Source organism: Schistocerca americana, chromosome 3, assembly GCF_021461395.2.
Source record: "Schistocerca americana isolate TAMUIC-IGC-003095 chromosome 3, iqSchAmer2.1, whole genome shotgun sequence".
Taxonomy (NCBI): Eukaryota; Metazoa; Arthropoda; class Insecta; order Orthoptera; family Acrididae; genus Schistocerca; species Schistocerca americana.
In genome coordinates, this window is record NC_060121.1 from 609,353,860 (window position 1) to 609,425,948 (window position 72,089).

At 43.4% G+C, this 72,089-nt stretch overlaps 1 protein-coding gene and 1 non-coding gene across 3 annotated transcripts; one reads left to right on the forward strand and one right to left on the reverse strand.

The window, feature by feature from the left end:
- The first annotated feature begins 2,569 nt into the window (after positions 1-2,569).
- Positions 2,570-2,644, forward strand: Trnal-caa. The gene has a single exon. It is a non-coding gene; the product is annotated as a tRNA-Leu (tRNA).
- Positions 2,645-3,886: 1,242 nt separating this feature from the next.
- Positions 3,887-58,361, reverse strand: LOC124606878. 2 transcript variants are annotated; one of them, XM_047138970.1, is made up of 5 exons: positions 58,307-58,361; positions 47,739-47,833; positions 46,768-46,905; positions 13,320-13,478; positions 3,887-4,132 (listed from the first exon to the last, which is right to left on the reverse strand). In XM_047138970.1, the coding sequence occupies exons 2-5, from the start codon at positions 47,820-47,822 to the stop codon at positions 3,905-3,907; spliced, it is 609 nt and encodes a 202-aa protein (XP_046994926.1). In that variant the 5' UTR covers positions 47,823-47,833; positions 58,307-58,361; the 3' UTR covers positions 3,887-3,904. The 2 variants fall into 2 exon arrangements, with proteins under 2 accessions (XP_046994926.1, XP_046994928.1); XM_047138972.1 differs by lacking the exon at positions 46,768-46,905.
- Positions 58,362-72,089: the final 13,728 nt, after the last annotated feature.

A 72,089-nucleotide genomic window follows, 5' to 3' on the forward strand; every position in this document is an offset into this window, starting at 1 on the left:
TTGCGGTGTAGTGTAATATTGGTTCATCGACGGAATGAATTACAGGAAAACTGAATACTTAGATTAGGCAACACAGTTTGATATTATCTTTTCCAAATTTAATATGAGCAGCAGCCCATGACTGATTAGTTGCAGTAAACCTGTGTGATGTTTCACCGACAGCCCAGTCTGGAGTTCAGATCGCTGTTCGGGCACTGAAAGACTATTCCACTTAACAGTGTTCCTCTAAATTTATTTTTGGATGGGATCCATCTTAATCAAAGTATTTTTTTTCTTTTATTACTCAGCCATATTCACTGAAGCTTCAGCATTGTGTGTGTTTCTATTTTCTTTCTTGTTTTTACTATTTGTATAAACATGAAATCGGGTTTTAAGAAACTAATAACAAGTTTGCAAAAACAGTAGACTTTGAATATATACCTTGTTACCACAGGCTGCAGTATTTCTCGTTTCGTATGTTTTGCATTACAGCTGTTTTTCCTTTCATAGTTTGTCATCCGCAACCATATAGAAAATAATGTAGACAAGTTTAGGGCAACATCATTAATTCTACGTGGAACATTGTGTGTTTGTGTGTGTGTGTGTTTGGTGTTTGTGCGTGCGTGTGTGTGTGTGTGTGTGTGTGTGTGTGTGTGTGTGTGAGAGAGAGAGAGAGAGAGAGAGAGAGAGTGAGAGAGAGAGAGAGTGTGTATGCGTGTGCGCGCGCGCACATTTTATTTCCCTCACAGAGAGCTGTATCTGTTGGGCAATGTTTCATGTCCAAGACGTTCAGGAAATGTAGAAAAACAGTTGTTTCTCTTTAATACTCTTCTCTGTTCTATGTATCTAGCATTAAAGTCCGTCCGATATAAATTGATTTGTAATCCTTGCATGTCAGTTGCTTAAAACTAGATGTGATATGTTTCTCTATGTTTGTATTAGTTGCTCTTAGGTTTCTCTTATTGAGCTCTCTGTAGTATACGCTAGTTTTAGCTCTTGTTTTTTGAGGCTGTAGCCTATTCTCTGCGCTGAATTCGTATTGTTAGAGTGTACCCTTTGCTTGTTGTTGTGGGCATATTGTGTTCATATTTGTTCTGAGTGTTAGAGTTCTAAGAGTCTGTGTTTGCGTGTTGGCGATGAACCAATTGTTTTTGTATTCTAGGTGCTCCCTTCATTTTTGTTTTAATTTTGTGATCCAGTTTGTCTATAACGTTTTTGCCATACCAATTCTCCTCACCTATTTGTTTGATTATATGTGATTCGTTCTGGTGTTTGTCTTCACTGACTGCAGTTTTGTTCAGTCTGTGCACTATGTACTGCAATCCGGCTAGTTTGCGTGTAAACGGGTGATTCGAGTTTTTATGTTGGGCTGCCCGTGTGGTGACGGCTTTCCTGAATGTGGATAACTGGTGTCTGTTGTTGTGCCTTTGTATTGTGAGGTTATCTTCTGTTTCTATGGTGAATTTTACTTTTGTGTCAACCGTGTTAACGACATTGTGGAGTTGTTGGACGCTACTGGGTGTTTTATCCAGAAGGCATATGTCATTTACATAGCAAACCAATATATCACCCGGTATTTTTAGGGTCTTACTATTATTTCAAATATTTTGTTCTCAGTGCGATTCGGGAAGATATTGGCTAGAAGTCCACTGACCGGTAACCCGATGTTTGGATGTTCCTCTAGATGCAGTATCTTCTGTTGGAATGAACCTAATCAATTAAATAATGAAAAATCAGTTTAGGCAGTCGTAGCATGTGGAAACATTAGTGGTAAATATGGGGCTACTGTATAAAGAAGGCAATTGTATCACTACGACACAGGAGATATTTCAATTGAAATTTTGTGTTGTGAAAGAATTAATAACTCTTCCTCAGGTTATGTACACAATTTATTGCAGAGACTGCGGAAAGTCCACGAAGAATGTTGGACTTGTTTGTTTTCTGTTTTCAGTTCCATTTCTAACGATAAATTTGAATTTCCAGAAATATCTGAATATTTTTTCGAGTGAATAAAATCAAAAGAAGTATTTAGGAACAGAGCGATAAATAAATGTGCCGCAGAATAAACGTACCCATGGATGTGTCATAGTTTGTAGCTGACACCGTCTGCCGACAGTGTAATATAACGTTATCATGATTTTAGTGCTCCAACTAAATGTTACGTAGGTGATAAAGAATATTTTCGACCATATGTTATAGTCGAATCTCAGTTCCTACCATACATATTGACAGCGTAAGCACTATTTATCATATGAAACTTCCTGGCAGATTAAAACTGTGTGCCCGACCGGGACTCGAACTCGGGACCTTTGCCTTTGCCTTTGCGAAAGGCAAAGGTCCCGAGTTCGAGTCTCGGTCGGGCACACAGTTTTAATCTGCCAGGAAGTTTCACATCAGCGCACACTCCGCTGCAGAGTGAAAATCTCATTCTGGAAACATCCCCCAGGCTGTGGCTAAGCTATGTCTCCGCAATATCCTTTCTTTCAGGAGTGCTAGTTCTGCAAGGTTCGCAGGAGAGCTTCTGTAAAGTTTGGAAGGTAGGAGACGAGGTACTGGCAGAAGTAAAGCTGTGAGTACCGGGCGTGAGTCGTGCTTCGGTAGCTCAGTTGGTAGAGCACTTGCCCGCAAAAGGCAAAGGTCCCGAGTTCGAGTCTCGGTCGGGCACACAGTTTTAATCTGCCAGGAAGTTTCATATCAGCGCACACTCCGCTGCAGAGTGAAAATCTCATTCTGGCACTATTTATCATGTTCAAAAACTTTGTAAGGTGTCTAGGCCCTTGTTTCAAAAAACTGTAACACTGAGTGTTTTCATGACTAATAGTCCAACTCATTGAGACTCTAAAAGAAATTGTCTCCCTGTGTGCGCACCAATATCAGCACTAGTTCTGAAACAGCGAAATAGGTGAAATTCTTTGCTAACATCGTCAAATTACTCGGAAAACTGAGCTCTTATTTGACGTGAAAATCGAGAAAGCTCATTATCCACTGTAACAATCAATGACCTCTGCATATCAATTGAGCTCTCCATACCAGAATGTCAATAAAGCGCGTCCGACTAACTTTTCTGCATGCCGGACACGGACGAATACTATGCTATCGAAAGTATATTGTGGATGAAGGATTAGATTGCGTGGAAATGCGAGAGTTGGAACTGGGCTGACAGGTGAAATGTTATTGTCAGATAAACGTCACTCTCGGCATCGTTCATTATACGAAAATTCGAAAAGCGCAAAATCAAACATCTTGCGTAAAACAAGAAGCTGGTTACAGCTCAGGAACATGTTTTTGTGTCAGTGCAAGGGATCAATAACCATAACAAAGCTTCTGTCGACCGATTTGGTTGCAAATCACCTTCAGAAGTCGTTCACAAAGAAAATATTTCTTACTGCATCGGATTAAATCTTTCAGGAATTCTCGAAAGCTAGTCGCCTAATTTCTCCAACTAAACTAAGACTTAATATTTATCAGACGAACTTCACCCTCATTGGGGCTCTTTCGATTCTACTCCAAGAGCCACTCCGCAAATGTTGCGTCTACTATTGGTGGCCAGGTTTCATATACCACTAATGCCACCTCAGTAGTTTGTAGAGGAGCTGGAAACCTGTCTGGGCGTTGTTCTACATATTGCAGTTACTTTGCTTGTCAACTTGCGACCATGTGACTCAACTGTGTATAAATTAAAGAATGAGACAATACAGTTTTACAATGTATGAAATCCAGTTTCCACAAGACAACCTCTTCTCCTGTCCCAGTTGCTCACTTACTGTCTTACAATCAGTGATAAATAACTTTGTATTTGAAAGAAGATGATTTAGTATGAGAATGGATAGTTTCATCTATTACAGAGAATTAGGAAAAACTGCAGTTACTTGCTTGAGTGCTTCAAAAAAAAAAAAAAATATGGTCAGGTGCGAACTCTGTGGTACTAAAATGCCGGCTTCCCAGAGCGATCTGTCCTGTTAACAGAGCTGTCTTGTGGCGACGTTGCAGAAATGCCTGCAGACTCTCCGCCCAGCTGAGGTCCCACACGGGGCACCAGCGACTCGATGGGCTCAGTCGTGGTGAAGGAGGAGGCGCTGATGTCCAGACCCAGCTTCGCCGCGATGAACGGCTTCGCCGCCGCCACCAGCTGCTGTATGCGGTCTGCTGTGTTCTGTGGGCATGACCAACCATTGTTATTACTACGGTGCCCGGTCTCAGAGTATAAATTTACTGTATATTTACTGTTAGCTACCCACGTTACAACGTAGCGAGGAAGTCATCGACTTTATCGTGTTACACTCATGAAAGGATTCTCTAAGATGCGTGACGATCTCTTATTTATTTCTAGGACGCGTTGTCCCAGAAGAAATTTACAAGTTCCAATCCCGCGATTATTTTTCAGGTTTCTCTTGGCTCTAAATCAAATACTACATCTGTAAATATCATCCCCCATATGCCGAAATGCGGCTCCTTCTGCCCCACTATCAGGACGCGAACAGGACTTTCAGTCGGTTAGATCTCTAACAATTACCAACACCCATTAAGGCAGATCATAGGAAGTACGCCAAAAAGCGTATAACAAATTAAAACAGAAGCCAAATACAACCACAATTGTGAGCAGGCCGTTAGAACTACTGTGCGTCCCACGTGACTGGCAGAACATGATAAGTCCTCAGAGAAAGATCTGATATCGTGAATATCTACAGAATAATACTGATGGAACTATGTAACAGATATCACATTGGATCATTTATTGCATTATTTAATGATATTGAATCCTCCGTACAATAACACTGTTGTCAGAACCGATCTTCACTCTTGGATAAATATTTCAAGGATTTATTGACACGTCAGATTTGGATGTAATCTCAAGAATTCAACGACTTCACGTATGATCATAGTCACGGATTACCTGCAAGCTATATGGTACTTCATTCAGCTGACGGAATTGTAACATAGAGACGTCACGGAACTAAACCCATCTAGAATGACCTACGATATACCAAGAAAGAACACACATGAAACTCAAAAGGAATAAAACCGTACAATAAATTACCGAAGGAGATTAAAGAATTGCTAAAACAAATTTAATTAAAAAGCCAGTTAAGAAGTAATACATTCTATACATTCAAGGATTACTTAGATAGCACAGCATAGCGGTTTCGTAAAAAGTGTAAAAAAATAAAGATTGATAGTAAAACGAATAGATTTCTACATAACACTTTCTCATTTTTTTTTTTTTCCTTCATTTCTCCTTTTCTGGACAACTTACTCCTACAGTTAGGCAATGTGTAATACCAACGCCTAATCTTCTTGCGAGCTCAATATCTCAGTAGTTAGCTTTTAAAAGTGAAGGAATATACAAATATTAAAGACTCAACAGAAATTCAACTCTTCTTCATAGAACTAATCTGAGTATACCAAAATCATTACCTCCATTGAAATACGGATATTTGTGACCTCTCTAATTATACACAAGTAAACTTTTGAATGCAAGAATTTCAGCTGAGAATTATATACACTAATGGCCATTAAAATTCCTACATCACGAAGATAACGTGCTACAGACGCGAAATTTAACCGACAAGAAGAAGATGCTGTGATATGCAAACGATTAGCTTTTCAGAGCATTCACACAAGGTTGGCGCCGGTGGCGACACCTACAGCGTGCTGACATGAGGAAAGCTTCCAACCGATTTCTCATACACAAATAGCAGTTGACCGGCGTTGCCTGGTGAAACGTTGTTGTGATGCCTCGTGTAAGGAGGAGAAATGCGTACCATCAAGTTTCCGACTTTGATAAAGGTCGGATTGTAGCCTATTGCGATTGCGGTTTATGGTATCGCAACATTGCTGCTCGCGTTGGTCGAGATCCAATGACTGTTAGCAGAATATCGAATCGGTGGGTTCAGTACGGTAATACGGAACGCCGTGCTGGATCCCAACGGCCTCGTATAACTAGCAGTCTAGATGACAGGCATCTTATCCGCATGGCTGTAACGGATCGAGCAGCCACGCCTCGATCCTTGAGTCAACAGATGGCGACGTTTGCAAGACAACAACCAGCAGCACGATCAGTTCGACGACGTTTGCAGCAGGATGGACTATCAGCTCGGAGACAATGGCTGCGGTTACCCTTGACGCTGCATCACAGACAGGAGCGCCTGCGGTGGTGTACTCAACGACGAACCTGGGTGCACGAATGGCAAAACATCATTTTTTCGGATGAATCCCGGTTCTGTTACAGCATCATGACGGTCGCATCCGTATTTGGCGACATCGCGGTAAACGCACATTCGAAGTGTGTATTCGTCATCGCCATACTGGCGTATCACCGGGCGTGACGGTATGGGGTGCCATTGTTTACACGTTTCGGTCACCTCTTGTTCGCATTGACGGCACTTTGAACAGTGGACGTTACATTTCAGAATTGTTACGACCCGTTATTACGGCCGGAGGTGGTTGTTCTGGGTACTGATTTCTCAGGATCCATGCACCCAAATTGCGTGAAAATGTAATCACCTGTCCGTTCTAGTATAGTATATTTGTTTAATGAATACCCGTTTATCATCTGCATTTCTTCTTGGTGTAGCAATTTTAATGGCCAGTAGTGTGCATTTTAATTACAAGTAAGCGCAATGCGCGATCTCGACAGACACTGTATTAGATCGTAGTACTCCACATATCAGTTGTACACACTACGGAGCCAGAATCAATCTAGTTTATCTTATAACATACATTCAGTGCATACCAGTGTCAGATCATCATGCCCTCCACATGAACGTAATCAGTGAATCTAGTATGATACTATGACCATCGATCAATAATGCATTTTAGCTATAAATTATTTCTTTAATACTGCACTATGCAGAAGTACATTGTTAATTACTTAAATGAAATTATTGAATGTACACTCCTGGAAATGGAAAAAAGAACACATTGACACCGGTGTGTCAGACCCACCATACTTGCTCCGGACACTGCGAGAGGGCTGTACAAGCAATGATCACACGCACGGCACAGCGGACACACCAGGAACCGCGGTGTTGGCCGTCGAATGGCGCTAGCTGCGCAGCATTTGTGCACCGCCGCCGTCAGTGTCAGCCAGTTTGCCGTGGCATACGGAGCTCCATCGCAGTCTTTAACACTGGTAGCATGCCGCGACAGCGTGGACGTGAACCGTATGTGCAGTTGACGGACTTTGAGCGAGGGCGTATAGTGGGCATGCGGGAGGCCGGGTGGACGTACCGCCGAATTGCTCAACACGTGGGGCGTGAGGTCTCCACAGTACATCGATGTTGTCGCCAGTGGTCGGCGGAAGGTGCACGTGCCCGTCGACCTGGGACCGGACCGCAGCGACGCACGGATGCACGCCAAGACCGTAGGAACCTACGCAGTGCCGTAGGGGACTGCACCGCCACTTCCCAGAAAATTAGGGACACTGTTGCTCCTGGGGTATCGGCGAGGACCATTCGCAACCGTCTCCATGAAGCTGGGCTACGGTCCAGCACACCGTTAGGCCGTCTTCCGCTCACGCCCCAACATCGTGCAGCCTGCCTCCAGTGGTGTCGCGACAGGCGTGAATGGAGGGACGAATGGAGACGTGTCGTCTTCAGCGATGAGAGTCGCTTCTGCCTTGGTGCCAATGATGGTCGTATGCGTGTTTGGCGCCGTGCAGGTGAGCGCCACAATCAGGACTGCATACGACCGAGGCACACAGGGCCAACACCCGGCATCATGGTGTGGGGAGCGATCTCCTACACTGGCCGTACACCACTGGTGATCGTCGAGGGGACACTGAATAGTGCACGGCACATCCAAACCGTCATCGAACCCATCGTTCTACCATTCCTAGACCGGCAAGGGAACTTGCTGTTCCAACAGGACAATGCACGTCCGCATGTATCCCGTGCCACCCAACGTGCTCTAGAAGGTGTAAGTCAACTACCCTGGCCAGCAAGATCTCCGGATCTGTCCCCCATTGAGCATGTTTGGGACTGGATGAAGCGTCGTCTCACGCGGTCTGCACGTCCAGCAAGAACGCTGGTCCAACTGAGGCGCCAGGTGGAAATGGCATGGCAAGCCGTTCCACAGGACTACATCCAGCATCTCTACGATCGTCTCCATGGGAGAATAGCAGCCTGCATTGCTGCGAAAGGTGGATATACACTGTACTAGTGCCGACATTGTGCATGCTCTGTTGCCTGTGTCTATGTGCCTGTGGTTCTGTCAGTGTGATCATGTGATGTATCTGACCCCAGGAATGTGTCAATAAAGTTTCCCCTTCCTGGGACAATGAATTCACGGTGTTCTTATTTCAATTTCCAGGAGTGTATTATCTGGTACCTTTTGTACCAGGAAGATCTGAACTTTTATCAGTGTAAATAACATAAGGCAAAGCGTGGTGGTCCATTGTATGAAACATTTTATTTTATTAAGCACTCCAATTTATTAAACATTAGATTTAAGAAAGAATGTAAGCTGTAAGGGAGACTGACTGAAGCCCATTGGCGTGGACCTACATGTGGACTTGCGTCTTATTGGCTCTGAGCAGCGATTGTGGAGTGTCCAGAGACCAACTGGTAGCCAACAGAAGATAAAACGGGGGAGTTCATATTACGCAGGTAAAGATGCAGTTCCATTCATGGAGTCGTAAGAACAGTTTTCTAGTGATAGTTGACCTACAGTAGCATGCGGTCACACTAGATACCACATCAGTTACTGCTGAGTTGGAAGGCAACCCACAAATCCAAAAACCCAAAATTGCAAAGAGAAGTGCGATTCGAGAACAATCTGCTTACATCATTCAGCATGGAAGAATGAGATACGGCTATTAAAAAAAGCCAGAACGGAAAATCAGCTGACTTAGATGATATACGAGCAGAGAAAATAAATCACTTTGCATAACAACAGAGAAATGCCAGAATGAGATTATCACTCTGCAGTGAAGTGTGCGCTGATATGAAACTTCCTGGCAGATTAAAACTGTGTGTCCTACCGAGACTCGAACTCGGGACCTTTGCCTTTCGGGGACAAGTGTTCTACCAACTTTTTTTTTTAATCTCATTTTCCTCTAATTTGTTCATTGAATTAGTTCGTGGCGGAAGTCCGATGACACTCGTTCGGGTTGATCGTTGTTTTTGTTACAGAGGGTAACTAACCCTCTGACCGAACACGCTGAGCTACCGTGCCGGCTCCAACTGACCTACCCAAGCACGACTCAGGCCCGGTACTCACAGTTTTACTTCTGTCAGTACGCCGTCTACTACCATCCTAACTTTACAGAAGCTCTCGTGCGAACATTGCAGAATTAGCACTCCTGAAAGAAAGGATATTGCGGAGACATGGCTTAGCCACAGCCTGGGGGATGTTTCCAGAATGAAATTTTCACTCTGAAGCGGAGAGTGCGCTGATATGAAACTTCCTGGCAGATTAAAACTGTGTGCCAGACCGAGACTCGAACTCGGGACCTTTGCCTTTCGCGGGAAAAGCACTTTCACACGAAAGGCCAAGGTCCAGAGTTCGAGTCTCGGTCCGGCACACAGTTTTAATCTGCCAGGAAGTTTCAACAGAGAAATGAATTCTGCAACTCTAAAAATTGCATGAGTAGAAGTCAAAGACAAGTTTCATCACTCTGTCATCTATACAGACTGCTGAAAGGAATGATTTTAAATCGCCTCCTACCTATAGTTTACCCCCTGCTGATACCTGAGCAAGCTGGATTTTGTCGAGGTAAAAGCTTTACAGGACAACTGATGAGCCTTACGCAGTTCATAAAAGATGGGTTTGAAGATCGTAAGATAACAGGGATGGTATTTGTCGACCTATCAGCGGCCTATGACACTCTCAACCACCATCTAATACTATTCAACGTTTCAATATGACGAAGGATTTTAATCTAACTAAGTTCACCGCAGCATTTCTACAAAACTGTAGGTTCTTCGTTGACTTTCAAGGCAACGCAACCGATGGAGACTACAGGAAATCGGTCTTCCCCAAGGAAGCGTGCTGGCTCCAATCCTATTCAACAACCTATAGCCCCCAACACCAGGAGTTTCTTGTATGCTGGTGACCTTGCTCTTGTCACTCCGAGCTCAGACATTGAATCAATAGAGAACGCCCTCACGACTGCCCTTGAAGATCTGTCAAGATACCATAGCAGAAATCAGCTTAAATCAAACTCCTCAAAGACTCCAGCGTTTGCCTTTCATTCGAGAAATAGGGCAGCTACTCGTAAATTGATTATAGTATGGTAAGGAATTGAGTTAGAATATTGTTGCACTTCAAATACCAGGGAGTCTCGATGGGCAGCTCTCTTGTTTTCAAGAGACACTGCATGATTTGCAAGTTGAAAGTTTCCATCAGGAAGAATCTGTTAATAAAATTTGGCGGAACACAGTGGGGTAGTCAACCTGAAACCTTCGCAAGTGCATTAGCGTATTTTGCAGTAGAGTACGCTTGTCCTATTTGATATAATTCGTCACATGCCAAAAAGGTAGATGTAGCTCTCAACAACACCTGCAGAATTATAGCAGGATGTTTGAAATCTACTCGTTATTTAAAATCTATTCCTGTCGAATGGATTTACTATATAGCAGCAATAACACCACCTCCAATTCGAAGAAAAATTACGGCGAATGAAGAACGAAAGAAAGTGGAACAAGAACAAACCCATCACGTGTATGTGCATAAGCAGTATTCGCAGCGATTGAAGCCAAGGATGAGTTTCCTTAGAACATCAAAGGTACTTACTAAAACTGCTGAAAGTGTCAGGGTGCAACTTTGGAGGGATAAGACTTCCCATCCCTGTGGTTGGAAAAGAATTTCTGAAATTCAGCCTCCAGGACAGGACGTAGAATGGATGACCTGGAAATCTTTGAATAGGATGAGATCAGGCATTGGTAGATCAAGGATTAATCTGGCGAGATGGGACTACAGTACAGAAAACAATATTAAGTGTGATTGTGGAAAAGCCCAGACTGTCCAGCACACGCTTCAGTGCCGAATGTGTCGAGCCTCCTGTATTGCAGAAGGCCTCCATCAAGCGACAGAAAATGGACTGGAAGTGGCCAAAGCTTAGTGAATGACATATAACTGTTCGCCTATATATGTTTCTGACACGATAATAATAATATCTTCAGCAATTGTCGGGACTTTGAAAGTATTCCTGTGATGTGGGACTTGGTTAAAATTCAGCAGTTCAGGTGTGCGGTCGAGTTGAGCTCAGTGAACAGTACAACTGGAGAATTTGATAAATTTTCATGTTAATGCACTATAGCATACTTCACTTACATTATTATTAATTATTTAAATAATATGTGTAGGACCACCAGCTTTAATTATTTTAAAGAACTTCTTGGTCGACTATTTCATTTAATTGTAACTTCGCCTGACAGCGTTTGTTTTATTTAATGTAACCAGCTGCATTTTATGTTATTTATTATTAGCAATAACTGGCCAATGTCTGGTAATTTAGGCTGTCAAGCTACTGCAGGGCGTTAAAGCTGACGCGTGGGACTCAAGCTGTACGCCAATATTGAGCCAAATATTTTATCTGAGCCACACGTTGTCCAGTACAGACTTCATCATATTCTTTCCCAGTAAGTCGCAGATGGTTTGTCTCATCTCAACTTTCCTCATTCTTTCCACTCTTTTCACCGGCACTTCGCAAGGAAAATGTCGATTTATATTTCTGACCTTGTTCGTTCCAAGGATGTTCTCCAATGAGCTTCTCTTCAACTTACTTCCTTTTTATTCGTGAGATCTGTGACGCTGTACACGACTCAATAAATATCTTTTGACTCTGTGCTTTGGATTGAGTTTTAAACCTTCATGCACTATATTCGATGCTGTTTGAGACATTTCATTGAGGACACTGAGTTATCGACGTGAATACGCGTACCATCGGTCTTATCTCGGAGAAGAGTCATGTCTTGGCTGTCACAACATGTAAGTAGTTCCCGTACAGAAATCAAGAGGATATTGTATTTTTTCATGTGGATGTGAACAGCGCTATGAAAAAGGAGAAGGTTGGCAGAAAATTGGACAGATTGATAGCTGACCCGACACAGTCTTTAAAAACTTGTCCGAATATTCGTAAAATTACTGGAATAAAAGAATGGCTTGGGGCACAATGTAGTCTACTGCGTGATCTCTAATTTTGGTACTAGGTTGACACCAATTTCATTTCTGCTCAATCTCGACACATTTGTCTTTCTTTCGTTTACTCTGAGTCGATATTGTTTTCAGTAGACAGTTCTTTCAAGTCGATACGTCCTATAATTCTCCCTCACTTTCACAGAGGATAAGAGCGTCATTTTCGAAACTTATCGTAACGTATATTGCCGCGTTTTCATTGTACCTTATACCTATTTTTCTCAGGGTTTCAAAGATGTTGTAACAACTCATATTGACGAGTTTTCCACGTCAAAAAATCCGGTAACAGTGTCTTAATTTTTGTTATCTCTTGCTTCCATTATGAATCGCAAAGTCAGACCGCCTCATTGGTGCCTTTATCTTCTGTAAAGCCAAACAGATCGTTTTATAAAAACCAAAATAATTTTATTTTCCGGTGTTTCGTATTGTATTCAAGAAACTTAATACACGAGTTGCTTTCGCTTTTATCTGTCTTTGGGACTTTACGGATAATGACATTCCGATAGTACGGTGGTATGTCTCCATCTCATAAATTTTATACATTAAATTTGGTGATCGTTTAGCTGCTACCTACCCCAGTGATTTCAGTTATTCCGTAGGAATATTACATATCCTTTCCTCTTGCCTGATCGCAAGTCCTCAAAAGCTCTGCCACAAATAGATTAATGCTGGATCCATATGACCCCTAAACAGAAACGAGTTTATTCTGTCATATCAGCAAATAGTTCCTCTCCCTCATCAATACATTGTTAATAATAGTGTAGTACATCAAAAATATCGTAACGATTCAGTATTTCACTAGCAGACTAGCAAATACTTTGTTTTGTGTAATAGTCAGGCACTATACTCAGCTAGTTGCCCCTGCTAACATTGGTAAGCTACGCATGGAAAATGTTCTGCTATCACTTGATCAGTCTTGAAGCGCACCGAGCTGATTTGCAGCTTTGCATTATTTGTAATTTTCCCCAAATACCCAATCAGTGGCGAGAGAGCGTAGAATCGAAAATGGAACTCCCTTCTTTGCAGCGCTGTTACAGTAAAACACTAAACACTTTTCCTAAATTCATCCAACAATATTTCGCTGAAAGAGCACCTACGTTGCTTCAATAATTTTCATTTGAGGTCGCGAATATTACAAATTTGTCTATCAACTGAACAAACTGATCACAACTCTAGTAGGTCTCTTGACATTAGCGACTTACGAGAAAGGTGATGTTGAGTACCATGGCAGCGTCCTTGCTGATGTTGAAGATAACTGCAGTTACATACTCATTCACATCCAGTTCGACGCCTGTACGGTTAAACTGCGGGACTTCGCCAGTCGTGGTGGTTGGCGGTTGAGTTGCTGCGTCCCTGAAGCTCTGCAACACGCAAATCAAATTGTAGACTGGTTCGTATTCCTTAGAGAGGCTTTTGACGCTGACTACGAACAAGAGATTTAGCATCATCTATAGATTTTTCGTACGTTTAAATAAAAATGAAGGAAATGCCATAGGGAAATATACGAGGGTTGTTCAATAAGTAACGCCTCACAATTTTTTTAAAGCCATTGATATATATATGTAGACAAATGTCCTTGTTGGTGCCTCACATTTTATGCTTGTTCTGTGCACAGGTGAAGTTTCGGACTGTTCTGGCAGATGGCAGAGCTTTTTAGTACAGCGTCAAAATGGCGTCTACATACGACTCACGTTACAAGCAGCGTGCTGTTATTGAATTCTTGTGTGCAGAGAAAGAAACCGTGGTGAATATCCATAAACGTTTTTGCGCAGTGTATGGCGATGCCACAGTTGATACGAGTACAGTTAGGCGATGGGTAAAGTAAGTTACAGCCTCAGGAAACGCAGAAACAGAGCTCCATGGTAAGCAACGCCTGGGACGTCCTGTCACAGCCACTGCTCCAGACATGCTGAAACTTGCAGATGCCATTATTCACTCATCACAAGTCGACAATTGGCTCTACACTTGTCCGTCAGCACTGGAAGTGCGTCTGCAATGATCGAGGCTCTCGTATATTCAAAGAGGTGCTGTGCTCTCCTTGGGTTCCACGAATGCTCACAGTGGACCACAAGACTCAAAGAAAGACCATTTCATCTGAATTGTTGAAGTGTTTTGAGCGACAGAGAGGCTTTTGTGTCAGTTTGAAGATGACGGGAGTGTCACTCGTGAAGTGAAAACATGCTCTTCCACAAAGTTGGCGTACGGTCATAGAACGTGATGTAGACCACGCAAAAAATAGGACATGGGTAAGACTCGTTGATGTGTATTGTCACCGAATTCTGACTCTTAACAATAAATATGTTCCGAGGAAAAACTGTGGGGCATTACTTACTGAACGACCTTCGTACGATAGTAAGAAGTTGAATAATATGTATCTAACGTAAGCATGAGGGTGATACATTTGAGAACATCAAAGCGAAAGTAATAGTCACAAGTAAACTGAAGCTAATGATGCAGTATATCAAATATCGCTAGAAACTAAGGACGATGCTTTTCACCACGTAAATAACTGCTTCGGTGAGATCAAAAAATGGCTGTGAGCACTATGGGACTTAACTGCTGAGGTCATTAGTCCCCTAGAACTTAGAACTACTTAAACCTAACTAACCTAAGGACGACACACACATCCATACCCGAGGCAGGATTCGAACCTGCTACCATAGCGGTCGCGAGGTTCCAGACTGTAGGGCCATCCCGGCCGGCAGGTGAGATCAGGAAGGGAATCATTCCACGCACACTAACTTACGAGAAGCATGGAAAAACTGTGGTTCTTCTACTTCTCCCGACGAAATTGATCACAAGTCAACGCCCAGATGTAAGTGTCCAACCGTTTATCTTTTAAATTAGAATCTAAATGGAAAATTCAAAACTACAAAGTTAGTTAGAATATCCACATAAACTATTAATACCTAGTGGTGGTGAAACATTGTACAAATTCTGTGCAGAAAACCCTTCTTGTTGAACTCAACTGGATGAACTAGACGAACAAGGGAGTTACTAACACAGAGTTATGACAGTGATTATTAACAGGAGGTCTACAGAGAAAAAAACTACACTCCTGGAAATGGAAAAAAGAACACATTGACACCGGTGTGTCAGACCCACCATACTTGCTCCGGACACTGCGAGAGGGCTGTACAAGCAATGATCACACGCACGGCACAGCGGACACACCAGGAACCGCGGTGTTGGCCGTCGAATGGCGCTAGCTGCGCAGCATTTGTGCACCGCCGCCGTCAGTGTCAGCCAGTTTGCCGTGGCATACGGAGCTCCATCGCAGTCTTTAACACTGGTAGCATGCCGCGACAGCGTGGACGTGAACCGTATGTGCAGTTGACGGACTTTGAGCGAGGGCGTATAGTGGGCATGCGGGAGGCCGGGTGGACGTACCGCCGAATTGCTCAACACGTGGGGCGTGAGGTCTCCGCAGTACATCGATGTTGTCGCCAGTGGTCGGCGGAAGGTGCACGTGCCCGTCGACCTGGGACCGGACCGCAGCGACGCACGGATGCACGCCAAGAACGTAGGATCCTACGCAGTGCCGTAGGGGACCGCACCGCCACTTCCCAGCAAATTAGGGACACTGTTGCTCCTGGGGTATCGGCGAGGACCATTCGCAACCGTCTCCATGATGCTGGGCTACGGTCCCGCACACCGTTAGGCCGTCTTCCGCTCACGCCCCAACATCGTGCAGCCCGCCTCCAGTGGTGTCGCGACAGGCGTGATTCGACGGACGAATGGAGACGTGTCGTCTTCAGCGATGAGAGTCGCTTCTGCCTTGGTGCCAATGATGGTCGTATGCGTGTTTGGCGCCGTGCAGGTGAGCGCCACAATCAGGACTGCATACGACCGTGGCACACAGGGCCAACACCCGGCATCATGGTGTGGGGAGCGATCTCCTACACTGGCCGTACACCACTGGTGATCGTCGAGGGGACACTGAATAGTGCACGGTACATCCAAACCGTCATCGAACCCATCGTTCTACCATTCCTAGACCGTCAAGGGAACTTGCTGTTCCAACAGGACAATGCACGTCCGCATGTATCCCGTGCCACCCAACGTGCTCTAGAAGGTGTAAGTCAACTACCCTGGCCAGCAAGATCTCCGGATCTGTCCCCCATTGAGCATGTTTGGGACTGGATGAAGCGTCGTCCCACGCGGTCTGCACGTCCAGCACGAACGCTGGTCCAACTGAGGCGCCAGGTGGAAATGGCATGACAAGCCGTTCCACAGGACTACATCCAGCATCTCTACGATCGTCTCCATGGGAGAATAGCAGCCTGCATTGCTGCGAAAGGTGGATGTACACTGTACTAGTGCCGACATTGTGCATGCTCTGTTGCCTGTGTCTATGTGCTTGTGGTTCTGTCAGTGTGATCATGTGATGTATCTGACCCCAGAAATGTGTCAATAAAGTTTCCCCTTCCTGGGACAATGAATTCACGGTGTTCTTATTTCAATTTCCAGGAGTGTATTATATGACATGTCTTCACATTACACGAACTTCACTCAAATAGCTGTTCAAGTAAGACAAGGAAGTGATAGGGTGTATTTTTTGGGGTTGGGGGGAGGGGAAGAGGATTTAATGGTCTGATGACTTCTTTGATTAGGTCCGCCACGAATTTCTCTCCTTCGCCAGTCTCTTCATCTCACAGTACCACAACTCAGTTTCCTCAATTACTTGTTGGGTAGCTTCCGATCTCTGGTTTCCCCTTTAGTTTTTGCCTTCGAGCACCACTGAAGGTATTCTCTGATGTCTTAACACATGGCTATCATCCTGCCCCCTCCTCTCGTCAATGTTTCTCATATGTTCTTCGCCAATTGTGCAAGGACAACTTCATTCTTTATCGTATCACTCCACATAATTTTAAACATCCTTCTATAGCACCATATCTCAAATGCTTTGCTTCTAATCTCTACTGGTTTCTCCAAAGTCAATGATTCATTTCCATACAATGTACTTCAGAAATACATTGTCAGAAATTTATTGCTCAAATTAAGGCCAATGTTCGATAGCAGTGGACTCCTTTCGGCCAGAATTGCACTCTGCCTCCGCTAGTCTGCTTCTTATGTCCTCCCTGTTCGTCTCTTAAGTGTTATTTTGCTTCCAAGGTAACATCTTCTTTAACTTCATTTGCATCGTGGTCAAAAATGTGGACGCTATGTTGCTATTTCTGCTACAACTCAATACTCGCGTCATTATTTTATACTACTGGCCATTAAAATTGCTACACCAAGAAGAAATGCAGATGATAAACGGGTATTCATTGTACAAATATATTATACTATAAGTGACATGTGATTACATTTTCACGCAATTTGGGTGCAAAGATCCAGAACATCCACCTCTGGCCGTAATAACGGCGTTAATACGCCTGGGCATTGAGTCAAACAGAGCTTGGATGGCGTGTACAGGTACAGCTGCCCATGCAGCTTCAACACGATACCACAGTTCATCAAGAGTAGTGACTGGCGTATTGTGACGAGCCAGTTGCTCGGCCACCATTGACTAGACGTTTTCAATTGGTGAGAGATCTGGAGAATGTGCTGGCCAGGGCAGCAGTCGAACATTTTCTGTATCCAGAAAGGCCGCTACAGGACTTGCAACATACGGTCGTGCATTATACTGCTGATATGTAGGGTTTCGCAGGAATCGAATGAAGGGTAGAGCCACGGATCGTAACACATCTGAATTGTAACGTGCGCTGTTAAAAGTAGCGTCAATGCGAACAAGAGGTAACCGAGACGTGTAACCAATGGCACCCCATACCATCACACTGGGTGATACGCCAGTATGGCGATGACTAATACACGCTTCCAATGTACATTCACCGCGATGTCGCCAAACACGGATGCGACCATCATGATGCTGTAAACACAGCTTGGATTCATCCGAAAAAATGACGTTTTGCCATTCGTGCTCCCAGGTTCGTCGTTGAGTACACCATCGCAGGCGCTCCTGTCTGTGATGCAGCGTCAATGGTAACCGCAGCCATGGTTTCCGAGTTGATAGTCCATGCTACTGCAAACATCGTCAAACTGTTCGTGCAGATGGTTGTTGTCTTGCAAACGTCCCCATCTGTTGACTCAGGGATCGAGACGTGGCTGCACGATCCGTTACAGCCATACGGATAAGATGGCTGCCGTATCGACTGCTAGAGATACGAGGCCGTTAGGATCCAGCACGGCGTTCCGTATTACCCTCCTGAACCCACCGATTCCATATTCTGCTAACAGTGATTGGAGCTCGACCAACGCGAGCAGCAATGTCGCGATACGATAAACCGCAATCGTGATAGGCTACAATCCGACCTTTATCAAAGTCCTCCCCACACGAGGCATCAGAACAACGTTTCACCAGGCAACGCCGGTCAACTGCTGTTTGTGTATTCAGAAATCGGTTGGAAACTTACTTCATACCATTACGTTGTAGGTGTCGCCACCTGCGCCAACCTTGTGTGAATGCCCTGAAAAGCTAATAATTTGCATAGCACAGCATCTTCTTCCTGTCGGTAAAATTTCTCGTCTGTAGCACGTCATCTTCGTGGTGTAGTAATTTTAATGGCCAGTAGTGTATATATTATAAATCCTTGTTCTGTACTCAAACAAGTCGGAACGTTAAACACTTCTTGCAGTTCTTCTTCATTTATGCTAAGGATAGAAATGTCATCGGTGGATCTTAATCCTGCTCTTGAACCTTCCTTTTATTTCCCTCAATGCTTTTATGATGTCTATATTGAATACTGGGTAGAAAGATTGCATCATTATCCTACAACTTTTTCAATCCGGGCACATTGTTCTTTGTCATCCATTCTTTTCCTTCGCTCTCGGTTCCTATGCATGTTACACACCAGTGTTAAAATGTAAGGACATATGTAACTTATGCGTGGTGCATTTCTGCCAATTAACACAACTTGATATAATTTGACTATACAAGCAAGGAATTGCTGCTATATAGCACAGAAGGTAACTGAAAGAAATAAGCGATGAGACGAACTGAAATAACACTTGCATTCAATAACGATACTTACACTGAAGTCACCGAGATTTATAATAGTCTGCTAGACATTGCAAAAGATGAAGGCGGAGAATGGTTATAAATAGGGTGTGTTATCATCTGCAACGTGATCCGATGCTGGCTATAAGGTTGATTAGGAGTTATTGTAGTATGAAGCGCCATTCTTTTTGGAGCGCGAATGACAACTGCTGGATGGTAGCTGGTGGATGTGGAAGTACTGAAACACGTCTCTACAGTGCAGCCCACATGTGCCCGATGGGATTTAAGTCATGGAACGTGCAAGCCAGTCTATTCGCCAGACATCCTCTCTTTGCAATAGCTCAGCTACCTGTGGTTTTCGAAGCGGTCGTCCATTGCCATAATTAAAAATGAGTCAGGGCCGAATGCACTCCCGAAAACATGCACATTGCAAAGGATAACAGTGTCACAGTAACGTTGTCCGGTGAGTGTACTGCGTCCAATGATTTGGAGCTCAGTACGCCCACACAACGTTGGTCCTCTCTCATCATATCACCTGGCCTGCCAAAAGGATCATATTCGGTAATGTTCCTGGGTGCATTACGTGTTCCCGCCTCTCACCATGTGAGGGTAGGTCCAGAATGACTACACAGACTGAACTGCTCATCGGAGAAGAGCACGCAACCCATTCCTCGTTGGTCCAGTCACTATGCTCTTGGCACCACCGAAAACGCTGCCGCCTATGTGCGGATGTCCACGGAACACAATCTACTGGTCGTCGGGCAAAGAGACCACCGCCCATACAGTCGCCGTGTCATTATTGAGTGTGAGAGTGCGTGCCTTTCAGTCATGGTAAATGTGGCTGCAAATACAACCGCTGCTTGACGCGGGTCCCTTCTAGTCTGTTGCACGACGTAGCGGTCGTCTGCTGCTGTAGTTCACAGAGGTCGACAGGCTGTGAGCAACAGTGGACTCCTGGGCTACATTCGTCATACTTAGTCCTTCTTCGAGTTTCCCTATGATTCCCTCATCGAAGTCATCCAAATGTTGTCTCCGGACCATGTTGTAATAAAGGACAACACAGAACTCCATAACTGCTCACTGATTGACTTATAAACACACTATCTTTTTTCATTCCTGTAACTAACTTGAGTTGTGGGGCTTGGCCCACTTGGTGTTGTAATCACACTAACCTCACGCCATATGCCGTCCGACTTTCTGTGCACGACTGGGAGACCTCTGGAAACATGCTCCCATGCTTTCAAACATTTCCACAGATTAATTGATGTATTATGTTACTTTACCTATCTCGTTCTTAAGTTTGTCAGACCAATGTATATTACCCACCTCTTTCTATAGCTTCGTTCCACCTGCATGAGAATTTCAACCGTCTTGCACAATTTCATGTTCTCCAACTCCTTTTGTAGCTCGACAAACGCCACGAAACTGTCATGGCTTGTTTCCGTTATCAACCTCAAGATCAAGACTGCCTCTCTTGATTTTTACCTCTTATAAAGCGAAATGGATGGTTATATAATAGGTCCTCAGTTTTCTTTTGTATTCTTCTATACATCACTCTTTATGCATGAGAATCTGATGGTGCGATAGCTCTAGCACTTATCTACCCTTACTGTGTTCGGGATTGAGTGAATAACATTTTTCCGATAGTCTGATGGTACGTCTCCGGTCTCATACATACCTCCTACACCCAACATGGTCGTTCGGTTACCACTCCCATAAACAAATGTAGGTATTCCGAAGGAATGAGTACTTTCTGTCTTATTTGATTGCAGATTTTCCAGAGCCCTTATAATTTCTGACTGTAACACTGGAGCCGGCCGGAGTGGCCGAGTGGTTCTAGGCGCTACAGTCTGGAGCCGCGCGACCGCTACGGTCGCAGGTTCGAATCCTGCCTCGGGCATGGATGTGTGTGTTGTCCTTAGGTTAGTTAGGTTTAAGTAGTTCTAAGTTCTAGGGGACTGATGACCTCAGCAGTTGAGTCCCATAGTGCTCAGAGCCATTTGAACCATTTTTTGTAACACTGGATCCCCTATGTATTCCACAGGGTGCTCATGATTAAAGTTCAGTTTTCAAAACCCTGAGGAAAGAAGACCATTCCTCAGAATGACATCAAATTTGGGCAGCACATTTCTGTCGCAAGGGGAAACGTCAAGGAGAAAAAGTGTAAGCGTCCTAACGTAAATTGGGTACCGGGCGCAAATGACAGATGAATCGCAATAAGACATCTATGGTCTGAGGTGCACATTATACCATTCGTTCTGCTCAATCTGCGTGACTGCGCAGTGTAGGCAGTCAACAGTTGTGGCACTATTAATTATGTAAGTCCATCCATCACTGCAATGTCATACCACAACTGATGGGAAAAAGGTTTTTAATTGTCCTCGTACCAAAATCCGCTTAAAAAGCAAAATAACCACGTTTGTAGTTGGCGTGAGACTGGCACAAGGCGTGTTCAATATACTGTCCGCCGTTTTCTACCTTTAGTTGGCAACGAGAAAGAGCATTTTCCACCAGAGATCGTAGAGTCTCAGGGGTCACGTTTAGAGTGCGTTGCACCGTGCTTGCCTTCAATTCAGCTACGTTCGTAACTGGAGCATTTTTTTTTTCTTTATTGAGACTCGATTCCCTCCGAAAGGGCGGGCAGTCAGCAGCTTAGCACACCGTTCTTCAGCCTACAGAATTTTTTTTTTTTTAAATGAAGATAATGAATAATAAAAGCAGGCGATAAAATCGGTACTTAAAGGGTAAAATGGCAAAACATAAAACAAAGAGGCGGCGATGCGAATAAAATACACAGGAAGCAGACAGGTAAAATAATAGACAGACAATTAAAAAACACGGCGATAATCTGGTTTCTGTTAGCAAGAGATATAAAAATGACACCTAGCGACAACGTGATTTCTGAACACTCACTTCAACACTGCACTAAAAAGTTGGCACAAATATGACACAGCACAGCCGAGGGCAGATGGGGAGAACCTGGACAGATGATGGGAGAGAAAAGGGGGAAGGAGAGGAAAAACGAAGTGAGGTGGAGGGGGGGGAAGGAGCCGACGGAGGACGAGAACTCATAAGATTGGGGGGGGGGGGGGGGGGGAGCTGGGAAAACGCGAGAGGGAGTGGGGAAAGGCAGAGCAGGGGAATGCAAATGACGGCTGATAATTCTAGCATTTCCGTTCACTGGCTGTCCAATGTGAGGAGGAGCGTCATCTCGCATGAAAGTGATCCTATCCGCACATCTGAGGTATCGACGTTCGATGCAGTTGCAGTTATCGACCGCGGTCCGTATTAGTATAGTTGGACCCGCGAGTCGCGACCAGCGCCGCTAGCCCCTCTCCGCAGCTTGTATCGAGTTTCTAGCGAGCTCTCATCCACCTTGCTCGGGACGTCAACTAGTAAAGTAGCATAGCCTTCAGCTGATAGGAAGCAACCTCTATCGAGGCACTTAGTAATGTATGGCATAAGTGAGGCATCAATAGCTATCTGTTTATAATTATATGTATGCAGCAAAGAAGAATCCTGTACAACCAGTTAAGTACAATATGTATTCTTTTTTACCAACGACTTCTAATTGTTTTAGTAGTTGCCGATCCAGACAATGCAGCCAGCACATTACTGACGTTACTGACAAACCTGCTGCGATTTATTTGTATCTATTTAGCATTGGCCTCCAGTCAACATTGGCGACGACTCGTTCGTCGTCATCGTAACAATTGATGACGAGGGTAAAGATACAGATTTTTTGGAAAGCGGAGCAGTGAAAGCAGAGCTACTTATATGTGTTTATAGACTACATACCCGGCTGCGCCACCCAAAGTGGGTAGCCACTTTGCAAGGCCTCACTCGCGACTGTGAATTTTCATGTTCTTGTGGCATATCATATTCTGACATAATGGTACGGGACGCTATTGCGCAAAACGTGTCAGACACACACATCTGAGAGCAAATTCTTAAATTATCCAACCCCACTTTAGAGAAAATGATGGACATTTTGGACAGACAGGACAATTTGGACTTTGCTGCAAATTCTTTTGAATCGCCTCCCGCTGTCTGTCAAGTTAGTAAGCCATCTGCGCGCGCATCACACACACATGATGCTATACCGGCTCGGCGCGGGCCTGCGCAATTCACTTCCAGGAAACACACAGCTGTTAGCCTCCGGTAGAAGCCGCCTGCTTTACACTCATGCCCGCAATGTAATTCAAAGCACTCGCGCCAGAACTGGTGATCGCGCAAGGCCGCGTGCCATTTTTGCAACAAGAAGGGACATGTCCAGGCAGTGTGCCTCAAAAGACAAAAATTTGACGCTTCCTATCACGTTTTCGGACGAAGTAGCTTCCGCCGGAACGGTTTCCGAAATAAGACTTCCTATCACAACGAGCCACAAGCGATGAAAATAAATGCTGTAAATTCGCCTCCAGTACCTGTGACATTGCCCGAGTGTGACAATTTTGCTTGTGATGTCAGTAAACGCCAACGTAAGAAGTCCCGCCACGCACGATCTGTGCGTCAACATTTGCCAGTGAACATTGCTTCTCAGGATGACATTTTTTGCCGATGGCAGAACAAACTTTTGAACATTCAGAATCATACGATTCCTTTTCAGTTGGACACTGGAGCGTCTACTGGGTGTTACAAAAAGGTACGGCCAAACTTTCAGGAAACATTCCTCACACACAAAGAAAGAAAATATGTTATGTGGACATGTGTCCGGAAACGCTTACTTTCCATGTTAGAGCTCATTTTATTACTTCTCTTCAAATCACATTAATCATGGAATGGAAACACACAGCAACAGAACGTAAGAAATCATGATAACGTGCTCCACTGAGCATAGGTAGAATCAAGACATCACCAACAACACCTGCCCAAACGTTCACAGAAAATCTGTGTTGATGACGTGATTGCACAATTGCGTGCGAATTCTCGTCAGCCCACACATGTTGATTGTAAAAATTTACAATTTGATCACGTTGGAATGAGGCCTCATCCGTAAAGAGAACATTTTGCACTGAAATGAGGATTGACACATTGTTGGATGAACCATTCGCAGAAGTGTACCCATGGAGGCCAGTCGTTACCTTCCTTCAATTGGGCCAACTGGCGGTGAATCGAGGAAGTACAGTACATACTGACGAAACTAAAATGAGCTCTAACATGGAAATTAAGCGTTTCCGGACACATGTCCACATAACGCCATGTCTCGTGCCGGAATTGCCCTCAGTGCTCAGTCGCTGCGGCGACCGGATGACCATATAGACCAGATGCCTTCAACTGTGATAGTGCACAGTGAAATTCCGGTTACAACTCCGCCCATCGCCGTAGAACAGTCTGCGCTTCCTGGTTTCCAGTCTTTCTTGCCGGTCGTGTGCCCCGACCCGGTGGAGGTCGACCCTTCGGTTCCTCCCATAGTTGGAGAATCGCAGACACCTTATATTGACGTGCGCCCTTGAGTAGGTTTCCTAGCGTTTCCTGTCTCCCCTCGCCCCGAATGGCAGGGCGCGGGTGGTCATGCCTCGCCTGCAGTCAGGCTCCCCACCTCTTCGACTACGTCAACATGGGGTCCTCCACCCGGCGGTTGTAAGCCATATTCAACGGCCTTTCGCAGATTTTCGGGGGAGTAATGTGGTATCAACGTTCGATACCACACTTGTTGGGGGTTGCACTTATTGACCGCAGACCGTATTCGTATCGTTGGACACACGAGTCGCGACAAGCGCCCCTAGCGGCGCTCCGCGGCTTGTATCAAGTTTCTAGCGAGCTCTCGTCCACCTTGCTCGGGACGTCAAGTAGTAAAGTAGCATAGCCTTCAGCTGATAGGAAGCAGCTTCTAACAAGGCGCTTGGTAACGTATGACCTAAGTGTGGCCCCAATAGCTATCTGTTTTATAATTATATGTATGCAGCCAAGAAGAATCCTGTACAACCAGTTATGCACAATATATATTAGTTTTTACCAACGACTTCTAATTATTTTAGTCGTTGCAGATCCACACCATGCAGCCAGTACCTTATCAAAATGGTTCAAATGGCTCTGAGCACTATGGGACTCAACTTCTGAGGTCATTAGTCGCCTACAACTTAGAACTAGTTAAACCTAACTAACCTAAGGACATCATACACATCCATGCCCGAGGCAGGATTCGAACCTGCGACCGTAGCGGTCTCGCGGTTCCAGACTGCAGCGCCTTTAACCGCACGACCACTTCGGCCGGCTGTACCTTATCGACGTTACTGACAAACCTGCTGTGATTTATGTGTTTCTACTTAGCATTGGCCACCAGTCAACTTTGGCGATGACTCGTTCGTCGTCGTCATAACATCAGCGCTGTTGAAGGGTTGAAATGATATTCATGCGCAAAAGACTTTCATAGTGTTTACGATTGGCGGTAAAGGCAACAGGATCGGCAGGACTCAACTCCTGAAAAAATACGGCTCAAAGAGAAAACGATGTCACCCGCACCATGCAGTGACCTTGCTGAATAAAGTGGTACCAGTTGATGAGCGGGTGGATTTTTACTTGCCCATATTCTGCAATTCTGAGAACTGACATGTCCTTGGAGGTGGAAATGGGCTTCATCTGTCCAGAGAATGTTTCATGGTCATTCATTGTCAACTTCCATGCGAGCAAGAATTTCCAGAGCGAACGTTTGTCTTGTTGGAAGATGAGCAAGTCAGCAGGAAGCAACGCTTGAACATCAGTCTTTGTATGCTTAAGATATCATGCACCGTGCTCGCAGACATGTATAGTGTTTGGAACATTCCCGATGCACTGAATATTTGCACACCACCGCTTGATCCCTCCTGCAATACTGTGGTCTCATCTTCGACAAATGTGAGATCAACTGCTTTCCTCTCTATGCCACTCTGTACTTCAAAAGACCCTGTCTTCTCGAACTTTGTAATCTTTTTCTCCAGGCCCTTAACAGACAGCGGACCAATGCCTTTTTTCATACCCTTGAGTGTCCGGGACTTCAGCAGGGCTACTGGCGTCCAGCCAACATAGAAGTAAAAGAGTTTTACTGGCAGCGAGCGATCCTTCTAGGAGACACTTATTTTTTTGGCGTCTCGGATGAAAATAGCCATTTGCCACGCGTCTGTTGGTGTGAATATTCTGATGCTTAAAGCGCCGTCAATTAGTCAAAATTTCGTTAAACTTTTTTTTTTCTATAACGTTTGCTTCTGCGACAATAATACGCTATCGGAATTTGACATCAGTCTGAACATTGGTTCCCTTTTCTACGGCTCATTGAAACGGGAACTTTACTTATGGAAATCTTTTATATCGATCCGTACTTCTTCTTCTATCACATCAACAGACACGTCCTCCCCCTCGTAGAGGTTTTCAATGAGTGCGTTTCTTCCTTCTATAGTAGTTCCTTAGCGCCGGCGCGCTCGAATCATACTACCTGAACTTCTCGACCGAAACAAAGAACCAAACCTGCTTGCGGAGATGGGTGAAATGCACGTCCCTGATTAATACTTGTTGTTATTTGTCGTAGGACTAGGCTGTGAGATGTTAAATCTCACCTACCCGCTGTTTCCCGTAACAAGCGAAACCCCACGAAAGGTTTCTCATATCGCGTGATCTTGGAAACATCTCACTCGATCCTACTTGCATGAATGAATCAAGCACTTTTTTTGCACATAGATTAATCGAAACGAATAATGGGGACGTGGGTGATTAGTAAGGGCAGTAACACAGTCACAATTATGGAAGGAAGGCAAATTCGACTCCTTAATTGTGTCATAGTCTGCATTCAAGATTTAAAAAGCAACTGAAACCCAATATTAAACACTGTAATGTGGAGATGTGGAGGAGATAGTGCACTAGTGTTACCAAGCTTAAATTAAAGTAGAAGTTACGTTAATGTAATCATTGAAGCCGATGTAAGGCTGGCACTAGCGAGAGAGAGATAAATGCCGGCAATAAGTAATACCAATGGATGACGAAGCCGCGTCACCTGGTCTATAGGCCGTAGCATCTCGCCATGTTGTGCCGAAGGCGGCTGACGATTGTTCCCGAGGTGACAGACACAAACGCTGAGTGATCCTTGGAAATCTCGTTCCAAGCAAGGAAACCACAGACTTGGCACTATTTTATATTGCCCCGGTTCCTGCATAAAGCTGTATTTGTCTTACCGGCGAGTTCTGTCGGAACTTTCCGAATTTGTTAGGTTGATTTACCTGGTGTTCACAAACACCATCTACCTCCCAGGACTGTATCTGTGCACTCCTGGTATCCTCCTTCAAAATACGATCTTCTCCGACGGTCGCACCTCGTGATGACTAGGTGTTGTGTGATGTCCTTAGGTTAGTTAGGTTTAAGTAGTTCTAAGTTCTAGGGGACTGATGACCATAGATGTTAAGTCTCATAGTGCTCAGAGCCATTTGAACCATTTTTCCAACGGTCGCTGCCGTCTTGGTGACCACCATTAATTGTCGCCTGTAAGGCGTTGACTTAATGTGGCTCGAGCTTCTTTCTCACTCTCGTCTCGGCGGCACACAAAAAAATGGGAAGGCAAGATGCTTAATTAAAAAATAAAATAAATGTATCATTGTGGCATGTCGTCATACTTGTGACCTGCAGCTAAGATATCTCAAATTGCATAGGTTCCACAAGTGATTCTGCAGTCGCAATTTCAATAGTAGAGCGCTTCTGAATTAAACATACGAGGAGCTTGCAATAAGAAATGCAACAATTTCTTTTTGAAAGCAGGCTGGAATTATTCAGGATTCCAATATATCATATTATTCCTCACTCATTTGGATAAAAAACTCTATTTTTCAACTTAACCTCCGTTCAGGGCGACGGCCTTACGCCACCTTATTGGGAGCGCCTGTACGACCGCATCGTATCATTCTACTGGTCGACGTCGAAGCCACCGTCTCGCTGCATCAATAACCTCCCATCTTCCACGTTCTGCTTCCCGCGTAGTTTATCCTTCATTTGGTCAAACAGATGAAAGTGGGAAGGTGAGAGATATGGACAGTAAAGTGCATGAGAAAGAACGCTCAATGAAATTTTGTGAACCCCTCCCGCATGAAAATGTTAGACAAAAAACTGATACAACCAGCCTTTAACGCGTATGCAGTTCCGCACAGAAGGTCCTTCGTTGCTCTTTATGGTCTTCTGTTAGGCAGCAAGGAACTTAGGGGGCAAATAGCTCTGAGTACCACAACTAGTGTCATGACTGTCAACAGAGACATCCAGTCGAGCAGCGAGTTGTTTGACTGTGATCCGTCCACGACCTCGAATCACAATGTCCGCACGTTACAACACTTCAAAAGTCACAGCTGTTTGCGGCCGACCGGTACGCGGGAAATGTGACAGGTTTTCGCGGCCTTGCAGTGATGACGACAAACACATCGCCCAGCGACTCTCCGCACATTTGTTCAGTTGTTTTCAAGAAGTGGAAATGAGGACATGAGTTACAACTTGTCTGAGATATAGTTACTTCATATGCATCTACATATCCGCTCCACAAGCCACCGTGTGGAGCGTGGCGGAGGATATTCTGTAACGTTACTAGTTATTTCCTTTCCAGTTCCACTCGCAATTTCCACTCGCGTGCAGAAAGAGAGAAAAACGACTATCCATATGCCTCTGTACGAGTCCTAACGTCTCTAATCTGATCTTCATGGCCCTTACGCGAAATATGTCTTGACGATAGTAGAATCGTTCTGCAGTCAGCCTCAAAGCCGATTGTCTAGATTTTCCCAGTAGTGTTCCTCGAGAAGAACGTCGACTTTCCTCTAGTGATGCCCATTTGAGTTCCCGAAGCATCTCCGTAATACTTACGTGTTGTTGGAACCTACTGGTATCAATTCTAGCAGCCTGCCTCTAAATCGCTTGGATGTCTTCCATTAATCCGACATGATGCGAATCCCAAACACTCAAACAGCACTCAACAATGGGGAGCAGTAATGTCCTACATATTGTCTCCTTTAAAGATGAACCACACTTTCCTAGAATTCTCCCAATAAACTGAAGTCGACCATTCACCTTCCCCGCTACAATCCTTACATGTTCATTCCGTTTCATACGTTTTGCAATGTGAAGCCTAGGTAATTATTCAATCGACGTGACTGTGTGAAGCAGTATATTACCCATACTAAACTCGAACATTGTGGGTTTGTTTTCTCTGCTCATTAGTATTAACTTACTTTTCCTACATTTAGAGCTGACTACCATTCATTATAACCAATAGGAAATTTTTCGAATGCATTTTGTATCCTCCTACAGTCACTCAATGGTGACACATTCCCATGTATCGCAGAATCATCAACTAACAGACACAGACTGCTGCTTATCCCGACCGGCAGATCATTTATGTATAAAGAAAATAGAAGCGGTGATACCAAACTTCCCTGGGGCAATCCAGACGATAACCTTGTCTCTGATGAACACTTAACGCCGAGGGCCACATACTTGGTTCTGTTACTTCAGAAATCTTCGAGCCATTCACATACCTGGGAACCTAATCCATATGATTGTACCTTTATTAACAGTTGACAGTGTGACACCATGTCAAATTCTTTGCGGAAATCTAAGAAAAGTCAGGTTGGATACGGAAGTACTAAGGAATGATGAGAAACCGCTTGAAGTTCTCTAAGACTATAGATACAGCTATAATGGGTAGGTCAGTAAGCAGTTCAGATGAACAAGAATGGACATCTCTCAAAAGAGCAATCACAGAAGTTAGAAAGGAAAACGTAGTCAGTTACGAAGAAGTTAACTACGAAGAAACCATGCCTAACAGAAGAAATACTTCAGGTGATCGATGAAAGAAGGAAGTACCGAGATGTTTGGGAAAATTCAGAAATACGGAATTACAAGGCACTTAGGAATGAAATAAATAGGAAGTGCAGGGGAGCACAGACGAAATGGCTGCACGAAAAATGTGAAGAAATCGAAAAACAAATGATTATCGGAAGGACTGACTCAGTGTATAGAAGTCAAAACAGTCTTCAATGAAATTAAAAGCAAAGGTGGTAACATTAAGAGGACAATGTGAACCCAATGTTAAATCCAGAGGAGAGAGCGGATAGATGGAAAGAGCATGTTGTAGACTTCTATGAGGGGGAAGACTGCTCTGACGATGCGATGGAAGAAGAAACGGGAGACGGTAGGGAAGAGATAGGGCATCCAATATGAGAATCAGAATATATAAGAGCTTTAGAAGACTCATTCGAATAAGGCAGCTAAGAAAGATGACATTCAATCAGAACTTCTAAAAACATTGGGGAAATTAGCAACAACTATTCGTGTTGGTGTGTAGAATGTACGAGACTGACGTTATACAGACAGATTTTCGACTAAACATCATTCACACGATTCCTAAGACTGCAAGAGCAGATAAATGCGAGAATTATCACACAGTCTGCTTGACAGCTCGTATATCCAAGTTGCGGACAGGAATAATATACAGAAGAATGGAAACCAATTGAGAATGTGTTAGATGACGATCAGTTTAGATTTAGGAGAGGTAAAAATTAGGTGGACTGATAAGATAAGGAACGAAGAGCTCTCCGCAGAATCAGACAGAAAAGGAATATGTGAAGAACACTGATAAGGAGAAGGGACAAGATGATAGGACATCTGTTAAGGCATCAGGGAATGACTTTATGCTACTAGAGGGAGCTGCAGAGGCCAAAACCTGTAGAGGAAGACAGAGATTGGAATACATCCAGCAAATAAAAATAATTGAGAACTTAGGTTGCAAGTGTTACTCTGAGATGAAGAGGTTTGCACAGGACAGGAATTCGAGGCGCGCCGCATCAAACCAGTCAGAAGACTGACGACTCAAAAATAAATAAATAAATGATGATGAAGTCCCATACTCCGTAAATGAGCGTAGGGGACGATGGGGGAGACCCGCACCTCCGCACTAGGCAAGGTCCTAGTGGAGTTGGTTTGCCATTGCCTTCCTCCGACCGTAATGTGGATGAATGATGATGATGGAGACGTCACAACGATACCCAGTCATCTTTAGAAAGGTGAAAATCCCTGACCCCGCCGGGAATCAAACACGGGACGCCGTGCTTGGAAAGGGAGAACGCTACTGCGAGACCACGAGATGCGGACAATAAATAAATAAAAAAATAAAATAAAATAAATTAAAAAGGCAACAGAGGGGCATAGCTGATAACAGAATCAAGAAAAGTCAAGAAACGTTCAGAGGATTTGCCGATCTGAAAAAACCTCTCGACAATGTAGAATGGGGCAAGATCTTCGAATTTCTGTGAAACATAGGGATGATCTATAGGGACAGACAAGTAATATACAAGGTGTACAAGAACCAAGAGGGAATCATAAGAGTGGAAAATCAAGAACGAAGTACTCGGATTAAAAAGGGTGTAAGACAGGGATGCAGCCTTTCGACCCTACTGTTCAATATATACGTGAAAGAAGCAATGATAGAAATAAATGAAAGGCACAAGATTGGAATTAATACATAAGGTAAAAGGGTATCAATGATAAGATTACATTGCTACCCTCAGTGAAAGTGAAGAACTAAAGAATGTGTTGAATGGACTGAACAGTTTAATTAGGACAGAATATGATTTGATAAGAAATCGAAGACAGACAAAAGTAACGAAAGGAGAAAAATGACAATCTAGAGAAAACATCAAAATTGGGTATCACGAAGTAGACAAAGTCAAGGAATTTTGCTACCTAGACAGTAAAATAACCCTTGTAGGACGTAGCAAGGAGGACATAACAAGCAGACCAGCACTGGCAAAAAGGGCATTTGAAGCCAAGAGAAGTCTACCAGTATCAAGCATAGCCTTCATTTAAGGAGAAATTTCTAAGACTGTACGTTTGGAGCACGGTATTGTATAGTAGGGACGTATGGACTGTGGGAAATCTGGAAAAGAAGAGAATCGAAGCATTTGAGATGCGGTGCTGCAAAAGAATGGTACTAGAGGGAGATGTAGAGGGTAAAAACTGGAGAGGAAAACAGAGACGAATACATCCAGCAAATAATTGAGGACGTAGGTTGCAGATGGTGTTGTGAGATGAAAAGACAAGCACAGTACAGGAATTCCTGGCCGGCCGTATCAGACCAATCAGAAGACTAATGTCACAAAAGAAAAGAAAAAAAAAGGAGAGGGAGAGAGAGAAAGGGGAACATGGAATTCGCCTCTTGCCCTTCATCCATGGTTTGTAGGATCTCATTTGAGAAAAGAGGAAAAGAGCATGCTGGGTTTCACACGAGCGATGTTTCCTAATATGCTCTGATTTATGGACCGCATCTTACCGTATGAAGGAAATTAATTATAATCGAAAAGAGAATATGTTCAAGGATTCTGCAGTAAAATGATGTTAAAGGTATTGGTCTGCATTCTTGCAGGATCGTTCTTCTATCCTTCTTATACACAGGAACCACCTGCATTCTTTTCCAGTCACATGGGAATTTGTGCTGGGTGAGAGAATCGCGATATGTGCAAGCTATGTAAGGGTCCAATGAAGAGTACTCTTTGTATAGCCAAACTGCAAATCCATTAGGACCTGGGGAATTTCCTAACAGTGAACAATTCCAACAAAAAACTCCTGACTCCGTAGGAAATCTTTCATTTAGAAAGAACTCTTGCAACGAAAAAGACTAAATCAATACAAAAATAGCGTATTGATCATGTTAGCCGCTAAAACAATAACAAACAGAGATGTAAGACACTTCCAGACTAAACAATAGATTAATATCTCTCTACCTCTTTCCCTCTCTCTCTATAACAGTGTCTGTCCCTCTCTCTGTCCCAGTCTCTGTCCCTCTCTCTCTCTCCCTCTCTCTCTCTCTCACACACACACATACACGTGCACAGATACACACACATACACACACACACACACACACACACACACACACACACATACACAACAAACGATCGAATATCGAATCATACATACCTGAGTGGAAGGGAAGTCATTTTACATAGGACCAGAATTTTCTAGGTTTTTCGGCAATGCCTTTCGCTAAGCATAATTGTGGTAGTTGTAAGCTTCATGCGTCGATCGTTTTCCAGACGTACGAATTTCTATCAACTTTTGGCTGTCGTCGGTCTAAGGCACTGCAGTCATGGGCTGTGCGGCTGGTCCCGGCGGAGGTTCGAGTCCTCCCTCGGGCATGGGTGTGTATGTTCGTCCTTAGGAGTGTGTAAGCTTAGGGACTGATGACATTAGCAGTTAAGTCCCATAAAATTTCGCACAGATTTGAACTTTTTTTTATGCCTGTCGTCATTTGTGCGTTCTCCTTTGAACCGAAACTAGCACAGCCTTTGCTTCCTCAGCATGTTTCGAATTTCGTTGTTAAACCACGGTGTGTCTTTTCTGCTCTTGATCAACTTACTCGGCACGTATTTCTCTAGAGTGTGCTTTATAACCCGTTTAAACCTTACCCATAATTGTTCTATGTCCATCGTATTGGAACTAATTCATGTCAATTCATTGTCAAAAAGTTACGCTAGCAACTGTATCTGCTATTTCTAGCATAAATATTCTCCTAGCCTTGTCGATTGATTTGTTAACTTTAGTAACCGAAGTTTCTATGGTATCATGGTCACTAAGTCCCATCTTTATAGTGCCGCCGTCGATTAAGTAAGGTCTTTTCGTAGCTACGAGATGTACTGCATTTCCACAGCGTATGGGCTGCGAACTAGATGCTCAAGACAGTTTTCGGAAAATCTGATCCAAAGAAAACAGAAAGACTGTCTCTACCCCTCTTCAATAAATTCATAGACGTCGCGGTTCATAATCGGGAGATTAAAGTCGTCTTCACTAATATTGCAGCCATGCGGGACTAGCCGAGAGGTCTGAGGGCGCTGCAGTCATGGACTATGCGGCTGGTCCCGGCGGAGATTCGAGTCCTCCCTTGGGCATGGGTGTGTGTGTGTGTTCGTCCTTAGGATAATATAGGTTAAGTAGTGTGTAAGCTTAGGGACTGATGACCTTAGCAGTTAAGTCCCATAAGATTTCATACACATTTAAACTTTCTTTTTGGATCCTGATGTAGTATGGAATTCCTGTATGATGGTCTGGATAGATGTCTGCCTATTACACATTACGACCCTCTTAAAATGTCGTCGGGCTCTGTCAGTCGACAGACGAGGTCAGCCTGTACGCTTTTGTGCTGTACTGTCCCTTGAAGTTTTCACTTCACTATCACATCTGAAACAGTGGACCTAGGGAGTTTAGGAGTGTGGGAATCCCGCGAACAGACGTATGACACAAGTGACACTCAATCACCTGACCACATTCGAAGTCCGTGAGTTCCGCAGAGCGCCCCATTCTGGTGGAAAAGAATGCAGGTGGTTCCTGTGTATAAGAAGGATAGAAGAACGATCCTGCAAGATTGCAGACCAATACCTTTAACATCATTTTGCTGCAGAATCCTTGAACATATTCTCTTTTCGATTATAATTAATTTCCTTGATACGGTAAGGTGCGGTCCATAAATCAGAGCATATTAGGAAACATCGCTCGTGTGAAACCCAGCATGCTCTTTTCCTCTTTTCTCAAATGAGATCCTACAAACCATGGATGAAGGGCAAGAGGCGAATTCCATGATCCCCTTTCTCTCTCTCCCTCTCCTTTTTTTTCTTTTCTTTTGTGACATTAGTCTTCTGATTGGTCTGATACGGCCGGCCACGAATTCCTGTACTGTGCTTGTCTTTTCATCTCACAACACCATCTGCAACCTACGTCCTCAATTATTTGCTGGATGTATTCCAGTCTCTATTTTCCTCTCCAGTTTTTACCCTCTACATCTCCCTCTAGTACCATTCTTTTGTAGCACCGCATCTCAAATGCTTCGATTCTCTTCTTTTCCAGATTTCCCACAGTCCGTACGTCCCTACTATACAATATTGTGCTCCAAACGTACAGTCTTAGAAAAACAGTGCATACCTGAGGAAGTATGAATGAGAACAATGGCGTATTTAAGTTTACAGAATAATGACAGTTTTATTAATATTTTTTAACTACAACTACAGGGTCAGAAATCACAAACACAAATCGGGAATGGAATGAAATTTGATTCGCAAAGCATACACCGGGTGGAAGCTAAACAATATTCTTCCCTGAATCGCTGGCCGGAGTCGCCGAGCGGTTCTAGGCGCTACAGTCTGGAACCGCGCGACGGCTACGGTCGCAGGTTCGACTCCTGCCTCGGGCACGGATGTGTGTGATGTCCTTAGGTTAGTTAGGTTTAAGTAGTTCTAACTTCTAGGGGACTGATGACCTCAGATATTAAGTCCCATAGTGCTCAGAGCTATTTGAGCCATTTGAGTCTTCCCTGAATTACTCCCTTTTACTGAGCGATCTGAATTCATTTACGTGAATTCACTGTGAGGTCCAACTCCATTGAAATAGAATCAACTACGGCCAAGTATACCACGAACTATGGTTCACTTGAGAACAGGGGGCTGTAAACGTCATTAACAACCCTACGCCTGTGCAGCAATACTTTACCCTTTCACTTTGATTCAGGCGGTAGCAGAAAACTGATCTCTGTGGGCGAGAATGGTGCTCTCTGGCAGCTGGAATGGTGATGAAGAAGGCAAAGAATCACAATCACTTTCCACCAAGTCTCTGTACAGGTGCTGAATTAGAGAAAAACGAAACCGTCCCAACATTGCACAAAACAATCTAGCTGTCCTCTACTCATTGAATCTCCCCTGCTGACTAACCTGTCGGCCTGTTACCCAATCCAGCCACAACACCGAGGCTCCCATGCTGGGGGAGGAAGCCACCACTTTACATATCCTGAGAGGAAGGAATCACTGACTCCAAATCTCTCTAGTCTGAGAAAAGAAGATTTTAGACTAGGGAGGCGTCGTTTTCAACTTAAGAATGGCCGTGTTTTCGCAAAAGACTTCTCCTAGATGCCAAAATGAATTGCCGAAAACGGTTGTTTTCAGAATAAATTAAAATATCTCAAAGTATACGGCTCTTGGTGAAGTTTGTTGACACTGAAAAATAACAAGAAAGTCAATCAGTCTGATTAATATCCTCCTGGTAACTAACAATATTTCCTTGACTAATTTACTATTTTACTCTGGAAAAAAAACGTTGTTTTGAAACTTCCTGGCAGATTAAAACTGTGTGCCGGGCCGAGACTCGATCTCGGGACCTTTGCTTTTCGCTGGCAAGTGCTTTACCAACTTTTTTTTTTTTTTTTTTTTTTTACAACTGGTGTTACTGATTCCGTTTAAAAAATTGTATCTCTTTGCTGTAACTCTTTGGATAATAACATGATAAACTATTTTTTTTTACAGTATGAAGGGACAGCTGAAAATGTGTGTCCCGACCGGGACTCGAACCCGCGATCTCCTCTCACATGGCAGACACTCTATCCATCTTTTTTTTTTAATTGCGAGAGCTCTACCAACTTTTTTTTTTTATATGTAGGAAGGTAGGAGAAAGGAGAAACAGAAACCTTTATTATTCACAAAATAAACATAGTACGTCCTGACACATGATAACTGTCCTGGAGCCCGCATCTCGTGGTCGTGCGGTAGCGTTCTCGCTTCCCACGCCCGGGTTCCCGGGTTCGATTCCCGGCGGGGTCAGGGATTTTCTCTGCCTCGTGATGGCTGGGTGTTGTGTGATGTCCTTAGGTTAGTTAGGTTTAAGTAGTTCTAAGTTCTAGGGGACTGATGACCATAGATGTTAAGTCCCATAGTGCTCAGAGCAATTTGAACCATTTTGAACTGTCCTGGAAGGAACCTCGCTGCCGTCCTACCATGCATCATGAAATAACAACAAAATCAAAATGGGGCCACCTCCGGCACCCTAAAGAAAAGTATTTATGGATATGAAAACAAAATTTGAAGTACATCCATTTGCTAACTGTTCAAGCGTGAGTTTTTCGTAGGTCGCATACTCGCATAGTGTTCTTAGTCGATCACATTACTTGGGCGGTTCCACAACGAAAGCACCGCCGCTCGTCTTTGCGTACCCGGCACACCCCAAGTATATGGCGGGTCTGCAAATACCGTTACCAGGAAATTGGCATACCAATCCTTGTACTTTTGTAGCCGTAATAGTTTTGTGTGTCCATCTTGCAAGTATTGCCAGTAATCCAGGACGTTCAGTAAGTCCGTACGTGTGTCTCTATAGATGTAATGGACCGTCATACCTGTGATCCACGCCACTGCGTTCGTCTTATGACGCGGAAAATACGTTTCCTCTGGAAAAATACTATGTCAGAACAGACTGCTGTATTGATAGTGCGCCACATGAACGCTATTATCTTTCTTGCGAGAGTCCAGACAGCCAATGCCTCGCCGCAGACCAGCCGATGGTCGTCCGTATCCAGCACGCCGCATTGCTGACACAAGGGCGAATCCGCCAAATGTATTGCGTACTTTTTATCATTTGTAGGGTTTTTTCGGTTCACGACAATGTACCATGTTGATTTGACTGTTGTAGGTAGGTGGGGGTGGTGGACCGTGCGCCACACCACGTGCCAATTAACAGCTGGATGTTTGCGTTCCACCCTATTCCGGGCGATCTGTCGAAGAAGCAGATGGTACACGTCCTTCGATGTCGACTGTCGGGTCGTCGGTAAACGCTCTCGAACGTAGCTGTGCTCCACGAGGAACGTGCGCACATACGTTAAAGGGGGTGATATATGGCCGACACTGACTGGAGGAAGATGCTATGTGGGTACGAGTTCTTCGATGATCGTCCCCGTAAGCGAGTGATTCCTGTTGCGCCACCGTTTGAGCATAGTATTAGTATACATGGCACGCGCCTTCTCGTGCACGTTCACTAAACCAACGCCCTCCTCTCGCGCTGGGAGGGTAAGCGTGTTGTACTGTACCTTAAAGAGTTGTCCCAGGCACACATAGTACCCAAAAGCCGCCTGAATCCTCATAGCCATCGTGCGCGTCAAGGGAAGAAGGTGCGTCAGGTGGCACATCATGGGCGCGAGATAAAGTTGACGAGTAACACTCGCTGCAGCATATCCATCGACCGTAGGGCGTTTAGTCGTACTGCCGTGCGGACTCTGAGTAACAATCTTCGGTAGTTGTCCGCTGCCGTTCTCGCTGTCTCTTTTATGAAAGGTGATACCCAAACAGCGGAGGGTTTCCACCGCAGGTAAGGTCCTTCCGTTCCTGGTTCTAGTCCACGACCCACATGCATGAATTGTGATTTTCAGTAGTTGACCACACTTCCAGCTGCCATCCCATACGTCTGTAGCCAATCCAGTGCTGTTTGAGTCTCCCTCTCATTCCGTACGAGGAACACAATATCATCCGCGAATGCTCTGCATTTGAATGATAATTGCCGTAGGGAGACCCCGCTAAGATGGCGGCGAAGGCCTGCGAGACACGGTTCTAAGGCGATCGCATAAAGGAGGATCGACGAGGGGCAACCCTGTCTCACTGATCTTAAGATCTTAAAATACTCAGTTCTCCCTCCGTTGACCACCATCGCTGATCTGGCGCCGTGCAACAACCGCATCACAGCATTGGTGAATAATGGCGAAACACCCATCCTGTTCATCACCGCCGCGAGGTACACATGATCCACGCGATCAAAAGCATGATCGAAATCTACTGCAACCATCGCCCCCCGGAGGCGGCATGCAGCCGCGAGGGCGACGACGTCACGATAGTCTCCCAAGGCTGTGTGGATATTACTGATGCCGCCAAGACAAGTCTGATCGGCATGTATTCGATTCTCCAGCGACTTTTTGATACGACTTCCCAGGATGCGCATGAAGATCTTGTAGTCACTATTAAAGAGCGTCAAGGGGCGATAATCACAAGGCCGTTTGCCACCACGGGCTTCGGTATTGGTATCATGAGCCCTTCCGTGAATTGAATGTGAACCGGTACTTCTTGCTGCAGAAGCTCATTAAACATACATAGCCACATCGGTGTCATAATGGTCACAAAGGCACGGTAAAATTCCAACGGGAATCCGTCTGGACCTGGGGACTTTTTGCAGGCACCTCGTGCAATCGCTTCCTCCAGCTCTTCACACGTATTTTCAGATAACCCGTCCGCTTCCCCGTTCACACTCGTCGCGTCTAGGATCTCTTCCAGGACGTTCCCCAGCTCCCTCTGACCCTCCCCGTTGCTCGCATAGAATCTGCTAAAATGATCCGTGAACGCCTGTGCTATGCCCCTCTGTGTTGTAAAACGACGGCCATCGCCGAGATCGATCTCATGTATTAAATTCCTGCGTCTTCTCCGTCTTTCCTTTATCACATAATGCATCGAGGGAACCTCGTTGGGCAGGAAATCCTGCGACCTCGCGCGTATCATCGTACCTGCCATCCTCTGCGTCGCAAGTTGTACCAGCTTCGCCTTAACTCGGTGGACGGCCGTCTGGCGTTCTGGTGTAGGTGGTTGAGCTAACAGGTCCCGGAGAGCCGTAAAGTAAAACTCAGTGGTCGTGCGCTGCCATTGAGAAACCTCCTTCCCGTAACCTATTAACGTCCTCCGTAAAGCTGGCTTCGCGCACTCGATCCACCACTGCAGGACAGAACCGAAAGAATTTCGTCGACGGAGGCAGCCATGCCACGCGTCCTCCACCATGCGTCGACATTCTGCATCTCGCAGGTGGGAGACGTTCATCTTCCAATTACCCCTCCGTCTCCACACCTGCTGTCTGTTAAGGTTAACCGTACAAATATATGCCTCGTGGTCTGTAAACGCCGTCGACCATATTTCTGCGTCCACCGTCGACGTTGCTAACGCCCTTGAAACGTAGATCCGGTCCAAAGGGCCCGCGGAGTGGCTAGTAAAAAATGTATATCCTGGTTGGTTTCGATACTTCAGGTCCCATGTATCGACTAATTCCATCCCGTTGACCAGCTCCCTATGTTCTTGGCTAGTAGTATAGATAGGTTGTTGGTCCTTTCTATAGAGCACACAATTAAAATCTCCGCCGAGTATGCAACCATCGTATCGTCCCTGGAACAACGGTGTAACCTCATGGGCGTAAAAATCTGCTCTGTCCCTTCTCTTATCCGAGCCTGACGGTGCGTATATGTTGATCAAACGTATTCCACCTATGGTCACGGCCGTACCACGGGCAGAAGGCAAATATTCTACTTCGTCTGCACGTATCCCTTCCTTTAATAGTATAGCTGTGCCAACGCCCCTCTCGTCACACGGGGAACAGTAAATGTCGTAACTGTAAAAGTCCGAGGGGGGAAGTACCCGAACTTCTTGTAATAGTGCTATGTCTAAATCCGCAGCCTTTATCATGTCACTGAGCATCTTGATTTTTACCGGCGTCCCAATGCTATTGATGTTAACAGTCCCTATCCGATAATCTTGTTGCATGGCTGTCAACGTAGATAGGGCACCGTACGGTCGCTAATTCTTCCGTATATAGGCTGCTGTCGTACTAACGTCCCCCGCCGTACCCTCATATGGTCTGCCGTTATTCCGTGCACCCTGCCGGTCTTACACCGGGAGAGTGCTTGGGAGCAGCTCCTCCGGCATCGTCTGTTCCCCACGGGGGTGGGTCTTCTGACCAGTCCCCTAGTGTCCCATCGTTGTCGTGCGGTGCAGGCGCCGTAGCCTCCTCAGTAGCCTGTTGCCGTCGATCGAGCGCCTTTGCTGTGTCTGGAGCATCGTCAGCGGCAGGTCGTACCGCCGTCCCGCTGGCCACCGTTGCATCCACGCTAGGCAGTTCTTCTGTATCCATGGTCGTCTGTTCTGTACCCGTAAACTTCTCAGAATTGTCCGCTAGATCAGAGTGGTCGTTCTCCACCGTGAGGCGACGCTTCTTCCGGCGTTTTGGTGATCGCTGTTTACGTTGCCGGGCCTCGGAATCAGAGGTCAGCATGGTCTCCAGTTGTTCGTGGGGGACGTCGGAATCGTGCGCCGTCGTATGATCGACGTCTCCAAGTGCCTTATCTGAAGGAGCCGCAAGCGGAACCGAAGAGAGGGCGTCCTGTGACTGCTGCAGGCGGTCCACCGCAACGTCGTCTTTCTGTGGCTCGCCACGATCCGTCGCTGTCTGTGTGTTCTGGTACGCGTCTGTCTCGCGGCCCACGTCATCGCGTAATGCGGCGACGTAAGTCATGGGGAGCACAGTCGGATGCGGCGTGAGGGGTGGGTCATCCCGTGGCAGCTGTAATAACCTTCGTTGAGCACACTCAGAACGTATGTGTCCCTCCTTCCCACATCCAGAGCACGTCCTTGGTTGTCCGTCGTAAATGACAATCGCCCGACAACCGGCGATGTACAAGTATGACGGGACGTGTTTTCGGAGTTCGATCCGTATTTGTTTGACGCCATTGAGGACAGGATACGTCTTGAAACTCGCCCATTTTTCAGCCACGTGGGATAGGACCGTTCCGTAAGGACGCAGGCCGTCTGTCACCAATTCTTCTGGCACTTCGAATGGGCCGGTGTGGCCGTGCGGTTAAAGGCGCTTCAGTCTGGAACCGCGTGACCGCTACGGTCGCAGGTTCGAATCCTGCCTCGGGCTTGGATGTGTGTGATGTCCTTAGGTTTAATTAGTTCTAAGTTCTAGGCGACTGATGACCTCAGAAGTTAAGTCGCATAGTGCTCAGAGCCAACCACTTCGAATGGAAGCTCAAAGACGCGGATCGTTCGGAGGCCCATGCCGGCGTGTTCAACTGTTACCGCTCCAACATTCCCGTCCGAATGACAGAAACGAAGTCCTTGTCGGTGTCGGAGTAGTAGTTCGTCACGTGCCCCTTCATTTATGAGCTTGACATAGACCACGCTGCTGACTATAGATAAGTGTATTCCAACTAGAACGTCAGGTTCGATTTTCACCTCGTCCCGTAAATAACGTTCGATCTCGTAAGCCTTCGGTCGAGCATATTCGTTAGCAAAACTAAATTTCAGTGTCGATTTGCGGAACGACAAGGCCATGATTCGTTCTATGTATACCGCCACACACCGCTACACATGAAACGTAAACACCTCACGCGCAGACGTGCGGCAGGGACGTAAACACCGTCCGAACCGCTGCTCCGCCGAAGGCTGACTGTGCCAACTGAGCTATCCAAGCACGACTCACGCCCCGTCCTCACAGCTTCAATTCCGCCAGTACCTCGTCTCCTACCTTCCAAACTTTGCAGAAGCTCTTCTGCGAACCTTGCAGAACTAGCACTCCTGAATGAAAGGATATTGCGGAGACATGGCTTAGCCGCAGCCTGAGGGATATTTCCAGAATGAGATTTTCACTCTGCAGCGGAGTGTGCGCTGATATAAAACTTCCTGTCAGATTGAAACTGTGTGCCAGGCCGACACTCGAACTCGAGACCTTTGCCTTTCGCGGGCAAGTGCTCTGCCAACTGAGCTAGCCAAGCATGACTCACGCCCCGTCCTCACAGTTTTACTTCTGCCAGTACCTCGTCACTTACCTTCCCATGTCTCCGCAATATCCTTTCTTTCAGGAGTGTTAGTTCTGCAAGGTTCGCAGGAGAGCTTCTGTTAAGTTTGGAAGGTAGGAGACGAGGTACTGGCAGAAGTGAGGCTGTGAGGACGGGCCGAGCACACAGTTTTAATCTGGCAAGAACTTTCATATCAGCGCACACTCCGCTGCAGAATGAAAATCTCATTCCGGAAACGTTATTTTGAGTTGTCAAGATAAGTGGGAGACGTCTTATGCATAAAGGATTCGATTCAATTGTTTCATGCTTACTGGACAGAGGGGACATCTTCCCCAGCTTTGACCAACTATAAAGCTGTGTTAGACGTTGCATGCAACTGATCTCGGATTGTTGGCAGTCAATTAAAAGACCGCTTTGACAGTAGAGTACTTGCCAAGAAAACTGGGATGTGTATAAGAGGACCCTATCGTTAGTCTTCATCAGAGGTGCAGGGAACGATAATGTGTGACAACAGCATAAGAATGTGAGTCGTGGATGACAAGATGTTGTACATTAATGAAAAGCCCATGGATGGTACACAAAGTTAATATCCTTGTATACAGAACGGTAGACGGCAGTGGGACAATAAGTCCAGGCAATTGTCTGCCAAATGTCTGCATGATGATGAATTATCCTCCGATTGCACACCAATTCTTTCAAATGTCAATAATTAGCACCATGATTATCGCTTGCGGAGCTTTGTGAGGGAGTCACTGACTAAAATCATGCTGGCCGTTGTTACCGAAAAATTATTATTCTCCCTAAGGGTAAATGTAGCAATATCTAAGTTAATGTGGATGAGTAGTAATAACAAACCCATAATGTTTAGATACAGTACGTATTAGGGTAACGTTGCAAAGAAATACACTGCGTGATCAATTGAATCCGAATACCCCCCAAAAACATATACTTTTCATATTAGGTTAATTTTGCACTCACCTACTGCCAGTTACTCCTTATCAGCGACCTCAGTAGTCACTAGACATCGTGAAAGAGCAGAATGGGGCGCTCCGCGGAACTCACGCACTTCGAACGTGGTCAGGTGCTAGTGTGTCACTTGTGTCATACGTCTGTACGCGAGATTTTCACACTCCTAAACATCCCTAGATCCACTGTTTCCGATGTGCTAGTGAAGTGGAAACGTGAAGGGACACGTACAGTACAAAAGCGTACAGGCCGACCTCGTCTGTTGACTGACAGAGACCGCCGACAGTTGAAGAGGGTCGTAATGTGTAATAGGCAGCCATCTATTCAGACCACCACAGAGGAATTCTAAACTGCATCAGTATCCACTGCAAGTACTGTGGCAGTTGAGCAGCAGGTGAGAAAACGTGGATTTCATGGTCTAGCGGCTGTTCGTAAGCCACACATCATGCCGGTAAACGGCAAACGACGCCTCGCTTGGTATAAGGAGAGTAAACATTGGACGATTGAACAGTGGAAAAACGTTGTATGGAGTAACGAATCACGGTACACAATGTGGCGATCCGATGGCAGGGTGTGGGCATGGCGAATGGCCGGTGAACGTCATCTGCCAGCGTGTGTAGTGCCAACAGTAAAATTCGGAGGCGGTGGTGTTCGCAGGTAGCCGTGTTTCTCATGGAGAGAGTTTGCACTCCTTTTGCGTGACACTATCACAGCACACGTCCACATTTATGTTTTAAGTACCTTCTTGCTTCCCAATGTTGAAGAGCAATTCGGGATGGTGATTGCATCTTTCAACACGATCGAGCACCTGTTCGTAATGCACGACCTGTGACGGAGTGGTTACACGACAATAACATCCCTGTAATGGACTGGCCTGCACAGAGTCCTGACATGGATCCTATAGAACACCTTTGGGATGTTGTGGAACGCCGACTTCGTGCGAAGCTTCAGCGACCGACATCGATACCTCTCCTCAGCGTAGCACTCCGTGAAGGATGGGCTGTCATTCCCCAAGAAACCTTCCAACACCTGACTGAACGTATGCCTGCGAGTGTGGAAGCTGTCATCAAGGCTAAGCGTGGGTCAACACCATACTGAATTCCAGAATTACCGATTGAGGGCGCCACGTACTTTTAAGTCACTTTCAGCCAGGTGTCCGGATACCTTTGGTCACATAGTGTATGAAACGGAACGAGCATGTGGTAATGATGGTAGGGAAGGCGAATTATGGATTTCGGTTGAGTGGGACAATTTTGCCAAAGTGTGGTTCATCTGTAAGGGAGACCACTGGTGTGACCTGTTCTTGACTGCTGCCTGAGCGCTTGGGATCCGCTGCAGGTCGCATAAAAAAAGACAGGCTGATTTGTTGCCGGTAAGTTCGAACAAGACACAGGATTATCTTCTCGAGGAAAACTATTGAGGGAATTTAGGGAACCGTCATTTGAAGCTCACTGCAGAACCATTCTACAGCCGCTGACATATTGCGTAAAGACATGATAAATTAGGGCCCATACGGAAGCATGTAGACAGTTGTTTTTTCCTCGTACTTTCTGCGAATGGAACGGGAAAGGAAATGACTAGTAATGGTACACGATACCCTCCATCCTGTGTACGGTGGCTGGCGGAGTACGGAAATAGATGTAGATGGTCGGGGAATAATTATATACAGAAATCCTGATCGATGAATGACACTGTTCTTAGTGGAGTGACAACGCCCGAGAAACTCGTCGTCGGCTGTCAACTTATGAGACATAGAAATTAGTGAATAAACTTAATATTAATAATAACAATTCCGTGTAGATCAAAGGTCTAGTACGAGTCTGTCAATTTTGCGCCACTTAAGCTTCATTGGGTGTCCATAAATCATCGCAATAGTACAACCCGGGAAACCGGACCTACAGTTTAACGTGCAATCCAAACCCCGTGTAGTTCCAGGTGACTCTCCACATAATTGAAGGATGAATGCTACTTTAGAGGGAGACTGAAGTATTCGATTCAGCGACCTTTCGATTTCATCATTATACTTTCACACCCGACAGTGAGTCATGAAGTTAATTCATTTTTGCGTTACATGCTAAATTTGATCGTGACTTCTCATTTTGACAGGAGCAGTTATCTGTGAACCTACTTGCTGTTATCTGCGCTCACAGGTATAGCCTACAGAAATCAGTGGAAGCAGTTGACAAAATTAACGACATCATCGTTAGTGATTTGTTCATTGATAATATTTATGATGATCGTTTTTTTCTTGCGTTTGAGATTAAGAAGATATTCACTAGCACAGTGGTTGGATTGCACTGTAGTGAACCTAACGTCGGCACAAAATCATATCACAGCAACAAAAGAATCTGACATGGAACCAACCGTCAAAAGAAGCATAAAGTTCTTCGCATTCAGAAGTCGATTCTTCTTCAAAACTTATCTTCCGTCAGTGGATTCGATGACACACGCAAGGATTCAACCAAAACAGTTTAATTAGCCAAAATGTTACCAAAGTTTTTTTTCAGAAGTATGTACAACTTTTGTTCAAAAGAAAGTCACTGTTTAACTTCTCATCGATAAGATAGTAATTAGGATAGTAACGCCAGCTCGGAACTGACAAGGAGGGGAAGGATGTAAGACACAAACTTTTCAAGGGAAATCAGACAAATGCTAAATCTGGACGTCCGGACTGAGACTTGAACCCCACTTCTTTCGCTTGTTAGTCAAGAGCGATACACTCTACACACTACACACACACACTACATCACAATTAAAATAATCGCTTATATGATACACGGAATACGCAGTTAACTGAACTTAAGCACCTAAGTTATATTTGGCATACTGTACAGAGAGTTGGAAATTCTGTGTTGCCAATATATTTGCAACCGGTAGATCTGATTACTTACGTCTCTTGACTGACCTTGTTGTCACTCTGAAGGAGAAGGGGTCATCTAATGATGACAATGTTTGTCGAATCGAGGAGGGAATGTTTTAATAAAAATGCGATCGTGACTGATGAGAAAAGTGAATAAATTTAAAAAGATTAATTTTCAACCATAACGCACTGTTTGAATCCATTCTGCTGTAAATCTTGAGATATATTTGGAAAGAGATGTGGTAAAACCACAATCTTAAATTCACAGATTTTTGACACAATGCTACAGACGTTGTAGAATGTTAGCATAAATAATAATTTTGTCCTCTTCCTTCATTCCAATTTTACATCTGGGCCCATTGCCTTTGGTTCAGTTATTTATCTGTCTTAGAGTGTTTAAGATTATAATTTTTGCTATTACGATTTTGATAATAATAGAGATATCAGGGCTTTACAAAATAGCAGGCCTGCTCGGTATGGATTTACCGCAAAGATGAGATTCCACACGGTTTGCTTGAATCCTAAGCTGTTGCCTCGACTAGCGCCAAAGATCTTGCGCTTCCTACGGATCGGAAAAGTCTGGTAGCTTTCGTATGCCGCGGGCCCCTCTAGAGAGAACTTCGACTGCAACATGGATGCACAAAGCGCTGAGTGTCAGAGGAGTGGGACGAGTGTTGTTTTGATAGTATAGAAGCTTTTAAAGAATGACAGGCCTTGTTCTTTTAATTTCACTAACATTAATCATGTTTTCAGTACAGGCCATGATAAAAATCTTGAGAACCTGGTAACTTTTAACGCAATACTCGTTGAAATTTTGAAGGTAGCGGAGATAAAACACACTACGTCACTTTCATAACCTTTATCTTGTACGAGTAACTGCATTCTCGTTTCTGTACTTAGTGCGGGCTATATTTACAGTAAATAGCAATTACGGGAACATGAACGTTAAGGAGTTATAAGAACCATATTTTAACAATTTTTTCAATGTATCTTGAAATGGAGGAAAGCAATCGAAACTTACAAAAAACGAGTGCGTAGATCTTTTTAACTTCTACAACTTCCTCCTACAACATTTTTTGATTAGAGCTATAGTTTTTCACTTATTTAAGAAAACCCTTTTTGCAATTTTGTGATTCTTTTGGTCATGTTCACCATCTTTGATAGAATTTCGTGAAGAAGAAACTAAATTTAAAATTTAATTTCCTGCACGCTCATATTTTTCGTTTCAGGTAATAATTTTTCAAATCTCTTCTCCATAGTGCCTGGAGTAGATGGAAGAGCGACATCGCCCGCCGGCGCGCTGTTGTCACGGGTGCGGTCGACCAAGATGTCGTCGATACCTCACTAACGAAATCGAAAAATGAGAATTAAATGCTACGTTGGCTCTAGCTTGAGACAAGGAATTATTTTTCAGAATTTTTCTATTCATGATAATATGCTATTCTACATTGCCATACCTGGTGAACGTCGGTGGCACATGTTTCGTGTTGCAAGCAAACTGATACAAGCACCACACTGCCGACCAGAAACAGGAAACGCATGGCTTCTGAAACTGAGACATACAGGGTATAAGACAACATATAATAGGATCAGGAGTTACTGCGTACAGAAACGATGATGAATTTCTCCAAGACGACAGATCGGCGTAATTAATAACTCTAAATACTAGTACTGTATTAAAATATTTGTAAATATGGTACATATCAGTCATTGACCTTAACAGTGTTTCTGCTTATATTTCTTTTTCAGTTCACTATCCCTTCCAGGAATTACAACCATATCTCTATACACTGGAGGTATGAATTAAAAAGCGCCTTTAGCCACAACTTATCGTGTTTTATTAAGTTCACAATGCGTTTCAGACGCAGTTGGTCAATCATCAGGTGTAATTTGTCTGAGTACATGCTTTATTTCTTCTTTTGAATGAGGTGAAATAAGTGTTCCGGTCAGGAAAAGGTTTAATGTTAGGTTATGAATTTCGTAAATCAAAAGCGGAAAATATGTGCGAAATAGTGGGAAAGATGAACTGTGTGAACTTACCACATAATTCAAGAAAAATATTTTTAACGTTTTAGCACCAGAAAACATATTTATCTATCGTCTTCGTACATGTTACTTCATACAAGAAGCACATTTGCACACACATGTCTGTAAACGTTTCGCTGATGTTTTTGGACATGGTGTTGTCAAATATGAATTTATTCTTAGTGCTAAAGATATAACTATTAAACAATTGACATATGCAGGAGTAGAATAGGTCTCTAAAATTACTGAAATAACTATGGCTTGCGAAATCTGTTTTTTCATTTGACGTAGGTTTTGAAAATGGTTGGCTCTGAGCACTATGGGACTCAACTGCTGTGGTTATCAGTCGCCTAGAACTTAGAACTACTTAAACCTAACTAACCTAAGGACATCACACACATCCATGCCCGAGGCAGTATTCGAACCTGCGACCGTAGCAGTCGCACGGTTCCGGACTGCGCGCCTAGAACCGCGAGACCACCGCGGCCGGCGTAGGTTTTGATGGTTGGTTGGTTGGTTGGTTTGGGGAAGGAGACCAGACAGCGTGGTCATCGGTCTCATCGGATTAGGGAAGGATGGGGAAGGAAGTCGGCCGTGCCCTTTCAGAGGAACCATCCTGGCATTTGCCTGGATTGATTTAGGGAAATCACGGAAAACCCAAATCAGGATGGCCGGACGCGGGATTGAACCGTCGTCCTTCCGAATGCGAGTCCAGTGTCTAACCACTGCGCCACCTCGCTCGGTGTAGGTTTTGAATTTTTGTTTTTGTAGAGGTATACCTTCATTTGTTCTAACATATTTAGGGTCTTACCATTGGCTTCGTTATGCAGCACTACCAAATTGTTAGCTAGACTGTTGATGACATGTTTCGTTTCGACTATATGATGTACAATTACTGATTTCCCGAAGTGGTTGAGCCTGAAAGCATTTGCGTGTTCTTCAAAACGGGTTTTGAAGTTTCTACCTGTTTTCCCTACATAGTACGCAGGACGATTGGGGCATGATACTTTGTACACTCCGCTGTTGTTGTAAGTTCGCGTATTTGATTTTATGTTATGGACGGGTAAGTTTCCTAACTTATTATTAGTTGAAATGCAACTGTTACTTTTGTTTTCCTGAAAAGTTTAGCGATTTTTTGTGATATGGGTCCGAGGTATGGGATACTGGCGAATATTTTCTCTTGTTTCACAGTGTGGCAATTCGTTGTCTTACTTTTGTATACTTGTCTGTTTAAATTGTCAATGGTTTTGGCTGTGTAGCCATTGCTTATGGCAATGCTCTTTATTGTATCTATCTTCTTGGTGAGTATCTACCTCCGTCATTGGGCAGCGACTTTGAAAGGGTCCTGTAGCCCCCTTGCATTATCATTTTATTTGCTTTCCAGTGATACAGAACTCTCTGACACGCGTGAGTGAATGAATGTGGGTGTTTTTCATTTTGCTACACGGTGGTTCAGTCTGCTGCAGAGAATCAGCGGTAGTCGTTCAGAATGGCCAACTCTTGTATTTTTCAGGTAGGCAAGGAGGTTTTCTCCCCTTGTGTGAAAGTTACCGGTGTTAGTTTTGTGGCGGAAGCCTCATCTCTGGGTTTTACTGGCCATTGGGTCACGTAGGAGACGTTGGAGTGTATGTGACGGTCCGTCTGCTTCCCGCTCGCCGAGGGTCTGCAACCGAAGTCTCTTCGAAGAAGGGTGAATTGATATAACCGCGTGGCGCATTGTCTCATAGTGGGAGGGGAGCTTTGGCCACGGTACGCAGAAATTGTGTCTCCGTGAACCACGTGGGCACACGAGTCTGTTGTGAATTGTATAGCGTTTCACAAGCAAATGTACTTAGTTAACAGGCAACAGCAGTTATGTAGATGCCTTACATCAATTTTTTAAGGAATAAATAATTTTACCTCCAATCTTATCCATCTTATTGGCTCAGATCGTTGATGCAGAAGCAACGACAACAGCATGCCAAATTTAAAGGAACGCAAAATCCCCAAGATTGGTAAAGTTTTACAGAAGTTCGATATATAGCGAGTACTTCAATGCGAGATGCTTTTAGTAATTTCCACAACGAAACTCTGTCTCGAAATCTGGCAGAAAAACCAAAGAGATGCTGATCATACATAAAGAACACCAGTGGCGTGACGCAATCAATACCTTCACTGCGCGATAACAACGGTGAAGTCACTGACGACAGTGCCACTAAAGCAGGGTTATTGAACACGGTTTTCCGAAACTCCTTCACCAAAGAAGACGAAGTAAATATTCCCGATTTCCAAACAAGAACAACTGCGAAGATGAGAAACATGGAAATAGATATCCTCGGTGTCGCAAAGCAGCTTAAATGACTTAATAAAAGCAAGGCCTCCGATCCAAATTGTATACCAGTCAGGTTCCTCTCAGAGTATGCTGATAAAATAGCTCCATATTTTTCCAATTGTATACAACCACTCGCTCACAGAAATATCCGTACCTAAAGACTGGAAAATTGCCCAAGTCCGACCAATACCCAAAAACGGAAGTAGGATAATCCGCTGAATTACAGGCCTATATCACTAACGTCGATTTGCAGTAGGGTTTTGGAAAATATACTGTATTCGAACATTATGAAGTTCCTCGAAGAAAACATTCTCAACGTATTGTCCCGCACTACATTCGTAATTCCCCCGCCCATTATACTCATTACTCGCGGCGCGTTGCCGATTCACGTAATTGTTCGGGCAGTGTTTCTGCATTCGCGAAGAAGATGGTCAAGTGGCCGGTGAGCCTTAACTATATATATACTAAGATATATATATACTAAGATACTATATATATATATATATATATATATATATATATACACTAAGATTCGCACATGTCCGAAAGAACAGATACCATCTTAGTAAATATATAGGGTGTGGATAGGCCTTGAAAAACTGAACACAGATCAATGAAGAAAACAGGAAGAAGTTGTGTGGAACTATGAAAAAAATTAGTAAAATATACAAACTGAGTAGTCCATGCGCAAGATAGGCAATATCAAGGATATTATGAGCTCAGGAGCACCGTGGTCCCGTGGTTAGCGTGAGCAGCTGCGGAGTGAGAGCTCATTGGTTCAAGTCTTCCCTCGACTAAAAATTTTACTTTCTTTATTTTCGCAAAGTTATGATCTGTCCGTTCGTTCATTGACGTCTCTGATCACTGTAATAAGTTTAGTGTCTGTGTTTTCCGACCGCACCGCAAAACCGTGCGATTAGTAGACGAAAGGATGTGCCTCTCCAATGGGAACCGAAAACATTTGATCGCAAGGTCATAGGTCAACCGATTCCTCCACAGGAAAACACGTCTGATATATTCTATACGACACTGGTGACGGCATGTGCGTCACATGACAGGAAAATGTTGTCGACCCACCTAACTTGTACACTTGGCGAATGGGTAGAAAGATTCTTCTACCTCGCCCGATTTAGGTTTTCTTGTGGATGTGATAATCACTCCCAAAAAGTGATGAAAACATAAGAGTTTGTCACATATACTGAAAATAAAAATTGAACTTTTCACTCGAGGGAAGACTTGAACCTCTCGTTCCGTAGCTGCTCTCGCTAACCACGGGACCACGGCGCTCCTTGAGCCCCATTGTCCTTGATGTTGCCTATCTTCACGTGGACTACTCAGTTTGTATATTTTACTAATTTTTTTCATAGTTCCACACAACTTCTTCCTCTTTTCTCGATTCATCTGTGTTCAGTTTTTCAAGGCCTATCCACTGTACCAACTTGTAACTAAATCTGAGGGGGGTGCGATTGGGAGGTTCCCTTGTCAGTTTGCTGAATGTCGTTACTGGGCCTTTAAAATAGTTTTCGCCGTGCTACAATTGGTGTCTACTTTCACAATATGTTTTACAGTAGTCAAATGCGTTATTCATTGTCATTCCATGTTAAGAGGGCACTCTGTGTGTTTCTTAGCCCGGTAGATAAGTTATATTCATTATTTGCGTAATTCTCAGCTTTCTGTTCAAATTTAGGACGAACTTTAGATTGTGGACGCTTCTTAAAACAAAGAAAAAAATGCATTCAGTGCTAGTCGTCTCGCGTCTTTAGCTAAAACCAAAATCTCCATTTGCTTGGCTATTGTGACAGGGCTGTGCGCCAGGAGTTAACTGAGGTAAAATTAATCTTTCCTCTAAATTAGCGTAAGTAGCTACATGAAATATAAAATCGAATATCGATTATAGCAATATATCAGCAGCGCATGGAGCACTAATCAGGGATATAGTAGCCTTATCATAACATATAACTGACTGCCAATGCACTTGACGTAACATTATGCCCGACGAAATACAATCACTTCACTCAGAGAATAGTAGGTAGTGATATTTATTTCGTACACTATAACTTATGCTCGTATGTTCTTAAAAAGTATTTTCTTCAATTTCGCCGAAAGAGTTTCAAGGGCGAAAAATGGCTCTGAGCACTATGGGACTTAACATCTGTGGTCATTAGTCCCCTAGAACTTAGAACTACTTAAACCTAACTAACCTAAGGACATCACACACATCCATGCCCGAGGCAGGATTTGAACCCGCGACTGTAGCGGTCACGCGGTTCCAGACTGAAGTGCCTAGAACCGCACGGCCACACCGGCCGGCTTCAAGGGCGACAGGAGAAGACTAAATACATTTATTAGCAGTAATTCGTTAGACCGAACTTTGCGAAAATCCTTAGAGAAATCGTAGAATTCGTGATTTTATTTTAACCTTACTCTTTCCTTGAAAGCAGAGGGCATTGATTGACGATTTTTTTAAATTCACATACATGTGATAAAATAATACTTTTTAAATCTTGCTGGTGAGGTGAAGTATTTTATTCCCCTTTAGATTACGTAGAAAACCATTTTTACCGAGTCTTGTGCGATATTGACGTTAACGACAGACTATCACACAGTTCAATGATTAATTAACAGTTTAGTTTTACTAGTAAGTTTTTAAGATTTCGGAAAACGAAAATCCACAGGTAACTTGTTTCTAGAAAATTAATATGACAAGAATAATTTTGAGAAGTTACGTTATCCTTCAGTTTGACAACGAATATGATTCACTCATCAATCACCAGGCCATTTTCAAGCAAATGTAAGTTTGTTAACATGAAATAAAGAAGCGTTGCCTGTAAAATAAGTTCCATAATTGCCAACATCACGTATTTTAAAAGATAGTATGGATGTTTCCGTTTACTGCATCTAGGATACTCCAGTTTCTTATGAATATGAGAATACCGTGTTTACAAAGAGCAGTAACATACTCTATAATGCTAAGTCAAAGTTTTTACAGGCTTGGAAGATTGTTCATAAGGGATGCATAATGAATTACGAACTGGATGCACGATGAATGATGAATGAGATACATGATCAATGTTCGCTCGCTTAATGAGATATATGATGAATTTTCGCTCACTTCAAAGTCATAAAAAGTTTGACTGTTTTTGGCGCTATTACTTTTGTAATGTAAACGTTGGGAAATACACACAAAGAATCGGGAAAAAAATCAAGACGAATTTTTACTTACGGTTGCAGAAAGCAAAAATATACGGAGTAAAGTTTATAAAGATACACAAATTACGTTGCCTAGAGGAATTACATAGCATTAGTAGTCCTTTTAAGCATTTGTTGGGCCAACAACAAAGACCATTGGTTAATTTATTACTTTGAATAAGTGAGTGAAAATGCATCACCTGGCGTTGAAATTTGTTCGTCGTTTCGAGACCATTTCGAATTAACGAAAGAAAGATACAAATTCAAGGAAGAACTGCACGATTCGTCACATTTCTAACAAACCGCGCGAGATCATCACAGAAATTTTTAACATAATGGTGTCAAACTTTCGTGAGCTTAAGTTCAGTTTCTTGTTGATAACAAAACATATCGTGAAATGACAAATAAAGTAAATATAGAGAAATATCAATCTGCGTAGAGGGGAAAAAATATGAAAGATAAATTAGGCAGTTGAAAGTAAGAAAGACTCGGAAACCCCCTTGAATGGAATTGACAGCATACATTTGCTTAGAATGTACTTTAAGAATAGGCAAAACTGAGGGAATGGTGAACTGAAGTACAGGAAAGTAAAACAGAGGTCTGCTCGTCATAAAAGTCTCGTATGATAGAGCAGTGGAGAGCGAGAAAGAATCCACTATTTAGGATGTAGTGTTACACCGAACAGTCAAATCAAGTATTATGCCATAAGCTGCATGGCAGTCGTGAAGCAAGACCTCGGAACCAAGCCGTTATTGAATTAAGTACTGATGCAGAATTAAGAAAGAATTTAGTGAAGCGCAAGACTGGAGAACATGTGTGTACGCAACAAAAATGGTTCAAATGGCTCTAATCAATATGGGACTTAATATCTGAGGTCATCAGTCCCCTAGAACTTAGAACTAATTAAACCTAACTAACCTAAGGACATCACACACATCCATGCCCGAGGCAGGATTCGAACCTGCGACCGTAGTGTTCGCACGGTTCCTGACTGTAGCGCGTAGAACCACTCGGCCACCCGGCCGGCCAGATATGAGAGGAAATGGGCTGGAAAGAATACACAAAGATCAGTTTTATTCGCTTCCAGCTCGACCCTTCGTGGAGAATTTAAATAATAATCAGGGGAAAAAAAGCTATAGTTGCCGTCTGTGGCTCACTCGGAAGGTGGTCGAAAGATACATGCCCGGAGTATCAGTCGCTGGTAGGAGTAATACAGTGGAGAAAATATGAAGAGGAGGAAGACAGTGATGTGCTATACAGATTTTGCAAATATTCAGTGTAGTATTGTTCGTTAAATACTGTACACCGCACGCATATTGATGATTCAGATTTAGATTTAGTAGGTCTAAATGGTAGTGTACAATGTTTGCCAAATATCCTCATTACCTGTTAGAGTTGAAGGCAGCGTCGAACTGGCAGCCACACTTTTTTTTTTAACCATATTGTTTCACTCTCGCAATATGAAGGTAAAGACCAATAAAACTTTATTTCACTAATTCACGCACTGGCTTGATTTTTCCGCTCCATACCTCAAAACTAAAGTAAGACTTATCGCCGCTACATACTTAGGTACTGATACATTCAAACTGACCAAATGGTCAGGATGCTATTGTTTTCACGAAGTGGGAGGAGAGAGGTGCTCAATGTTCCACGCAGAAACATCGGCAAGCAGGACAGTTGCCTGCCGCTTCAGGCGCAGGCTTGTACCAGGTTCTCTCGAAATTTACTACAGGTCACGCCACGAAGAAAAATGCGAATAACAAACTTATTAAGTTTAGATCTCCGGATACAAGAGAATTTCGCTACACACTGTATAGTACGATGCTACAGAGAATCACCAAAGATTCAGATTTACTTTGCGCTTACGGCTGGAAGCTGGAAACCGAACACTGCAACATTAGGCGGCAGATAACTTACGTTTCTAAATTAGAAGTACGAATATATACAGAAATTTTCAAAAATCGTAAATATTGTCCACCAAGCTTTTTTTATTAATCAACATCGTTTATTGTCATCTGGTTATGTATTTTAAAACACCTTTTAAATAAGTGCAACATTTGGCAGGAAAGCGGTTTTACTCGCTGCCAGCTCGCTCCTCCGTGGAGAATAATAATCGGGGGGAAAAAAACCTATAGTTGCAATTTGCGGCTCACTCGGAAGGTGGTCGAAGGTACATGGCCGAAGTATCAGGCTAAGTAAAAGGGTTTCTGTGGTTGTAAGTCCCAAATTTTGTGGATCATACTCAGCACTGAGCTGAGAGGCATTCACTACAGATCCCCCTGACTGCCAGTGCTTTATCTGCCCATGCCGCACGCAAGTGGATGAGAGAATACTGGCCATCCGTCACTTCTGCTGTCTGAGTTGTACGTCATTCACTCCCCGTCGCGTCAAAGAGGGGTTCTCATTATAGTGCACCAAACTGTATCTTCACACGTTTTCTGTTTCTGCTTTAACAATTTGGAAATATAAATTTTCAGATGCACGTCAATAAATATCAGAGGCATAGGCACATAATTCAGAATGTAATAATTCGTCCATTCACCGTCAGTAAAAACCAGTTTAGTTGTTTTGCAAATAAACTTCTTCATGGTCCTCACTTGCCAGATTTATTCACTGTGATACATAAAACTACTCTAAAGACTCGCTAGCCGAACTTATCCAGTGAAAAGAACGTTAAACAGGATCGCAGAAACAGCTCTAATTGTGCGAAGTTTCGCTTGGCGACTCACTTGTTTGGTGCGAGGGTAGTTAATCAGTTAGTTAGTTAATTATTTTCATGTTCCATGGAAAATTTTGGACGATAAATCTAATCACGTGGGAAGAGTCATTTTAATTTAAAAAAAAATATATTCAGATGTGAGTTAGTAATTCCTGTCTACTATCTTTTACACATTGCTATAATAGGAATTCTTCTATGGACTAGGATGAGTTATGCAAGAGAAAATTTTTCAATTTGTTTTCAAATTTGACTTTACTGTCTATCAGACATTTTGTATTATTCGGTAAGTTACTAAACGTTGTAGTTGCAGTATTGTGCGCCCCTTGTTGAGCTAAAGACCAACTTAACGTGCAGTAAAGAATGTATTTTTTTCCTTCTAGTTTCGTAGCTATGTACATCATATTTCCTTTTGAACTGCTGTGGATTATTGACTTCTCAAGAGGGAATAAATATAATGTGAAACAGTGGTCAGAGTGCCCGGCTCCTTACAAGAGGAACCCACAAAATGATCGTGGTTCAGCACCCTATATTGTTCTTAAAGCACGTTTTTGAACAATGAAAACTTTCTTTCTTAAGAACAAATTACCTCAGTACATCATTACATAACATTATCGAATGAAAATGCACAAAATATATCAGCTAAGTGATTTGTCTTTCTCCATGCTTTGCAATGATTCTAAGTGCAAAAGGGGCTGAACTAAGTTATTTTGGAGTTCAAAATGTACTTTTTCCAGTTTAAATTTTGATCAATACGAATTTTGAAGATTCCACCATATTTATTAATTCCTCACTGTGTGTTACACGTATCATTGGGGTATTACACTTGGGTGTGCGGAACTGCACATGTGAAGGTGAGACCAACCGCAGAAAACCTGTCAGTGATAATTTTAAGAGCACTGTATTCCGTTTCTTCTGTATACTTCTAATGATTCCATTACTAGTGTCATTTGCAGAAAGAACTAATACTTCTCGTTGAGTATTAGACGGAAGATGGTTTACATATATAAGAAACAATAGTGGACATAAGATTGAGCCTTGGGAATCCCATAATGATTTCTCCCCAGTAGAAATAAGGTCCCCAGGCTATATTGGTTGAATCGCGAAGTATAAATTCTACATTTTTTTTCATTAGACACAACATAATCCGCTGTTTGGCTGTATCATCAATCCCAAAAACTTAAATTTATCTATCAGAAAACTGTGAGTCATACGGTCAAATACCTTACATAGATACAGAGAAAACGCAAAGCAGCGTTCTTTTATTATTTAATGCTTACAAAATTTTGTAAGTGAACAAGTAAATAGCATTCTCAATAGAGCAAGCCTTCTGAAATCCAGACTGCTATTTGCTGAGGACAGTATTGGTGCTCAGGTGAGATACTATTCTAGACTGCATCAGCTTCTCAAAATTTTTGTGAAATGGCGTCATTAGTGAAACAGGTCGTTTATTTACATGTAGGCGTGTTTTATTAAGCACCTAAAACAAGGACCTATGTATAAGATATTGTGCTGCAAGTTCGTAATATATAAATAAAACAACGCAGTTCGTAATAAAGAAAACGTCGTTCTATAAAGTAGATTAACGACGAACATGTTTCTTCAGAAGTCCCACAAAATACACTTAGTTTTATCTTAATAACCTATTTTTCCAGTATTGCACAATTATGGACACAATATCCTAACATTATTACCACCTTCAACTGAAAATTGCTAACGATCAATGCTCCTCTCTGAAAACAAGAGCGCCTGTTCAAGGGTGCGGCAGCGTCGCGCAGTCTTACCTCTGGAGTTCGTGTTGCAAACCGGCACGGAGCCTCTTCACTCTGCACACAGGAGGGAATTCGCACTGGCGAGCCTGCCACAATCGCTTCGGACACAGTGACCGCGACCGCGACCGCAGAGACACCTGGTCGGAGGGTCACCAAACGCACCGGCCAGTAGTGCAAGCCGGCCACACATTCCTTAACGTCGCTGAAAGTGGTGCTTCCCGACATTCCACTATGTAAGCAATACCATAGGATACTTCAGCTAATGCTTTAGGCAGTGTTGACTGCAATTCACTACGGTATTTGAAATTTTGAAGCTACGAGGATGAAACACAGAAGATGAATTGCTATCCACAACTTGTAAAGAACCCAAACAGCCGTTATATGAGTCGAACGACATGAAAGGAGGAAAGTGACTGACAAAGAAGTGAGATAGTATTGTATGTTACTCAGTTTTAGCGTTAAGCAATCAGGAAAGCTCATGGAAGAAACATAAAAAAATTCATCTATGCTGATGACATTTTAATACAGTCCAAGTCCCTGACGTCGAAAGTCATTTCATCTCAATTGAGCTATTTGATGAAAACCATGTTGATATAACAATTTTCAGCAAGTAATAGATTCATTTAAATGTTAGAAGGGTATAAAATTACTTACGAACGTTCAGCTCATATATTTAAACAAATGTTTATAGAAAGATAGCCTACATGTTCAAAATGTTGGATACACGTGAGAGATCGATGTGACTATAATTATCTTTGGTGCTCGTTTCTATGATGAACAATGTTGTTCTCACGTTGTTAGTCATTGAGCTCACTGTAAATATGCTACACAATAGCCCACAAACAAGTGGATTGCGATTTTGATCGATGCAGTTGAGAAATTTTCAAAACTGTTGCGACGTGAGTGAGATAAGGCAGGTTAATGAAGTATGACTAATGTTCTGATTGTAACATACGAGCAATATTAGTGATTCAGACTGTGTTTATCATATAATATTAAATTCACGTGTCTCAAGAAGTGTGTATGTCACCTTTTCAGTCAGAGTATAGATATGTGCAGTTATAATAAGTGTGTCTTAGCGAATTATGCTACCTGTCTAAAAAAAAAAAAATAAAAAATAAAAAAAAATTAAGTCCCAAGAAGACATGGCCGGACGCCAATTGATTATAGAGTTACTATACTGTGGGACGGGTAGAGTGGCTACCTGAACCCAATAGTGTTATTCATGTTTACTGTTGTTACAGGCCTATTAGGGTGTATAAGGGACGTGAAATGCCTCAGATGCTGACTGATCACTGCGAAGGATCAAAGTAGTTACGAAATTTTCACAACAGTTGTGACGTGAGCATAATAACACAGGTTAGTCAGGCAACCAGACCGTTGTGATTTTCACATACGACCAACATTAATCCCCCTCAGACGATGTTTATCATACAGTATTAACTTGCAGGTCTTGCGTCCTCTCAGTGGGAGTATGGGAGGGGCCCGTTATCAGAAATATGTTAGTGACATCCACATCCATAGTATTGTTATAAATGCCAAAGTAGCTCTTGTTTTTGAGCAACTAAACTGCTGAACCAATTTAGATGAAATCTGATATGGAGATAGCGTGAGCCCTGAGGTAGAACATAGACTACTTTTAAAGAAGTGTAAAAGAGGACTGCTGAGATGGTGAAGCAGGGATTCGAATATCTTTTCCTACGTCAGTGAGCATAAACCACTCTACATATTATTACGTTTGTTGCGTAATGTGCACGTGGTGTAATGTACTCGTATAGCTGCTTCAATAGCACGATGTATAGGTGAGCATTAAAAAAGTAACAGATCGGATCGGTAAGATTTTACGAAAACATGACATAAAACCTGTCTTTAAACCAACAAAGAAAATAAGTCAAGTACTACGATCTGTGAAGGATAAATGCCCTCCCCTGTCGACATGTGGTGTGTATAAATTTCCATGTACCTGTGGTAAAGTTTATATTGGTACTACCAAAAGAAGCGTAAACACGCGACTGAAAGAGCATAAAAGTCTTTGTCGACTTGGAAAAATAGAAAAATCAGCTGTAGCGGAACATGCTCTTCAACCAGGCAACCACCAAGTGAAGTTTTCGGATACCGAAGTTTTATCTACAACGTTAAATTACTATCCACGGCTATATAGAGCAGCTATTGAAATTTATAAATATCAACATAATTTTAATAGGAAAGAGGAGTCTATGAAACTTAGCGATATATGGACAGTGGCTCTACAAAATTGCTAACAAATTTATCTTTGACAAGGTGGTAATCGATAGTCAACCTTATCTTTGCTGTGGATTATCACTGCTCATCACGTGTCACCTGAACCACGCCCCCCTTTCTCACAATATATAAGTCGCTCTCAGACACCCGATCAGTCAGTCGGCAAGACTCAGCGGAGCAGCGCCTCTGAGGAAGTTCAGGGCAGTCCTGGACGAAACGTAAGGAGCAGAAAAGTTCTTGGACCACGACCTCACATCCCGGAAAGTATATCAACAGCCGCTCCACACACAGCCTCGGCGGCGATGATGCGCGTACCTCCACGTCGTGCATTGGGGCAGTTCAGGAGAGCCATGCTTATCCAAACAGGCACACACATGAGGACAGCTGACGTTATTGCACGTACAACAGTTTACTTACCCATCATCACAAATCGTAACAAAACTATTGATATGCGAGCGCAGCCAAGGGTAACACCAAGTATTAGCATATAAATACTGATGTTTACCCGTTTAGACCAATATTAAGACAACTATATGTTATACATCAGAAAGGGATATTCTAAAACGAGTTTTTGTCCAGTAAGTACCCAATGACTTTATAAGAATTTTTATAATTTTTTTTTACAAAAATTTTTGTATCAATATTTTCATCGTGCTCTGTATTGCTTATAGTTAGTGGACCCTAGAAGATGGTCCACATAAACCAAAACCAGCAGTGGATTTCAATAAAGAGTATGCAGCAGCTGACAACATCTGCAGATAATTCTCTCATTAAACATAGCAGTTATAGCAGTGGTATACTATTGTGAGAAAGAAAAAAATTGATGGAGGTAATCCGGTTTCTGATCATGTGCTAATGAGATTCGGGAATTCGACACCAAGACAGTATGAAATGAAGAACACTCTTCGTAATAAGGAACAAACTTCGTACGCCACGACCGCCGAGTAACATAGGTTTCAACAGTATTAGCTGCCATCACCTTATCTTATGGAACTCGTTATAAAAATTCAATGTTACATTACACGAAGTCAGAGTATAAAGGGCACTCCACAGGAATACATAACTTGATAAGAGCCCAGTTGATAAAATGCACAGAGTTGATAAAATCGTCGTAGCATCCACTTCAAGCTGGTCAGCTTGAAACAGTAAAAACGCCTACACCGCGATCGCGGCGCACGAAGGATATTCCTCGTTTCCAATCATTGAAATCGCCCCACAGCACAGCATGCGTAGTAGTAAAGTTTTTGCGGTTTGGTGGCGACAGAGCTAACGATGGTAGAACTAAGGAAATACTCTCGTAAATGAGGACTGGCAGCAGCAAGAAAAGTTTTTCCGAAGGAAGGAAATATTTTAAAATCTAATATAATTGTAGCTATTAGGAAGTCTTCTCTGAAGTATTTGTCTGATGTGCGGCCTTGTAGGGAAATGAAACTTGCACGATAAAAAGTGAAGACAAGAACGAAATGGAAGTTTTTGAAAGATAGTGCCACAAAAAAATGTTGAAGATATAATGGATAGATTGATCAATTTCTGAAGACGTATTAAAATGAACTGTAGAGAAACAAGCTTTATGCCACAACTTGACTAAAAGAGGGAATTGATTGACAGGGTATGCCCCAAAGGTATCAAGAATTGGTCAGTTTGCTAATGGAGGGAAGCGTGGGATACAAATTGTAGAGAGAGAGAGAGAGACTATGCTTCACTACAGCAAGTGGATTCAGAAGGTCCTGTGAGTTAGTATGCAAGGCGGTTATACGTGACAACCGGAATAAATTAATAATTGCTTCCTTTTACCGACCTCTAACTTAGTACGGTTGCTGAACCGTTCAAAGAAAAATTGGGTCTAATTTGCAACAGGTACTCTACTCATACAGTTACACTTGGTGGTGCCTTCAATCTGCTCTTGATATACTGGCAAAAATGGATGTTTAAAGCCGGTGGTAGGCATAAAATATCAGTCAAAATTATTCTTAATGCTTTCTCAGAAAATTATTTTGAAAAGAAAATTAGTTCAGGAGCCCACTAGAAGTGTAAACGGTTGTGAAAAAACTCATCATTTCTTAGCAAGAAATAATACTGAGCAAACAGGAAGCAACATGGTGGGTACAGGGACTAGTGACCACAAGGCTGTTGTAGTGAGACTTAATACCGTAACATCTGACTCCACCAAAAATAAACGCAAAGTACAGCAATTTAAAAGAAGCTCACAAAAATTCCCTTGACGCCTTTCTAAGAGACAGTCTCCCTGCTTTCCAGTCTGACTATGTAACCGTAGACAAGATATGGTTTGAATTTAAAAAAATAGTACTGAAGGCAATTGAGAGATACCAAATAAATCAATAAGTGATGGTACTGATCTGCCATGGTACACAGAATGGGTCAGATCACTCTTGCAGAGCGACGAAAATAACATGCCAAATTTAAAAGAACGCAAAATCTCATGGATTGGTCAAATTTTACGGAACCTTGAAAGCGAGAGCGAACTTGGGGTGAGACGGTTTTAATAGATTCCACTACAAAATACTATCAGGAAATATGGCAAGAAACCCAAAGAGATTATAGCCACATGTATAGTACACCAGCGGCAAGGCGTAATCAGTGCCTTCACTGTGATAGCAATGGTGATGCCACTGATGACAGTGCTGCTAAAGCATAGTTACTAAACACGGTTTCCGAAACTTCTTTAGCAAAGAAGACGAAATGAATACTCCATATTTAAAATCTAGATAACTGCCAAAATGAGTAACTTAGAAGTAGATCTTCTCGCTGTAGTGTAGAACTTTAAATCAGTTGAAAAAGCAAGGATTCCGGTCCAGACTGCATACTAGTCAGGCTCCTTACAGAGTACACTGATGCAATAGCTCCATATTCAGCAATCATATACGACCACTCGCTCGGCGGAAGATCCGAACCTAAAGGTTGGAGAGTTCCACAGGTCACACTAATACCCAACAATGGAAATAATAGCAGTCCGCTGAATCACAGGTCCATATCGCTAACGTCGATTTGCAGTAAAATTTTTGAACATTTACCTACTGTGTTCGAACATTATGAATTACCCCGAAGAAAACTATTTGTTGACAAATAGTTGGCATGGATTCAAAAAATATCGTTCCTGTAAGACACAACTATCTCTTTATTCCCACGAAGTAATGAGTGTTACCGAAAGGGTAAGTCAGCTCAATTCCATATTTTATATTTCCAAATGGCTTTTGACACCGTTCCTCACAAGTCACTCACAGTTAAACTGCGTGCCTATGGAGTTTCGCCTCAGTTGTGTGACTAGATTCGCGATTTCCTATCAGACAGGTCACAGTTCGTAGTAAGTGATGGAAAGTTACCGAAGGAAGTGTTATAGGCCCTCTATTCTTCCTGATCTACATAAACGATTTAGGAGACAATTTGAGAAGTCCCCTTGGATTGTTTGCAGATGATGCTATCATTTACGGTCATGTAATGTCATCAGATGATCGAAACAATTTGCAAAATGATTTAGACAAAATATCTGTATGGTGCAGAAGGTGACAATTGAATCTAAATAATGAAAAGTGTGAAGTCATCCACAGGAGCACTAGAAATAATCCGCTAAATTTCAGTTACACGATACACCACACAAATCTAAAGGCAGTAAACTCAACTAAATGCTTAAATACTTAGGGATTACTATTACGAATAATTTAAAAGGAGACGATCACATATATAATGTTGTGGGGAAAGCAAAGAAAAGTCTACGATTTATTGGCAGAACACTTAGAAAATGTAACAGGTTTACTGGAGAGACTACTTACACTACGCTTGTCCGATCTCTTATGTGTGGGATCCGCATCATGTGGGGCTGACGGATGGCATCGGAAAAGTTCAGAGAAGGGCGGCTCGTTTTTCATTGTCATGAAATAGTGGACCGAGCGGGACTGTCATGATACACGAATTGGGTTGGAAATCATTAAAACAAAGGATCCTTTCAGAAATTTCAATTACCAGCTTTCAACTCCGATTGCGTAAATATTCAGTAGGGGCCTACCTACATAGGGAGAAATGATCATCATGATTAAATAAGAGGAATCAGAGCTCGCACACAATGATTTAAATGCTCGTTTTCCCGCGTGCCTTTCGAAAGTGGAAGAGCAGAGAAATAGCTTACAAGTGATTCGATGAACCCTCTGCCAGGTACTTACCTGTGAATTGCAGAGTAATCATGTAGATGAAGACGTAGAAGGAAGTAAGATGAGGTAGCTACGTAGAGATGAAGAGTCTTAATAGACTAGCAGAGAATTTTATCCACCAGTCTTCGGAGGATTGGAGGCCATATCAATACTGTATGAATTTCCAAAAGAGAATTCTTTTTTATTTTTTTATTTTTTTAAACCCACTAGTGACTGTACGTAACCATCACCTGTGCTGCATATGGAACTTCCATACTAAAGTACCTACGTGCGTTATTACGTACACTGTTGCAATTCTCATGAACACAACTCACAACTCATCTTACCTATGACATATGAATAACCTCAATATTTTGATCTCTGATGAGAAATCTTTACACAGCCACTGAGCTAAATAACATAAGTATGTGGATGAAATCTGAATAGACAATCACTGTACCTTAAGTGCATAAAAAAAGTTCAGTTCTGGCCCTAATAATCATTTTCCCTTACCTGTGTGCAGTTGGATCTCCAATTTACCAACCAAAATTAAAAATTTTCCTGGAAGACAACATTCCACTTTGTGCAAAGCTAGCGTATACGGCTGGAAATTACCTTCTTTTTACGAGTTCCAAAGTAGAGCAACAGAATTCTGCAATTAGACCTCCGCATCAGTGCATGCGTCTGCTTCCGAACAGCTTGCGAGCTCTTTGCTGCTCATATTTTGGGAGTAGGTAGTAGGGACAGAAAAAAGAAAAAATCGCCTAGAAAACATTGAGCCTAAAACGCATCGATTATATGGGCGCATTGAATGAGCAATAATTTGTGAAGCAAGATTAAAACTGAATAGTGACAAGTGAGTGGAATGCTGTTAGAGAGGAAGGGTCAGAAGTAAAACTTAAGGAAGAATATGGGCTCAGGAGCAAAGCTGTATTCAGGATTTGTATTAAGCTGGACCTGTGGTGCAGTCACTGCTACGGTAAATTTTGGGACAACTAAACTGCGAAAATAGTGTTTTAGAGCAATTATCGAAATAAGACTTATTATTGCGTTATAAAATATTTTACAATGCGATTTGTGCTTAAACGAATTGCAGAGATGAAGAAGATCATAAGAATTTTCTTTCTGCACTTCTAATTTCAATCTTTTTTTCTTTCTATGGCGTTTAGTTTATTTTCTATGACTGTCCTTCAATTGCATAGTAAAATATTTTACACTGTAATAATGAAAGTATCGTCCACATACCTTCAAAATATAGTTGGTTTAAGAACAGCTGATTCAAGAGCTCTATCCTCGAAATTCTCGGTTAAAATCGCAAGAATCCTCTGTAAATACCAAGACAAAGTAATTTAGCGTTCAACATCTAAGATTGCAGACCTTTCGGGATCAAAGAAGGCTTGTTAAGGTGAAGGTCAGGATTTACAAAATCCCTTGTCAGAGTGTTATTGCTGACGTAACACAGACCATACGCACTGTGAAACACCGCTGAATTTAACATCAACACTGCACTCGCCTTTTGCAACCAAGCAAGTCTGCTAGTATCGAACACTGTATTACCATTGGACATTCAGTGGAGGAGAATTGCGATTCCGACCACGGCTACATCTTTTTAGGACTCCATTATTAAAGAATCCGTGGAAATACGCCAGGTGCAAAATCTGATGAATCGTGAAAGCGGCTACCAGTCGGACAGTGCGTAGAGCCCCATCATTTCCACGGTTTGTTCTAATCGAAGACGACAGAATGCGCTAACGGCCGCGGCGTGCGGTGATACAGAGGACAGCTTATGAGTTCCGCTGTTCCGTCAATGAGAGCGCCACCGCCGTGAAGTGCGGACCGTCTGTCAACTTGCATTTTGACGCGTGCGCGGAATACAAGCAGCGCGCTGTGTAGGGCGAAACGGAGTAAGTCTTCGTCAGTCTACGCTGGCTCATCTGAAGATGACTGACAGCTGTCCGTTCGAGATATCGTGCAATGAATTATACGACGACCGGCTGCAAGCCAGAAATTGGTTTGAAAAACGGTTGCAGTGGTTTCCATTTCGCGACTGATCGGATCTTACTTTCCGCATAACTCTGGTATATGTAAGACTCTCGGAGTTTACACTTGTTGATAAAAAAGAGAACTGTCCATAAGAGGAAATGCTGGAAACCATGATTCGGATACACCAATAGACTGCTGTCACATGTCTGCGCATGCACATCTCCAACACGATCCATCCCGAATACTTCACTATGACGTTACGTTTGAAAAGGTGAGAGGAGCAACGCTGGTGTTGTCCGAAGAGCGTGATGCCAAAGCAAACTTGGTACCTCGGAACACAACCAGAGGTTGAGACGTCGCTGCAAGGCGCATTGGCGAATGAGCGACACTATCGTAACCAAGGTCAGAAACGTTTTGCAGCGCCACCGCACCCGTCTGCTACTTAACAGGCGAGCACGGGACTGCTCAGCTCAGTCCGCGATCATCGACTATGACGATAAGAAGTCTCCTGGTAGGCCAGCGGGTTGACCAATGTATTAGGTAGAAATCTGCACGAAAGTTATTGTTAAATTTACTCTGACTGAAAAACTGCATTTTTTCTGTACCAAGTGATGCGCTAATGTTTAGAGACAGCTGTAAAAATTCATGTAGAAATGGATTGTACAAAGCTAACTAATTCTCCTTATCTGTTTGTAATAAAGTGAACTGATTTTATACATATCAAACGCTCTCCTCCCAGTGCAAGATAAAGAACCCACCATTATACTGACGAGTGGACTTTCGTTGAGTACAACAAACACAAAACGGTGCTCAAGATAAAACACCGCGTGTTCGTTGCCTAGTGCGCGGAGCACAATTTGTGGAAAATATGTGCGGAAAGTTTGTGGAAGAGTTTACGACTAGAAGTATTTTGGCAAATTTCCAGTAAAGTCTGAAATGAAAAACTTAGAAGCAAAGTGGCGTAAAACAGGCCTTACAGCGTAAAAAAATTTAACTATCCGAAAAGAGTTCGAACACCACAAAACAGTCGCTCTCGTGAAGGAAACCTCGGAACAAAGTCGGTCGAATTGTCAACACCAGTTGGACACCGTGAGCCAAAATATAATGACCACCTTCTCAATAGCTTGTTTGTCCGTCTTTGTAACGAAATACGTCACTGATTCTGTGTATCAAGGATCCAAGAGGTTATGGTAGGTTTGTGGAGGAATGTGGCATTAGATGTCTACGCACAGCTCATCTAATTCGAGTAAATAAAGGGCCGCTGATCTATGTACACGGTAATGGGGCCCGACATCGACCCAAATTTGTTCCGTAGAATTTGCAGCAGACGAATTTGGTGGCCGAGACATCACAGTGAGTTCACTATAATGCTCCTCAAATCACCGTAGCACGGTTCCGGCTCCGACACACGGACAATTATACCGCAGAAATATGACTTCGCCATCGGGGAAGACATCAAGCGTGGAGTGTTGCAGGTCGTTCGCAGCTATCAGAGTATCTTCGGTTAGTACAAGTCCCATGCAACGTGGGACAGTGCCTCCTAGCATAATACCACTCCCCCCGGCCTGCGTCCATGGCGTGCTGCACGTTTCGAGCCACCGATCACCTGGATGACGCCGTTTGTGGAGACGACCGTCGACCTAGAGTAGCACATATGTGATTCTCGTTTCCATTCATTGACGGTCGAATCCCAATGGTCATGTGCCAACTTCAGTCGTAACTGACGATGTCCTTGGTTCAACATGTGAAGACATAGGGGAGGTCTGCTGCGGAGCTCGATATTCAACAATGTACGATGAACAGCGTGCTCCGTAACACTTGTACGTGCACCAGCATTGTGCTCTTTCTGCAGAGATGCCACAGATCACCATCTATCCTACTTTGCTGAGCAGATAAGCGTCCGAATCCTATGTCCTGTGGATAGTAGTAAACGTCCAACCATTTAGCGCCTAGTGGTAGTTCCACTGTCCTTCTACCTCTTTCCATAGGTGCTCACGACAGTAGCACGTGAACATTCGACCAGCGTCGTCGTTTTCGAGATACTCGTTCACAGGCTCTGAGTCATAAAAAACTCTCCCTTGTCAAAGTCGATTATCTCAAAGGATTTCACCATTTGCAGCTCATATCTTCGCTAGGGTGACCCCCCTCTTTGTCTGCTCCGCTTACACACTTTTGTTAGCTCGTCACGTGCCCCCAGCGCCACCAGGCAGTGTGCGACGGATTTTTCATGTGCGTGCGTGCGATGCGCCAATTGCGATGGATTATTCGTTGCTGCTGCTATGCAATTTCTTTTATAATTTTCGTTCCCCTACCTCTTTACAGCGGTAGATCTTCGCACGTAAACTCTTGACCGCATCTACTTACGAGATCACAGAAAAGCCGGGTTGAGGAGACTGTAACCTCATAGCTACACGCCGGAGGCCGCTATAAGTAAAATTTGCTGAAAATTTGCTATGCACTTTAAAGAAATGATTCGGAAAGGGGATGTCACTCGTACTTCAAACATGAAGTTCAAATTTAAACCTTCAATAGATGTTATTGCCGTTAAGCAAGATCGTCAGCCCACATTTACGAAAATTACTAATGTTTCTGTTCACAGTTATCACCATACCTGAAACAGCCAGAACTTTTACCTTCCCAAATTCCGAAACCTATTACTTGTAACACAGTCAATGATCGGCCAGTCACTTCTGCACACGATATTTAGTGGTTGTCTTCAGTAAAAGTTTATGCTCGCCGTAAAATACTCAGTAAGAATATACTCAGTACCGCCACGCTATATAATTCAAAGTTCACTCGCGATTTTCGTCGGAACGAATTATCACAACACTCTAAAGTTTTCATTAACAGTTTCTGGTCACTACCAGATACCATTAACACTGGACCATAACGCGGAAGTCGTCCCAAGACTTCATGTTACACATAATGCGAAAAGTCGCATCCGGCATAACCGCCTCCAATCAAAGCTAGCTCGCGACTCCCCTCTCACTCTCCCACTCTCAAAAAAGTATATCTCCTCTCTAGGCGGCCAACCGTCTCGCTTCTCATTGGCTGTCAGCACTTACGACCAATGAGAACTCACTTCTAGGGTGCGGCTCGCGCCAAAATCTAGCAAACACCAACTATTTCTCTAGGCTCATTGACGTCATCAAGTTAAGTAATACAAAACTCTCTAATTAAATAAACAAAACAAATGAACTATAAGCTTTACTCTACATCTGGAAATTTATTATGTAGTCGCGAACGTTCTGGCTGTCTTGTACATAAGCATACATACTTGGACGTCCGACATTCACTAGTAGGTGAACCACTAGTGGATTCGTTCGCACGTTACAGAGTTGGAACACTTGCCAGTTCCTGTAGAGAATTACATGAATGATTTTTAATAATGCCGTACGTCCCACATACACTCACGCACTCTTTCTCATTCACACGCACCCTAACAGACAATACACATATTTACTTAGAATTTTTGAAATTATTATTATAGAAAAGTCACAGAGGTTTTCTGAAACTAAAAACTTTCCAAATTTATATATGAACACTGAAAGTGTTATCAGATCATCGTACATAGTCACTGAAGGTGAACTATCACATCACTGTATTTATTTAAATTTTTGACTGTCGGAAAATTACGTTTCCTTATGGAATTTTACTAACTATTTTTAATCTCAGACTTTGACATATTGTTTGTTTTCACAACAGAAAGTTGTACATCAAATATGACGTTCCTCAGGTTATTCTTTTATTAGTTATTAATATTTTTAGTTTCGTATAATGTAAGTGGCCTGCCAGCGCTACTCCACTGCTTTCACACGCGCAGCTGCAACAGATGGTGGTGACGTCAGTCTGCAGGACACAACTCGTCCGTTACTGACCGTATAATACTCTACCGGCTTACATTACAGCCCACATACATTCTGAAGTAAAGCTTTTAATAGACAAATGGGCGATCGCGCACTAGTTGCGACGCCACATGTATGTGCAAGTGGGAGTGAAGAGATTGTCGTCTCGAGACATTTTCAGAAAGAACTTACATCTGCACCGTTCCAAATATATAGTTTGAGCGTCCAGACGAACTTTTGCTTGTCAAATTCTGGGTGTGGTTGCTGATTTACGTGGACTCAGGACCTTCGAATCGTTAGTCTGATATTTCTTGAGATGAGGGCTCGTTCGGCATTTCAGTGTATATGGTCTGATAGAACATGTGCTGACATGTATCATACAATCCCTGTCACTCAGTTGAAGAGCCGCTGAATCATGTCAAGCTTGGTGCTTAGTGCACAATATGCGGCGTCGCCAACGTAACAGGGTTTTTTACCAAACGGCTGATGTTAATTGGTATGCCCGGAAAATGTTTAACCCATGTTTGGATCAATTCACAGAAGATGGACGACTGTATGGAAATTTTCAGCAGTTTGAAGCAACAGCATACATCGCCTCAACGGTCTTGTAAGAATGCATAAGGTATCCAGAGAGGCGAGGACAATCTGCAGAGGTATTGCTATTTCCTGGTCATCTCGACTGCCCGATCGTTGTCCCTGTGATTTTTATCGGAGGGACTGATTGAAGGATTTGTTGTACTCAAACAATCGGTAACAGCTGCTGCTGAACACTGAAAACATCAATGCTGCTACACGTCGGTCAGAGCTGTTACGTGTGTCTCACAGTTAGATAAATCCAGCTCTGCGGTGCGTCGAAGTCAACGATTTCCAACTCAAGACCGTCACCCCACATTGTCAAAGTGCCAACAACCACAGCTTCTCGCCTGCCCTCCACACCCTTCATTCCCACCAACGTAAGTGATTGACTCCCACGTCGGCCAAAATGTGAACCGAGCGAGGTGGCGCAGTGGTTAGCACACTGGACTCGCATCGGGGAAGACGACGGTTCAATCCCGCATCCGGCCATCCTGATTTAAGTTTTCCGTGATTTTCTCAAATCGCTCCAGGCAAATGCCGGGATGGTTCCTTTGAAAGGGCACGGCCGACTTCCTTCCCCTTCCTTCCCTAATCCGATGAGACCGATGACCTCGCTGTCTGGTCTCCTCCCTCAGAATAACCCCCAACCCTCAAAATGTGAAATACATACATTGGTATGCAAAACTTAATAAGAAAGTAACTTTCGCATCATGTGCCACCAATACCGCTCAATGGAATGTGTACCATACGTAGTAACTGTAGCAGGACGAGGAACTCTTCGAACGATAGTATAGTGGGCGGACGGACTGGCCTGTCTGTTCACCCGACTGAAATGGGGGCAAAAACGTCCGTGGGATGCACTGGAGAGACGTACTGCAGTGCATCCGCAAGCACCAGTAACCATCCGGCAGAAGTCAACAGCGCTGTGAAGTAAGCAACGCTGAACCATAAGAATCCCTTACCAACTTCGTGGCCGGCATGGGACCACGTTTCTGTGCATTAATTGCC

Bases quoted from the DNA above. Each gene is read 5' to 3' on its own strand.
- LOC124606878 (XM_047138970.1), bottom strand. From the start codon at position 47,822: ATGCGTTTCCTGTTTCTGGTCGGCAGTGTGGTGCTTGTATCAGTTTGC. The intron at 46,906-47,738 runs GTATGGCAATGT...TCCATGTTGCAG, and splicing joins GTGCCACCGACGTTCACCAG to TCGAAGTTCTCTCTAGAGGG. The intron at 4,133-13,319 runs GTAAGTCGCTAA...TCATGCCCACAG, and splicing joins TACTCAACATCACCTTTCTC to AACACAGCAGACCGCATACA.